General features: G+C 40.3%; 3 pseudogenes across 3 annotated transcripts; 1 reads left to right on the top strand and 2 right to left on the bottom strand.

The window, feature by feature from the left end:
* Window positions 1-32,819: 32,819 nt before the first annotated feature.
* LOC306655730 (olfactory receptor 3A10-like) lies at window positions 32,820-38,696 on the bottom strand (annotated as a pseudogene). The gene is made up of 2 exons: window positions 38,663-38,696; window positions 32,820-33,442 (listed from the first exon to the last, which is right to left on the bottom strand). The product of its transcript is annotated as an olfactory receptor 3A10-like (transcript).
* Window positions 38,697-38,782: 86 nt separating this feature from the next.
* LOC306655729 (putative olfactory receptor 3A4) lies at window positions 38,783-43,139 on the bottom strand (annotated as a pseudogene). Its single transcript has 2 exons — window positions 42,842-43,139; window positions 38,783-39,428 (listed from the first exon to the last, which is right to left on the bottom strand). The product of its transcript is annotated as a putative olfactory receptor 3A4 (transcript).
* Window positions 43,140-50,424: 7,285 nt separating this feature from the next.
* On the top strand, window positions 50,425-51,335 carry LOC306655728 (olfactory receptor 3A2-like; annotated as a pseudogene). The gene has a single exon. The product of its transcript is annotated as an olfactory receptor 3A2-like (transcript).
* Window positions 51,336-72,089: the final 20,754 nt, after the last annotated feature.

The following is a 72,089-nucleotide window of genomic DNA, read 5'->3' as shown; positions in this document are numbered from 1 at the left end:
TCTTCTACTACTTTTGGTGCTGTTCTGTTCTTCTTTTTCTAGGGCTTTGAGCTGTAGTGTTAGGTTGTTTATTTGTTGAATTTTACTTCTTTTATTAAATGCGCTCCATGAAATAAATTTCCCTCTAAGTACTGCTTTCATAGTGTCCCAGAGATTTTGATATGATGTTTCCTTGTTCTCATTTACCTCTAAGAATTTTTTAATTTCCTTCCTAATATCTTCTGTTATCCATTCATCATATAATAGCATATTGTTTAATCTCCAGATGTTGGAATAGTTTCTGTGTTTTACTCTTTCATTTATTTCTAACTTCAATCCATTATGATCTGATAGAATACATGCTAGTGTCTGTATCTTCTTGTATTTGCTAACATTAGCTTTGTGGCATAATATATGGTCTATTTTAGAGAAGGATCCATGTGCTGCTGAGAAGAAAGTGTATTCACTCTTGGTTGGATGGTATATTCTATAAATTTCCGTTAAGTCTAAATTATTGATTGTGTTGTTGAGATCTATGGTTTCTTTGTTCAATTTTTGTCTGGAAGATCTGTCCAGTGGTGAGAGAGGCGTGTTAAAATCACCTAGTATTATTGTGTTGTGGTCTATTTGGTTTCTGAAATTGAGAAGGATTTGTTTGACATACATAGATGAGCCACTGTTTGGGGCATAGATGTTTATGATTGTTATATCTTGCTGATTTATGCTTCCCTTAAGCAGTATAAAATGACCTTCTTTATCCCTTCTGACTAACTTTGGCTTGAAGTCCACATTATCGGAAATGAGGATGGATACTCCAGCTTTTTTGCTGAGTCCATGTGCATGGTATGTTTTTCCCCATCCTTTCACCTTTAATCTATGGGTATCTTTTTCTATGAGGTGAGTCTCTTGCAGGCAACATATTGTTGGATCTTTCTTTTTAATCCAGTCTGCCAGTCTATGTCTTTTGATTGATGAATTCAGGCCATTAACGTTCAGGGTTATTATAGAGAAATGATTTGGTTTCCCGGTCATTTGGTTCATTTTTAAAATTTTGTTTATTTATTTGTTTGACACAACTTGTTTCCTCCTTTATTTGACAATTCCTTTAGGATAATTCCTCCCTTTGCTGATTTGCTTCTTTGTTTTTCATCTCTTCCTCATGGAATATTTTGTTGAGAATGTTCTGTAATGCTGGCTTTCTTTTTGTAAATTCTTTTAGCTTTTGTTTATCATGGAAGGATTTTATTTCATCGTCAAATTTGAAGGTCAGTTTTGCTGGGTATAAGATTCTTGGTTGGCATCCATTTTCTTTCAGGGCTTGAAAAATGTTGTTCCAGGACCTTCTAGCTTTTAGGGTCTGGATTGAAAAATCTGCTGATATACGTATTGGTTTCCCCCTGAATGTAATTTGGTTCTTTTCTCTCACAGCCTTTAAAATTCTGTCTTTATTTTGTATGTTAGGTATTTTCATTATAATGTGCCTTGGTGTGGGTCTGTTGTAATTTTGTGTATTTGGAGTCCTGTAAGCCTCTTGAACTTGATTTTCCATTTCATTCTTCAGATTTGGGAAATTTTCTGATATTATTTCATTGAATAGGTTGTTCATTCCTTTGGTTTGTTTCTCTAGACCTTCCTCAATCCCAATAATTCTTAAATTTGGCCTTTTCATGATATCCCATAGTTCTTGTAGATTCTGTTCATGATTTCTTACCATCTTCTCTGTTTGTTCAACTTTGTTTTCAAGGGTAAATATTTTGTCTTCAATGTCTGAGGTTCTGTCTTCCAGGTGTTCTATCCTATTGGATTTGCTTTCTATGGAGTTCTTAATTTGGTTTATTGTTTCCTTCATGTCAAGGATTTCTGTTTGGTTTTTTTTCAATATCTCTAACTCTTTATTGAAATGATCTTTTGCTTCCTGTATTTGCTCTTTTAACTGTCGATTGGTGCGATCATTCAATGCTTGCATTTGCTCTTTCATCTCATCGTTTGCTTCTCTGATCATTTTAATTATGAACATTCTGAACTCCTTTTCTGTCATTTCTTCTGCCATGCTGTCATTGGGTTTTATTGATGTAACATCTAGATTTGTTTGCAGCATTTTCTTTCCTTGTTTTCTCATATTGTTCAGATATCAGTGGACCGCTGAGATATTGCAGATTTCCTCTGTTGATTTACAATGTCCCTGAAGATTTCTATATATATCCCCTCTTAGCCTTCAGTAGGCTGAAGTCTTGGAGGAAGTTGATAATGCGGTGCTGCACAAGGAAGCTGCCTCTCTAGGAGTGGTGGCCTTCAGGTGGGGTATATTCCCTGCTAGTGGGCAGAGGTGCCTCCACTTGTTGACCAATGGTCATCCAAAGGGGACCTAGGCTGTGGGCTGAGGCAAGGCCTGTTTGGGCCTGTGTCTCTGGTTTTAGCATCCTTGTGGGGAAACCTCACCAGGCAGGGAAGACTCACCCAGTGGGGAGGTCTCGCTGGTCAGTTTCCTCCTAGAGGTTCCCCTCAATTTACAGCTACCGCCTGGGCTGGGCTGCCTTCCTCTGCAAAGTTTCCAGGGGCCCGGCCCTACCTCCTGGGCCTGGGAGCCTCACCCTTCGCAGATGAATCTCCTTAGGCTGCCCCTCCTCAGAGAATTTGCCCACAGGCCTGGAACCTTCGCTCCGCCCTAAGCCTATCTCTGTGCGGCTCTTCCACCCAGAAGCCTCCTAGATCCTGGGACCCTGTTCTGCACCTAATCGCCTGGCTGCGTGGCCCCTCCTCTGAGCAGCCACCTGTGGCCCCGAACAATCGCTCTGAGTCCCAGAGACCCGCCACAGGCCTCTTCCTCCAGACAGCCGCCCAGTATGCCGGTGCGGTCACTAGGAGTCCAAGAAACTCACTTCGTGCCTCCTCCTCCCACCAACCACCCGTAGCCCGGGGCAATCAATCACTCCGAGTCGAAGTGACCCTGCCCGTTCCTCCTCCTTCTCCAGATCACCCCCCGGGTGTTCAGGAGCAGTCCCTCTGAGTGGCTCTGAATCCACGTGACCCGCTGCAGGGGTCCTCTGGGCACCGCCCGGAGCTCAGGTGTGGCCACTCAAGACCAAGCGTCCCACCACGCTTCTCCTCCAGGCAGCCCCCCTGTGTTCAGGAGCTGTCACTTTAAGACCAAACAACTCACCACTCGCCTTCTCCTCTGAGCAGCCGCCTGGAGCGCTAATGCAGTCACTGCGAGTCCAAAGGACCCGCTGCGCTCCTTCTCCTCCTTCTCCTACTCCTCCGGGCAGGCCCCAGGGTTCAGAAGTGGTCAGAGTCCAAACAGCTCGCCACACAGCCCCTTCTCTGGCAACCGCCTGTAGCTCTGGTGTAGTCACCCGAATCCAAGCGGCCGCTCCTCTTCCTCCTCGTCCTCAGGGCAGGCCCCGGGGTTCATAAGCGTCGTTCTGATTCCAAACAGCTCGCCACGCAGCCCCTTCTCTGGCAACCGCCTGTAGCTCTGGTGTAGTCACCCGAATCCAAGCGGCCGCTCCTCTTCCTCCTCGTCCTCAGGGCAGGCCCTGGGGTTCAGAAGCATCATTCTGATTCCAAACAGCTCGCCGCGCAGCTTCTCCTCTGGCAACCACCTGTAGCTCTGGTGCAGTCTCTCCGAATCCAAGTGGCCACGCTCCTCTCCTCCTCCTCAGGGCAGGCCCCGGTGTCCTGAGTCCACACAGTTCTCCTCGCCACTCTTCCCCTGGGCAGCCGCCGGAGCCCCAGTGGCTGCTCCGAGTCCCAGCGCTGTGCCGAGCGGCCTCCTTTACGGCGCTCCCAGCTGTCCGAGTTCACTGCTCCAGCGGGGGGAGGGGCGTCTCGCCGGCAGTTCTACTTCACAAAGTTTCCTGCGTTCCGGGACCCCCGTCCCATCCGGGATGCCCCCCCAGGGGGTGAGAGTCACCCGGCTGCTTTGAGTTGGTCCCAAGCGTCTCAATATCTCCTCTTTTGAATCCTGAGTCCTGGAGCAACATGAAATGCAGCCACCCTCTAGGCCGCCATCTTGAAAACCTCTCATTCATTTATTTCTAATTAAATTTCATTATGATCTGATAGGATACAAGGTAGTGCCTCTATCTTCTTGTATTTGCTTACATTACCTTTGTGGCAAAATATATGGTCTATTTTAGAGAAGGATCCATGTGCTGCTGAGAAGAAAGTGTATTCGCTCTTGGTTGGGTGGTATATTCTATAAATGTCCATTAAGTCTAAATTATTGATTGTGTTATTGAGGTCTATGATTTCTTCGTTCAATTTTTGTTTGGAAGATCTGTCCAGTGGTGAGAGAGGTGTGTTAATATCACCTAGTATTATTGTGTTATGATCTATTTGGTTTCTGAAATTGAGAAGGATTTGTTTGACATACATGGATGAGCCACTGTTTGGGGCATAGATGTTTATGATTGTTATATCTTGCTGATTTATGGTTCCCTTAAGCAATATGTAATGTCCTTCTTTGTCCCTTCTGACTAACGTTGACTTGAAGTTCACAGTATGTGAAATGAGGATGGATACCCCAGCTTTTTTGCTGAGTCCATGTGCATGGTATGTTTTTCCCCATCCTTTCACCTTTAGTCTATGGGTATCTTTTTCTATGAGGTGAGTCTCTTGCAGGCAACATATTGTTGGATCTTTCTTTTTAATCCAGTCTGCCTGTCTATGTCTTTTGATTGATGAGTGCAGGCCATTAATATTCAGGGTTATTATTGAGATATGATTTGTATTCCCGGTCATTTGGCTCATTTAATTTATTTATTTATTTATTTTGACACGACTTGGTTCTTCTTTATTTGACAATTCCTTTAGGATAGTTCCTCTCATTCCTGATTTGCTTCTTTGTTTTTCATCTCTTCCTCATGGAATATTTTGCTGACAATGTTCTGCAATGCTGTCTTTCTTTTTGTAAATTCTTTTAGCTTTTGTTTATCATGGAAGGATTTTATTTCATCGTCAAATTTGAAGGTAAGTTTTGCTGGGTATAAGATTCTTGGTTGGCATCCATTCTCTTTCAGGGCTTGAAAAATGTTGTTGCAGGCCCTTCTAGCTTTTAGGGTCTGGATTGAAAAATCTGCTGATATCCGTATTGGTTTCCCCGTGAATGTAATTTGATTCCTCTCTCTTGCAGACTTTAAAATTCTGTCTTTATTTTGTATGTTAGGTATTTTCATTATAATGTGCCTTGGTGTCTGTCTGTTGTAATTTTGTATATTTGGAGTCCTATAAGGCTCTTGTACTTGATCTTCCATTTCATTCTTCAGATTTGGGAAATTTTCTGATATTATTTCATTGAATAGATTGTTCATTCCTTTGGTCTGTTTCTCTAAGCTTTCCTCAATCCCAATAATTCTTAAATTTGGCCTTTTCATGATATCCCATAGTTCTTGTAGATTCTGTTCATGATTTCTTACCATCTTCTCTGTTTGGTCCACTTTGTTTTCAAGGTTTAATATTTTGTCTTCAATATCTGAGGTTCTGTCTTCCAGGTGTTCTATTCTATTGGTTATGCTTTCTAAGGAGTTCTTAATTTGGTTTATGTTTCCTTCATTTCAAGGATTTCTGTTTGTTTTTTTTTTTTCAGTATCTCTCTTTATTGAAATGATCTTTGCTTCCTGTATTTGCTCTTTTAGCTGTCGATTGGTGTGATCATTCAGTGCCTGCATTTGCTCTTGCATCTCATCATTTGCTTCCCTGATCATTTTAGTTATGTACATTCTGAACTCCCTTTCTGTAATTTCTTCTGCCATGCTGTCATTGGGTTTCATTGATGTAACATCTAGATTTGTTTGCAGCATTTTCTTTCCTTGTTTGTTCAGGTATCAGTGGACCGCTGAGATATTGCAGATTTCCTCTATTGACTTATAATGTCCCTGAAGATTTCTAGTATATCCCCTCTTAGCTTTCAGTAGCCTGAACTCTTGGAGGAAGTTGATAATGTGGTGCTCCACAAGGAATCTGACTCCCTAGGGGTGGTGGCCTTCCGGTGGGGTATATTCCCTGCTAGTGGGCAGAGGTACCTTCACTTGTTGACCATGGTCATCCAAAGGGGAAGTAGGATGTGGGCAGATGCAAGGCCTGTTTGGGCCTGTGTCTCTGGTTTTACAGTCCTTGTGGGAGAACCTCACTCGGTAGGGAGGACTCACCTGGTGGGGAGGTCTTTCTGGTCAGTTCCCCTCCTAGAGGTTCCGTTCAATTCACAACTACTGCCTGGGCTGGGCAGCCTTCTTCTGCAATGTTCCCAGGGACCCGGACCTGGGCCTGGAAGCCTCACCCTTCGCAGACGAAGCTCCTTAGGCTGCCTCTCCTCAGAGAAGCTGCCTGCAGTCCTGGAGCCTTCGCTCCGCTCCTCAGTTTGTCTGTGCGGCTCTTCCACCAAGAAGCTGCCTAAGCCCTGGGACCCTGCTCTGCACCTAATTGCCTGCCTATGCAGCCCCTCCTCTGAGCAGCCACCTGGAGCCCCTTACAGTCGCTCCGAGTCCCAGTGACCTGCCACACGCCTTTTCCTCCGGCTGCCGCCTGGTGTTCTGTGCGGTCGCTCTAAGTCCAAGTGACCCACTGCACACCTCCTTCTCCACCAGGCAGTCACCCAGAGATCTGGTGCATTCGTCACGAGTCCCAGGAACTCACTGTGCACCTCCTCATCCCAACTGCCACCAGCAGCCCTGGTGCAGTCACTTCGAGCCCAAGCACCCCGCCGTGCTCCTCCTCCTCCTCCAGACAACCCCCCTGTGTTTAGGAGCACTTGCTCTGAGTCCAAACCACTCACCACGCTGCTCCTCTGGATAGCCGCCTGGAGCCCTGGTGCAGCTGCTCCAAGTCCAAGCGACGTGCCGAGCCTGTGCTTCTCCTTCTCCTCTGGGCAGCCCCCTGTGTTCATGTCAAATACAATATACTTATTTTACTGTAAAAATCAAAATATCAGACAAGTGTATAGAACAGGATTTGTCTCTTTCCTGTTGAAGAAAAGTCCTAGAAACACTTAAGATTAGAAATTTTACAGACAGCAACATTTTATTAGTTTGACCATCTAGAGACTTTTGTGTTAAGTAATTTTAAAGATATTTTACTTTCATTTGTTCACCCAATTTAAACTGAACCTTTAAAATCACGTGAATTAAAGGTATTTGAATCCATTTTTAAATTTTAATTCCTGAGTGCTCATTATTTATATCATTTTGATATTATGTACATGATATTTAGTCACACATACATAAACAACATGATATACACATAACACAAATCAAAGGCCTTGTAGCTTTTCATAGGTGAATCTCCATTGCAATGTAACAGATGTTCAAAAATTTGAGTTGAATAAAAAACAGAACTGATCAAGAAAATCAGAGCTCAAAAAATATAGAACGTTAGGAAAAAAAGATGAGTCCTGGAAAAATGAATAAAAACATGACTAATCAAGAAAAATCAGAGGCAGTCGCAGAGTGAGCTGGCGGGTTAGTCAGGATGCTTGCATTGAGGAGGTAGCAGGTTGGCACCCAATCCACCTGCCTTGTGATGTGGGGCGGCAGGTAGCCAACCTGCCCAGCCATCAGGCCAAAGACAGACGCCATCACTGAACAACGCTGCCTGACAACCACTCCAAGGTTTGTCGCCATCATGGAGCTAGCCAGAAGCTTCTTTATAGGTTGGTGCAGGCATTTTGAATTACTCCTGAGGGCATGGCCATCATCATTGGAAGAGCAATTCCCTTCCTGAACACCTACAGGAGGCTAGAGGACCTTTGACAAGACCCAGAAGCCAAGAAGAGGAGATATTGAGAGACTCGAGACCAACTCAGAGCCACTGAGGAATATACCCCACGTGAAGGCCACCACCACTAGCAGTCCAGCTTCCTAGTGGAGCACTGCATTATCAAGTTCCTCCAAGACTTCAGATTACTGAAGGTTAAGAGGTGAGTTATTGGAAATCTACAGAGACAATATTAGTCAATAGAGGAAATCTGCAATATCCCAGATTTTACTACTACAGGGGTAGATACCTGAACAATATGAGAAAACAAGGGAAGAAAATGTCTCAAACAAACCTAGATGGCACAGCAATAAAATCCAATGACAGCACGTCAGAAGAAATGACAGAAAGGGAGTTCAGAACGTACATAATCAAAAGGATCAGGGAAGAAAATGATGAGATGAAAGAGCAAATGCAGGCATTGAAGGATGAGATGAAAGAGCAAATGCAGGCATTGAAAGATTACACCAATCAACAGTTAAAGAAGCAAATACGGGAAGCAAAAGATCATTTCAATAAAGAGTTAGAGATATTAAAAAAAAAACAAACAGAAATCCTTGAAATGAAGGAAACAATAAACCAAATTTAAAAATCCATAGAAAGTATAACCAATAGGATAGAACACCTGGAAGACAGAACCTCAGATATCGAAGACAAAATATTGAATCTTGAAAACAAAGTTGACCAAACAGAGAAGATGGTAAGAAATCATGAACAGAATCTACAAGAACTATGGGATATCATGAAAAGGCCAATTTTAAGAATTATTGGGATTGAGGAAGGCTTAGAGGAACAAACCAAAGGAATGAACAATCTATTCAATGAAATAATATCAGAAAATTTCCCAAATCTGAAGAATGAAATGGAAGATCAAGTTCAAGAGGCTTATAGGACTGAAAATACACAAAATTACAACAGACCCACACCAAAGCACACTATAATGAAAATGCCTAACATACAAAATAAAACCAGAATTTTAAAGCCTTCAAGGGGAAGAATCAAATTACATTCAGGGAGAAACCAATATGGATATCAGGAGATTTTTCAATCCAGAAACTAAGAGCTAGAAGGGCCTGGAACATTTTTCAAACTCTGAAAGATAAGGATGCCAACCAAGAATCCTATACCCAGCAAAACTTACCTTCAGATTTGATGATGAAAAAAAATCCTTCCATGATAAAAAAAAGTTAAAAGAATTTACAAAAAGAAAGCCAGCATTGCAGAACATTCTCAGCAAAATATTCCATGAGGAAGAGATGAAAAACAATGATGTAAATTATGAAAGAGAGGAACTACCCTAAAGGAACAACTTAATAAAGGAGAAATCAAGTCATGTCAAAAAAAAAAAATGAGACAAATGACCAGGAAGCCAATATTACCCTGGATGTGGGGGGAAAGGTACACTCATACATTGCTGGTGGGGCTGCAAATTAGTGCAGCCACTCTGGAAAGCAGTGTGGAGATTCCTTAGAAAACATGGAGTGGACCTACCATTTGACCCAGCTATCCCACTCCTTGGCCTATACCCAAATGACTTAAAATCAGCATACTACAGAGACACAGCCACAACATTGTTCATAGCTGCTCAATTCAAAATAGCCAAATGGTGGAACCAACCTAAATGCCCCTCAATTGATGAATGCCTAAAAAACATGTTTTATATGTATATATATATATATATATATATATATATATATATATATATATATACAATGGAATATTACTCAGCCATAAAAAATAATAAAATTATGGCATTTGCAGGCAAATGGATGCAGTTGGAGAATATCATGCTAAGAGAGATAAGCCAATCTCAAAAAACCAAAGGAGGAATGATCTCACAGATAATCAGATGATGACACATATACAGGGTGGGAAGGGGGCAAGAATGGAGGAAGGAGGGACTCTATAGAGGGATAAGAGGGGTGGGAGGGGTGTGGAGGAAGAAAATAAATAACAATGAATCAAAAACTATTACCTTAGGTAAATGTATGATTACACAAATGGTATGCCTCTACTTCTTGTACAAACAGAGAAACAAGATGTATCCCATTTGTTTACAATAAAAATGAACTAAAAAAAATAAGTAAAAAAGAAGAAAAATCAGAGCTTAAAAAATATAGAATGTAAGGAAAAAAGTCCTGTCCTGGAAAAATGACATAGCCGTTAATTATTTTAGTAAAGCACCATACAATTTATTTTTTAGTTTAGATTAGTTGGAGTTCAGGTAAGAGACATTCTTTTCTTTTTTTATTTTTTTCTTAGGTTTGAGACTGGCCTCCTACAAAGCCTGCAGGCTTCTCCATTTACATTTCAATGTAAGCCTTCACAGAGATCTGTAAGGAGCTAAGACAGAGAGATTAGTGGTTCCAGCAAAATCTTGATGCAAGGGCATTTTAACTATTTCTTATTTTCAGGACAGGTTTGGATGTCAAAGAAAATCATGAGAACCTATTTTCCATTACTTTTCAGAAGGAAGCTGCTATGCTAAGCTCCTTACTGAGATATGCCATTGGCTATTGACCTGGTTTGTCCATGGCTGCCTATCCAGCAGTTTTGGGTGAATATTTGTAGGATTATTTCCCTCTCAGTGACATACAGGTTAAATCTTGTTTCTTAGGTAAGCTGAGAACAGGGGCTTGAAGTAAGGCACCTTTTTGATATTTTAAAATACTTTAGTATGTTTTGGTTCCCACATCAGGGCAGTTGTTCCTTGGTGTAATTTTTTTTTTCACCAGTCTTACTTATTTATTTATTTTTTATTTATTTTTATTGTAAACAAATGGGATACATGTTGTTTCTCTGTTTGTACATGGCATAAAGGCATACCATTTGTGTAATCATAAATTTACATAGAACAATGTTGTTTGATTCATTCTGTTATTTTTTTCCTTCCCTCCACCCCTCCCACCCCTCTTTTCCCTCTATACAGTGCTTCCTTCCTCCATACTTGCCCCCCTCCCTAACCCTAACTCTAACCCTAACACTAACCCTTCCCTCCCCCCCATTATGTGTCATCCTCCACTTATTAGCGATATCATTCGTCCTTTGGCTTTTTGAGATTGGCTTATCTCACTTAGCATGATATTCTCCAATTTCATCCATTTGCCTGCAAATGCCATAATTTTATCATTCTTTATGGCTGAGTAATATTCCATTGTATATATATATACCACAGTTTCTTTATCCACTCATCAATTGAAGGGCATCTAGGTTGGTTCCACAGTCTGGCTATTGTGAATTGAGCAGCTATGAACATTGATGTGGCTGTATCTCTGTAGTATGCTGATTTGAAGTCCTTTGGGTATAGGCCAAGGAGTGGGATAGCTGGGTCAAATGGAGGGTCCATTCCAAGTTTTCTAAGGAATCTCCACACTGCTTTCCATCATGGCTGCACTAATTTGCAGCCCCACCAGCAATGTATGAGTGTACTTTTCTCCCCACATCCTCGCCAACACCTGTTGTTGCTCGTATTTTTGATAATCACCATTCTAATTTGGGTGAGATGGAATCTTAGGGTGGTTTTGATTTGCATTTCTCTTATTACTAGAGATGTTGAACATTTTTCCATATGTTTGTTGATTGCTTGTAGATCTTCTTCTGTGAAGTGTCTATTCATTTCCTTAGCCCATTTGTCGACTGGATTATTTGAATTCTTGGAGTAGAGTTTTTTGAGTTCTTTATAGATTCTGGAGATTAGTGCTCTATCTGAAGTATGATTGGTAAAGATATTCTCCCACTCTGTAGGCTCTTTCTTCACATTGCTGATAGTTTCCTTTGCTGGGAGAAAGCTTTTTAGTTTGAATCTATCCCAGTTATTGATTCTTGCTTTTATTTCTTGTGCTATGGGAGTCCTGTTAAGGAAGTCTGGTCTAAGCCGACATGTTGAAGATCTGGACCTACTTTTTCTTCTATAATCTGCAGGGTCTCTGGTCTGATTCCGAGGTCCTAAATCCATTTTGAGTTTAGTTTCGTGCATGGTGAGAGATATGGGTTTAGTTTCATTCTGTTGCATATGGATTTCCAATTCTCCCAGCACCATTTGTTGAAGAGGCTGTTTTCTCCATTGCCTATTTTTGGCCCCTTTGTCTAGTATTAGAAAATTGTATTTATTTGGGTTTCTGTCCGTGTCCTTTATTCTGTACCATTGATCTACCTTTCTATTTTGGTACCAATACCATGCCGTTTTTGTTACTATTGCTTTGTAGTAGAGTTGAAGATCTGGTATTGCAATACCCCCTGTTTCACTCTTCCTGCTAAGGATTGCTCTAGCTATTCTGGGTTTCTTATTCTTCCAGATGAATTTCATAATTGCTTGCTCTATTTCTGTAAGGTACATCATTGGGATTTTAACTGGAATTGCATTGAATTTGTATAGCACTTTAGGTAGTATGGCCATTTTGACAATATTAATTCTTCCTATCCAAGAACATGGAAGATCTTTCCATCTTCTAAGGTATTCTTTAATCTCTTTCTTTAGTGTTGTATAGTTCTCATTGTAGAGGTCTTTCACCTTTTTTGTGAGATTGATTCCCAAGTATTTTATTTTTTCGAGGCTATTGTGAATGGGGTAGTTTTCCTAATTTCTGTTTCTGAAGATTCATCATTTATGTATAAAAATGCATTGGATTTATGGGCATTGATCTTGTAACCTGCTACTTTACTGAATTCACTTATGAGTTCTAAGAGTTTTCTGGTGGAATTTCCTGGTTCCTCTAAATATATAATCATGTCATCAGCGAACAGGGATAGTTTGAGTTCTTCTTTTCCAATTCATATCCCTTTAATTTCTTTGGTTTGTCTAATTGCTCTGGCCAGAGTCTCAAGAACGATGTTGAATAGAAGTGGTGAAAGAGGGCATCACTGCCTTGTTCCAGTTTTTAGGGGGAATGCTTTCAGTTTTTCACCATTTAGAATGATATTAGCCATGCGCTTAGCATAAATGGCCTTTACAATGTTAAGGAATGTTCCCACTATCCCTATGTTTTCTAGTGTTTTGAGCATGAAGGGGTGCTGTATTTTATCAAATGCTTTTTCTGCATCTATTGAAATAATCATGTGATTCTTGACTTTAAGTCTATTAATATGGTGAATTACGTTTATTGATTTCCTGATGTTGAACCAACCTTGCATCCCTGGGATGAAACCCACTTGATCGTGGTGCATTATCTTTTTAATATGTTTTTGTATGCGATTTGCTAAAATTTTGTTGAGAATTTTTGGGTCAGTGTTCATTAATGATATTGGTCTGAAATTTTCTTTCCTTGATGAGTCTTTCTCTGGTTTAGGTATCAGTGTGATATTGGCTTCATAGAATGAGTTTTGGAGGGTTCCCTCCTCTTCTATTTTATGGAATACTTTGAGAAGTATTGGAATGAGCTCTTCTTTAAAGGTTTTGTAGAACTCGGCTGAGAACCCATCTGGTCCCGGACTTTTCTTTGTTGGTAGGCTTTTGATGACTTCTTCTATTTCAGTACTTGAAATTGGTCTATTTAAATTGTGTATGTCCTCCTTATTCAGTTGAGTCAATTCATATGTCTCTAGAAACCTGTTGATGTTTTCAAAATTTTCCATTTTGTTGGAGTATAGATTTTCAAAATAGCTTCTAATTATGTTTTGTATTTCAATCATGTCTGTTGTGATATTTCCTTGTTCATTCCGAATTTTAGTGATTTGGGTTTTCTCTCGTCTTCTCTTTGTTAGTGTGGCTAAAGGTTTATCAATTTTGTTTATTTTTTCGAAGAACCAACTATTTATTTTGTCAATTTTTTGTATTGTTTCTTTTGTTCCAATTTCATTGATTTCAGCTTTGAGTTTAACTATTTCCTGTCTTCTACTACTTTTGGTGATGGTCTGTTCTTTTTCTAGGGCTTTGAGCTGTAGTGTTAGGTCGTTTATTTGTTGAGTTTTACTTCTTTTATTAAATGCGCTCCATGAAATAAATTTCCCTCTAAGTACTGCTTTCATAGTGTCCCAGAGATTTTGATATGATGTTTCTTTGTTCTCATTTACCTCTAAGAATTTTTTAATTTCCTTCCTAATATCTCCTGTTATCCACTTATCATATAATAGCATATTGTTTAATCTCCAGATGTTGGGATAGTTTCTGTGTTTTACTCTTTCATTTATTTCTAACTTCAATCCATTATGATCTGATAGAATACATGGTATTGTCTCTGTCTTCTTGTATTTGCTAACATTAGCTTTGTGGCATAATATATGGTCTATTTTAGAGAAGGATCCATGTGTTGCTGAGAAGAAAGTGTATTCGCTCTTGGTTGGATGGTATATTCTATAAATGTCCCTTAAGTCTAAATTATTGATTGTGTTATTGAGATCTATGGTTTCTTTGTTCAATTTTTGTCTGGAAGATCTGTCCAGTGGTGAGAGAGGCGTGTTAATATCACCTAGTATTATTGTGTTATGGTCTATTTGGTTTCTGAAATTGAGAAGGATTTGTTTGACATCCATGGATGAGCCACTGTTTGTGGCATAGATGTTTATGATTGTTATATCTTGCTGATTTATGCTTCCCTTAAGCAGTATGAAATGACCTTCTTTATCCCTTGTGACTAACTTTGGTTTGAAGTCCACATTATCGGAAATGAGGATGGTTACTCCAGCTTTTTTCTGAGTCCATGTGCATGGTATGTTTTTCCCCATCCTTTCACCTTTAGTCTATGGGTATGTTTTTCTGTGAGGTGAGTCTCTTGTAGGCAACATACTGTTGGATCTTTCTTTTTAATCCAATCTGCCAGTCTATGTCTTTTGATTGATGAATTCAGGCCATTAACATTCAGGGTTATTATTGAGACATGATTTGGTTTCCCAGTCATATGGTTCATTTTTAAAATTTTATTTATTTATTTGTTTGACACAACTTGTTTCCTCCTTTATTTGACAATTCCTTTAGGATAATTCCTCCCTTTGCTGATTTGCTTCTTTGTTTTTCATCTCTTCCTCATGGAATATTTTGCTGACAATGTTCTGTAATGTTGGCTTTCTTTTTGTAAATTCTTTTAGCTTTTGTTTATCATGGAAGGATTTTATTTCATCGTCAAATTTGAAGGTCAGTTTTGCTGGGTATAAGATTCTTGGTTGGCATCCATTTTCTTTCAGGGCTTGAAAAATGTTGTTCCAGGACCTTCTAGCTTTTAGGGTCTGGATTGAAAAATCTGCTGATATCTGTATTGGTTTCCCCCTGAATGTAATTTGATTCTTTTCTCTCACAGCCTTTAAAATTCTGTCTTTATTTTGTATGTTAGGTATTTTCATTATAATGTGCCTTGGTGTCTGTCTGTTGTAATTTTTTGTATTTGGATTCCTATAAGCCTCTTGAACTTGATTTTCCATTTCATTCTTCAGATTTGGGAAATTTTCTGATATTATTTCATTGAATAAATTGTTCATTCCTTTGGTTTGTTCCTCTAAGCCTTCCTCAATCCCAATAATTCTTAAATTTGGCCTTTTCATGATATCCCATAGTTCTTGTAGATTCTGTTCATGATTTCTTACCATCTTCTCTGTTTGTTCAACTTTGTTTTCAAGGTTAAATATTTTGTCTTCAATGTCTGAGGTTCTGTCTTCCAGGTGTTCTATCCTATTGGATATGCTTTCTATGGAGTTCTTAATTTGGTTTATTGTTTCCTTCATGTCAAGGATTTCTGTTTGGTTTTTTTTCAATATCTCTAACTCTTTATTGAAATGATCTTTTGCTTCCTGTATTTGCTCTTTTAACTGTCGATTGGTGCGATCATTCAATGCTTGCATTTGCTCTTTCATCTCATCATTTGCTTCCCTCATCATTTTAATTATGTACATTCTGAACTCCTTTTCTGTCATTTCTTCTGCCATGCTGTCATTGGGTTTTATTGATGTAACATCTAGATTTGTTTGCAGCATTTTCTTTCCTTGTTTTCTCATATTGTTCAGGTATCAGTGGACCGCTGAGATAGTGCAGATTTCCTCTATTGACTTACAATGTCCCTGAGGATTTCTATATATATCCCCCCTTAGCCTTCAGTAGGCTGAAGTCTTGGAGGAAGTTGATAATGCGGTGCTCCACAAAGAAGCTGCCTCTCTAGGAGTGGTGGCCTTCAGGTGGGGTATAATCCCTGCTCGTGGGCAGTGGTGCCTCCACTTGTTGACCAATGGTCATCCAAAGGGGAACTAGGCTGCAGGCTGCGGCAAGGCCTGTTTGGGTCTGCGTCTCTGGTTTTACCGTCCTTGTGGGGAAACCCGGCAGGGAAGACTCAGCCGGTGGGGAGGTCTCGCTGGTCAGTTTCCTCCTAGAGGTTCCCCTCAATTTACAGCTACAGCCTGGGCTGGGCTGCCTTCCTCTGCAAAGTTCCCAGGGTCCCTGCCCTACCTCCTGAGCCTGGGAGCCTCACCCTTCACAGATGAATCTCCTTAGACTGCCCCTTCTCAGAGAATCTGCCCGCAGGCCTGGAACCTTCGCTCCGCCCTCGGCGTGTCTCCTTGCGGTTCTTCTACCAAGAAGCCTCCTAGATCCTGGGACCCTGCTCTGCACCTAAATACCTGGCTATGCGGCCCCCTCCTCTGAGCAGCCACCTGGGGCCCCATACAATCACTCTGAGTCCCAGAGACCCGCCATATGCCTCTTCCTCCAGACAGCCGCCCAGTATTCCGGTGCGGTCACTAGGAGTCCAAGAAACTCACTGCATGCCTCCTCCTCCCACCAACCACCCATAGCCCTGGGCAATCAATCACTCTGAGTCGAAGTGACCCTCCCCGTTCCTCCTCCACCTCCAAGTAACCCCCCGGGTGTTCAGGAGTGGTCGCTCTGAGTGGCTCTGAATCCACGTGACCCGCAGCACGCTTCCATTGGGCAACTGCCCGGAGCTCTGGTGTGGCCACTCGAGACCAAGTGACCCACCATGCTTCTCCTCCAGGCAGCCCCCCTGTGTTCAGGAGCTGTTGCTTTAAGTCCAAACAACTCACCAATCGCCTCCTCCTCTGAGCAGCCGCCTGGAGGTCTAATGCAGTCACTGCGGGTCCAAACGACCCACCACGCTCCTCCTCCTCCTCCTCCCCCTCGGGCAGGCCCCGGTGTTCAGAAGTGGTCTGAGTCCAAACAGCTCACCATGCAGCCCCTTCTCTGGCAACCGCCTGTAGCTCTGGTATAGCCACTCCGAATCCAAGCGGCCACACTCCTCTTCCTCCTCCTCATCCTCAGGGCAGGCCCCGGTGTTCAGAAGCGTCGCTTAGAGTCCAAACAGCTCGCCGCGCGGCTCCTCCTCTGGCAACCGCCTGTAGCTCTGGTGCAGTCACTCCGAATCCAAGCAGCCATGCTCCTTCTCCTCCTCCTCAGGGCAGGCCCCGGTGTTCTGAGTCCACACAGCTCACCTCGCCACTCCTCCCATGGGCAGCCACCAGAGCCCCAGTGGTTGCTCCGAGTCCCAGCGCTGTGCTGAGCGGCCTCCTCTCCGACGCTCCCAGTTGTCCGAGTTCACTGCTCCAGCGGGGGGAGGGGTGTCTCGTCGGCAGCTCTACTTCACAAAGTTCCCTGCATTCCGGGACTACTGTCCCATCCGGGACTCCTCCCCAATGGGAGAGAGTCACCCGGCTACTTTGAGTTGGTCCCAAGTGTCTCAATATCTCCTCTTTTGAATCCTGAGTCCTGGAGCAACATGAAATGCAGCCACCCTCTAGGCTGCCATCTTGAAACTCTTTGGTGTAATGTTTTTTAAGGAGGCTGTAAAGATGATTACCTAATTCCGTATACCCAGGAATCCAAGGCCTGCAGTATCCAGTTATCCCTAGGAGGCCTCTGTAATGGCCTTGATAGTTCTCCTATGTGGTAGCACATAAAGGTTGCCATCTACATAATGTTTTATCTCTAAAGTTTGTTAAGTCCTTAATTAGGGTTTGCCCAAACAGGTGAGGGCTATCTTCAAATCCTTGAGGCAACATGGTCCATATTACTTGAGATCCACTATCTGGTACCTCAAAGACAAACAGATATTGTGATTGAGAGTTTAGGCTACACAGAAAAAGGCATCTTTTAAATCTAACATAGTAAACCAAGCAGCAGCTGGAATTTCAGATAACAGAGTACATGGAGTAAGAACCACAGGGTGGAGGGAAATTGCTTTATTAATTATTATAAAGTTTTTGACTAAGGCAGTTGAATTTTTTAAAATTTATTTTTATTGTAAACAAATGGGATACATCTTGTTTCTCTGTACATGAAGTAAAGGCACACCATTTGTGTAATCATACATTTACCTAGGGTAATAGTTTTTGATTCATTCTGTTATTTTTTTTCCTTCTCACCCACTCCTCCCACCCCTCTTTTCCCTCCATACAGTCCTTCCTTCCTCCATTCTTGCCCCCTCCCACTCCTGATTATGTGTCATCATCCACTTATCAGCAAGATCATTTATCCTTGGTTTTTTGAGTTTTCAACTCCTAAAATGGGTAAATTGCATTGGCTGTTGCAAGTGTTGTGCCCAGTGGCTCGAGACCCCACAAGGACCACCAGAGACCACAATCAATGCAAGCAACAAAGAGTCATTTATTAGCAAGCTTGAGCCTGGTCCTCTGCGCACTCAGTAACTGGTGACGATAAGGGGCCCTGAGCCCTTGTGTAGCAGGGTTTTTATAATGAAAGGCAAGCAGTTTTACAGTGCTCTTTTTGATTGGCTAACATAAAAAATTGTATACAAAGCATGTTATTTTATGTTCTGGGTCACCCTGACCTCTGAGAGGAGGGTCGTCATTATCTTTAAGTTTGCTTTTGCGCCAGCAAAGTTTGCTCTTGGGTCAGCCACCTGGCCTTTACAGATAAGATAAGAGACGAAAATTCTTTGCAGCTTTTATGAGGGGTTGAGAGCCGTTTGGGAAGAGCCTCACATTTGTATTGACACAGGTGTGGGCTCTTTCTGTCTTTACACAAGGCATTAAGTTTCTGTTGTTTGCAAGCTTTATTAGCATTTAGAAAAGCCAGTACTCTAAAGTCTCAAAGGTACTTGAAAAATTTTCCTCTGGCCCCTGCCAAATTTGGTTGGGGTCTAGAACTTTCTCTCCCTGGGCAGGTGATTCTCTTCATGCTTGTTATGGGGTGCAACTTAAGAACAGACCAATCACCACTGAGAAGTCCAAATTTGAGAGTCTTTATTAAGCCGGCCAGCTGACTGTCTCACACAATGCCCCAATAAATGGCTATTGGGAGAAAAGCCCCGACCACAGGGTTGTAGGGGTTCTTATACCAAAAATTACATTAATCATAAGTGTCTGTTGCTATGATTCAAAATTACACATTACCATCCTGAGATCATTGACAGAGGGGGAAGTGGGTCAAAATGACCCTTACCTAGGTACAAACTAAAGAATGGTTACTAACATCCACACAATCACTGTTCAAATGGTACATTGTTTAGGAGCAATAGGAATCAAAAGAGAGCAATTTTTCTTTACATAGGAATTATCATTCTGTATTGTTAAACATGTCACACTAAGTAACTAATGATGGGTACAGAGGCAGGGTGTTCCCATGGGAGAAGCTTATTTCCTTCATAACATGGAGTCTCAGAGCAAAATGGACTCTGTTTAGTCATTTCCCTTATAGTCTGGCCTATAACATTCTCATGGAGCCAGATCTGTCAGCCCATCACAATGCTCTTTGTGCACATGCACTTCTTTGAGCATAAGTTTTCAAATCATAAGTCAATTTTTGTCCCAAATCAGCAAATTGTCCTGAGCTGGTAGGCATAGCCAATGTAATCTGAACTCCATTCAATTTATTAATTTCTGCCTCATATGAACAAGAACAATGCTTTATCCAATTGGATTTCCATGTTAAATTATCACCTTCAGAAAGGTAGGAGCTAGCTAGCAGGAGTCAATCATTTGGTGGTAGGACCTCATTTCATATCAATTGTAAGAGGCTTAGTATGAATGGCATGTTTGCTCCATACATAGAACATGCAGATTTTAACTCCCTTAATGTTGTAAAAGGAATAGACACATGAGTTCTTTTTGGTCCCTCAGAACTTTGAGAGTTATTTTGCTCAAAAATAGAGTATAACAAAATTTTGTTAATTCCTTCTCTGCCATATTAACAGCGGTAGAAATTCTTGGCCTTGTGACTTTAAATTCTTTCCTAGGAGCAAGATGAGGCACTGGAGCAAGACCTTTCAAATGTAAATAACAGAGATCCCATGCTAGCTCATCCTCCTCTACATCTGAATGCCTTCCAGTCTTCTGAATAGAAACTTGCACCCAGCTTTCAGTATCTCTTTGTCCATAGGAAACTGCTCAAGGCCAATTACTAAAATCTTTTTAAATATGTTCCTAGAAGGCAAAGAGGCTTGGAGTATGAATATTTCTGAGTCTTAGATTTAAGGTTCTTAATAGCATATCTGCTGACTAAATCTCCCAAAGTCCATAAGTCAACATCTTGGTCCAAATAAAAGCAAGTTTCTATTATAGTCCAAACTAAATTCCCATAGCCTGCCATTGTGCTTCCAGTCCCATGTAATTTCTTCTCTCATATAGAGGCTTGACCCTTAGGGGTGTGCCTGAGCAGGGAGCAGCCATGTCTGGGCAGAGAGCAACAATGTTTTTAGTAGGCCATGTTTTTAGTTTTCCAGTCTGCTCTTTCCCATCCTCCCCACCCAGTTGCAGAAACCATGCTGTTTCTGAAGTGCTGGAAACCATGACAGGAACACACATATTTAAACTAGGAAACTCAGAGTAATTTTCCCCTCTTAAGTTAGAGATTTCCCCTGAATTCCTGATTAGAATCTCTTTTTTCTCAGTATCCTAAACTTTTGCACCTATCTAAGCCAAGTTAGATCTCAGTCTTATACAGGTCACACAGAGGCAGGCAGACCTTCCTGATGAAGTCTGCAGTATTAATAGCAATCAGATCTCCATTTGCATTTCAAGAACTGTAGGAGTTGTGTTCTCTTCACTGAATTTTCACTCTGGCTAAGTATTGAATATAGCAGAATAAATTTTATTTCTCTCTCTGTAGAGAGCAAATTCCCCAGTTTTAACATCACACAATTAAATTCCCTTTCCTTTCTTTTCAACTTGGCAAGTGCATTTATTCACAAATGACCTGTGCAATCCCAGTGATAAATCCTTGATTGTGGTTAGATGCAGTCCTCACAACATAGCTACCCTGACACACAGGGTTGAGAATCAGACTCAAAGAACAGAAAATAAGGATCAAGATAAGATTAAGGAATGAAGGAAGGAGGAAGGCAAGGACATGGAGGGACAAAGAATGTGATGAGGGAGGAGGACTGGAGCTCCCCAGCAGAGCACCTGTGAGGACTGATGGGACAGCAGGCAAAGCCATGCTGGGAGCACTCCTCCTTCTGCTGCTCTGCCTCAGGCAGATATTCTTCATGTAAGAAATCCCACAAAACCCACGCCAGACACAGGAAATCACATAAGGGAGTTTATTAAGCAAACAGAATGTCTCCCTGCAGGGTAAGAGAGAAAATAAGAGGAAAAGAAAGGAAAAGAGAAAGGGCATGTGCAAGAAAGAGTGTGAAAGCAAGGAGGAGAAAGTGAGTCAGGGTGTAAGGCCCCCAAAAAGGAAACCCCAACTCTGTCCCATGGATCGACGGCAACCCCAATCAACCGCAGGAGATGTCACTTGATGCAAACCACAAGAGGTGTTTATTCCAGCACGCTGGGACCCGACTCCTGACTCATGCAGGAGTCAAGGAGTCAAGTCCCTAGCAGAAAATCTTGTAGGTTTATAAAGGCAGAGACCACACATCGGGAGGGGTCGCACATGAAAGGGAAAAGGGGAAAAAAAGGAAAAAAGGGGAACAAAGCTGCCGGGAAATTTCAAAGGGGGTCTGGGTTTGCTGATGACATACAACATGTTTCACAATGTTTTACAACAGGGTGTAGATTCTGGTCAATAGTTTCTGGTAATCCTACTGTTTGAGCACTAAATGAATGTAAGAGGACAAAATGGGATATTATGTCAGTGTCAATTGACAATAGTAAATTGGCTATCTGGCTCAATTTACTCTTTTACTCTCTGTTTGGGGCTGATTCCTGGAACAGCTTTAAGGGCTTTGTTCCCGTCACTGGGAGGGAGACCTTAGGGAGTTGAGATAAAACAGACAGCTTAAAAAATGTCCATTCTTTCATTTCCCCATTTTCTTTTCTGGTAAGTTCTAATCACGGAACTTCTGTCTCTATATACTCTTCTCCAAAGCTATTTCCTTGGTGGAGGGACTGGTATTATTGCCTGAGCATTTGTACCTGTAAAGCACTTACTCTCTCCCTGATGAAGGTGACTCCATGAAGGAGATGTTCAGAGGGTTACACCACCCTTGGTTGTTACATTTGGCTGCCGTAAAATTTTGCTGTACAGTTATTAAATCCCAGGAGGAGGTGGGGGCGCCAATAAGTGTTGCCAGTAGTTTCATACCCCCATGTGGAGCAATAATAATGGTCTATACCTCCGCATGTCCTTGCCATATTCCGTGACCTCCCATCCCGGGGGCAGACATAGAAAGGGGTCTGTTTTAGATTGTCACAGGGGCGTGTGTAGTTACATCCTGGGTTGTACCCTTCAACTAGGAGGTGTTCTGTTCCCCCAAAAGGCCTGGGTGATGTTGGCCAACATCTATGGGCCTCCTCAGAAGTCAGGGTAGGGATATCCCAATTATCTAACCCAGCTACTAAGGCGCAGATGGCTGGGATTAGGGACGGCCACAAAGCCCAAAGGGGTTTCTCCCTGGTGGTACTCCATATTATATCTCCAGTCTGGGAGAGGACCTGCCATGTTAGTCATTGGGGGGCATGAGGGTTGGGACTACTTATCGGCGGGAGGTGCGTCAACAGGAGCAGGAACACGGTGGATGTGGAGCTTAAGGGGGTTGTCCAATTTTTCCACTTTCCATGTTGGGTCTGGTGGTGGTGCAGGCTTGACATGCAAAGCATGAATTCAGGCAGCGATGCCATCGACTTTTCAGGCAGGCAAGGGCCCAGAGGGCACCAATTAGCAGCCCCTTGTTTGCAGTCCTTGATAAACAGTCCTTGATAAAGGCAGGTAAATTTGGTAATCAATGGCCTCCAGAGATTCTTGACATTCCATTCTTCCAGGGGCAGTCTCCAACTTGCAGAGGCAGATGACTTTATGGCTTCATTTCCTCGATTTGACCTGATCCCCTATTTCTACACTAACTACCTACACTAATTGTTCCCAATCCTGGCTTCATTCCCCCTTTAGCTTTAGGAACCCCTAACTGCTTGTTAAGGAAAGGGGCGTCGGTCATTCTGGCTGCTTCGAAGCTGAATGGGGGCAGCGAGGGTCAAGCAGTTTGGAGTTCCTTTTTTTAAAAAATCGGGTCAATTGAGGGGTCCCAGGAAGAAGCCTGGTTGGGGAAGAGCAGGTTGTAAAGTCATCTGGGGGTGGGTGCTTCTATGATAGAAGAACAAAAATACATGAGTACTGAAATGAGATTAGTACAAAGTAAATGTTGCAGCATCTGAAACATGCCACTGAGTATCATGAAAATGACAGAAGTTAATCTCTCACCAGAAGGTGGAAGAACTTAGAAATTGTTCCCATAACTAGGCCTAGCAAAGGCTGGAGAGGACAAGGCCTTTATTTGGGGACTTTAACATTGTCTAGGTTATCAGGAATGTAAACACAACATTTAACTCTTAATGTCATAGATGTCCCCAGAAAATATAGTTAAGCTACTTAATGTCATCTGATTTTGTAAAATATCCCTTTATTGATATAACCTGTGTTTAGTAGAGATCTGTATACTTCTGTTACTTAGGAATAGATTATCATACTGGCAAACATAGATTAAGTCTACCTGTGTAGCTTAGGAAGGTCTGCAGGCCTTAAACTGACTAAAAACTTCTGACTCTGGCAGTTTCTCTTGATAGTTATCAGGCTACATCTTAAGTTACATTTAACTATTATTTCCTTTAAATGCCCAAGAATGGCTATATTTTGGTTTTAACTGTTTTGCTGGGTATCTAAGATCAAGCTGGTCAAACTGACCTGGTTCCTGTCTTGTTAAGGAGTCAGCTGAGTTCCCACAGGGGTCACTCATACAGAACTTAAGAGCGGCTTCCTTAGCTCCACCAGTGACTTTGATTAGGAAGGGTCTCCTGATGAGGTGGCTTCCTTTGGAAGCATCAAGGGATGTCCCCCTTTTTCCATGACCCTCCTCTGCAGCAGATGCACTGAGTGATTTTTCATCCTCTAGTCTCAACAATCTCCTTGATCAGGAGGTTGTGTGACCCAGAGTTGCAATGCTCCTTAGAGAAGTCCTCTTATTCCCTGGGTTCAGGCTGACTTTGAGGGCAAGACCCAAATATGGACTTTTCTTGACCTCTGTATTTAACTCCAATCTCTAAGTTTGATCTTAATCATCCAGCAAGCCAGTCTCACCAGTCATAAAGTAAGAGTACTGGGCTTTAACTTTAATGTCCATAACTTTACAGTTATTTACCCTTTTATCTAACTGGAGTCTGCATTAGTACTGGAAGTTACCACTATCTATTCTATAGGTGATGGCTTATTATCACAAGTTACCTAGGTTGTGTGTTCTTGAAGCAGCTACTTCTGCAAAACATTAACAGGTAACAGTTTTACAAAATGAAATTAGCAAGAGTAAAAGTATATTCAGCTTGTATAATAGCTATCTTGAATTTTGATTGAGAACTACATTCTATTCCCTATTTGAGATCACAGTACTTTTACAACAAGAACCAATTTTTTTGACTATAACTTTAAATAAGCTAAGTCTGACTTATTTTGGAGTCATTCTAACATGCAGTAAGGTGGGAGGCAGAGCCTTATCTCAGGTAAGGCAGGGCTCTTTACAGATCTTAAGTGTCCTAATTCTGATGTTGATCTTTGCTTCTTCCTTAAATATCATTAAGTAGTTTACATATACTGTTTCCTGAGTCTATATAAACTTTATAATTAACACAATTTAACATAGTATCTAAAACATGAATCAAAGAAAGGCTGAGAGAGCTTTTAACTTTCCTTTTGTGTGATTAAGTGGCAAAATGTTTTCATGTTTCTTTTATGTTTCACAATATTAACCTTTAAACAAATCAGACTCTAATGTTTAGAAATACAATTACATTTGAAATTCTTTATCTCAGTGTAAAAAGTAACAAATTTTACACATACCCTATTGATAGCAGGTCCTATAATAGAACATTAAATGATAGAAATAAATCCCCAATTAAAATTTACTCTTTATAAGTTTAAGATTACCATTACAGACAAGTTTAATCTGCAGAATAGCAGAGCTTAATAAATTCCTTGATTTGAAAACTTGTGCTCCTGAAAAATATGAACACATTTAATATACAACTAGTGACCATTTAACAATTACCTTGACACTTTTATCTTACCAAATTTAGTTCTTAAAGAAAAATGTAGACTCTGTAACATAGTACAATACTGTATAACAGTTGTTTAACCATAATTGTATACACCCCAATTTTTAAGACTAATTGTTCTAAAGAATAAAACTTAATAGACACAAAGTTAAGAGTAAATTAGTGTTTCAAATCCTTGTCATTTTACCATATAGATTAAACTTTGTTTTATATCAGAACATTAGTATTTCACCTTAGGAAAAACCTTAAATACTTTTAGCTGTCTCACATACATATAACCAACTTAGTTACACACAAACTTGTTGAAACTTGCCCTTTACTTACACTGAATTTCTTAGCACTTACTTAGACCCTCATGTATTTCATCACACAAGCACTTTCTTACCCAGAAATATTTCCTTTTTCCTTTTACTAAATATATTTCCATACCCAGAACCTTTTATTTTCTCTTTCCTAGTTGTTGACCCCTTTTTGTTCACATTCTGAAACAACTCTTATGAAATTTCTGAATTTAGATAAATTACTCTATTTTAATAAGATTAAATATTTTGTTGTTTATAGTACTCTAATTGAAACACAGTTGAAACTTTTGGGGCCCTTTGTATATGGAATTGCACTTGTTAGGACATAACTCTTAGTAATCTTGTTTTTAGTTTAGTGATGACACAAAGCAAGTTTAAACCCTTTTATTTACCAACCTATGAAAACACCAATAATGTTTAAGTATGATACCACATGGAATTTAAGGAGTTGAAAGTACTCGATGTTATTTAACAATTAGCATTTTAACTTTGTAAATTAATCAGATGTCTCTACAAACACATTTGAGTAATCCCATACATGTTAACTCTAATTCACTTATTCTGTAAAAACCAAGATATCAGACAAGTGTCCTCTACAGTATTTGCTGTCTCTTTCCTGTTGAAGAAAAGTCCTAGAAACAATTGATATTAGACACTTTATTAACATCAATATTTTATTAGCTTGACCACCTAGAGACTTGTGAGTTATTTTCAAAGACATTTTGCTTTTATTAGTTTACCCAATTTGAACCTTTTTAAATCACGAGAATTAAAAGTATCTGGATCCATTTTTAAATTTTAATTTTAGGAGCACTCAGTTTTGATACAGACAAAACATGACATTAGACAGCATGACCTACAAATAACACAAAATCAAGGTGTTGTAACTTCATAGGTGAATCTCATTGCAATGTAACAGATGTTCAAAAACTCCAGTTGAATAAAAATGGAACTGATCAAAAACTCATGAGATCAAAAAAAAAACATAATTTAAAAAACAAGAGTCCTGGAAAAATGACATGGCTATTAATTACTTTAGTAAAGTACCATAGCATTTACATTGCTGGAGTATTTTTTTTTTTTTTTGTAAACAAATGGGATACATGTTGTTTCTCTGTTTGTACATGGCGTAAAGGCATACCATTTTTGTAATCATAAATTTATATAGAGTAATGTTGTTTGATTCATTCTGTTATTTTGTCCCTTCCCCCCACCCGTCCCACCCCTCTTTTCCCTCTATACAGTGCTTCCTTCCTCCATACTTGACCCCCTCCCTAACCCTAACACTAACCCTTCCCTCCCCCCATTATGTGTCATCATCCACTTATTAGCGATATCATTCGTCCTTTGGCTTTTTGAGATTGGCTTATCTCACGTAGCATGATATTCTCCAATTTCATCCATTTGCCTGCAAATGCCATAATTTTATCATTCTTTATGGCTGAGTAATATTCCATTGTATATATATATACCACAGTTTCTTTATCCACTCATCAATTGAAGGGCATCTAGGTTGGTTCCACAGTCTGGCTATTGTGAATTGAGCAGCTATGAACATTGATGTGGCTGTATCTCTGTAGTATGCTGATTTTAAGTCCTTTGGGTATAGGCCAAGGAGTGGGATAGCTGGGTCAAATGGAGGGTCCATTCCAAGTTTTCTAAGGAATCTCCACACTGCTTTCCATCGTGGCTGCACTAATTTGCAGCCCCACCAGCAATGTATGAGTGTACTTTTCTCCCCACATCCTTGCCAACACCTGTTGTTGCTCATATTCTTGATAATTGCCATTCTAATAGGGGTGAGATGGAATCTTAGGGTGGTTTTGATTTGCATTTCTCTTATTACTAGAGATGTTGAACATTTTTCCATATGTTTGTTGATTGCTTGTAGATCTTCTTCTGTGAAGTGTCTATTCATTTCCTTAGCCCATTTGTCGACTGGATTATTTGAATTCTTGGAGTAGAGTTTTTTGAGTTCTTTATAGATTCTGGAGATTAGAGCTCTATCTGAAGTATGATTGGCAAAGATATTCTCCCACTCTGTAGGCTCTTTCTTCGCATTGCTGATAGTTTCCTTTGCTGAGAGAAAGCTTTTTAGTTTGAATCTATCCCAGTTATTGATTCTTGCTTTTATTTCTTGTGCTATGGGAGTCCTGTTGAGGAAGTCTGGTCCTAGGCCGACATGTTGAAGATCTGGACCTACTTTTTCTTCTATAATCTGCAGAGTCTCTGGTCTGATTCCAAGGCCCTTAATCCATTTTGAGTTGAGTTTTGTGCAGGGTGAGAGATATGTGTTTAGTTTCATTCTGCTGCATATGGATTTCCAATTCTCCCAGCACCATTTGTTGAAGAGGCTATCTTTTCTCCATTGCCTATTTTGGGCCCCTTTGTCTAGTATGAGAAAATTGTATTTATTTGGGTTTGTGTCCGTGTCCTCTATTCTGTACCATTGATCTACCTTTCTATTTTGATACCAATACCATGCCGTTTTTGTTACTATTGCTTTGTAGTAGAGTTGAAGATCTGGTATTGCAATACCCCCTGTTTCACTCTTCCTGCTAAGGATTGCTTTAGCTATTCTGGGTTTCTTATTCTTCCAGATGAATTTCAAAATTGCTTGCTCTATTTATGTAAGGTATGTCATTGGGATTTTAATTGGAATTGCATTGAATTTGTACAGCACTATAGGCAGTATGGCCATTTTGACAATATTAATTCTTCCTATCCAAGAACATGGGAGATCTTTCCATCTTCTAAGGTGTTCTTTAATTTCTTTCTTTAGTGTTCTATAGTTCTCATTGTAGACGTCTTTCACCTCCTTTGTGAGATTGATTCCCAAGTATTTTATTTTTTTCAAGGCTATTGTGAATGGGGTAGTTTTCCTAATTTCTTTTTCTGAGGATTCCTCACTTATGTATAAAAATGCATTGGATTAATGGGCATTGATCTTGTAACCTGCTACTTTACTGAATTCACTTATGAGTTCTAAGAGTTTTCTGGTGGAATTTCCTGGTTCCTCTAAATATATAATCATGTCATCAGCGAACAGGGATAGTTTGAGTTCTTCTTTTCCAATTCGTATCCCTTTAATTTCTTTGGTTTGTCTAATTGCTCTGGCCAGAGTCTCAAGAACGATGTTGAATAGAAGTGGTGAAAGAGGGCATCCCTGCCTTGTTCCAGTTTTTAGGGGGAATGCTTTCAGTTTTTCACCATTCAGAACAATATTAGACATGGGCTTAGCATAAATGGCCTTTACAATGTTAAGGAATGTTCCCACTATCCCTATTTTTTCTAGTGTTTTGAGCATGAAGGGGTGCTGTATTTTATCAAATGCCTTTTCTGCATCTATTGAAATAATCATGTGATTCTTGACTTTAAGTCTATTGATATGGTGAATGACATTTATTGATTTCTGGATGTTGAACCAACCTTGCATCCCTGGGATGAAACCCACTTGATCATGGTGCACTATATTTTCAATATGTTTTTGTATGCGATTTGCTAAAATTTTGTTGAGAATATTTGTGTCGATGTTCATTAAGGACAATGGTCTGAAATTTTCTTTCCTTGATGAGTCTCTGTCTGGTTTAGGTATCAGTGTGATATTGGTTTCATAGAATGAGTTTGGGAGGGTTCCCTCCTCTTCTATTTTATGGAATACTTTGACAAGTATTGGAATGAGCTCTTCTTTAAAGGTTTTGCAGAACTTGGCTGAAAACCCATCTGGTCCCGGACTTTTCTTTGTTGGTAGGCTTTTGATGACTTCTTCTATTTCAGTACTTGAAATTGGTCTATTTAAATTGTGTATGTCCTCCTCGTTCAGTTTAGGCAATTCATATGTCTCTAGAAACCTGTTGATGTTTTCGAAATTTTCCATTTTGTTGGAGTATAGATTTTCAAAATAGCTTCTAATTATGTTTTGTATTTCACTCATGTCTGTTGCGATATTTCCTTGTTCATTCCAAATTTCAGTGATTTGTGTTTTCTCTCGTCTTCTGTTAGTGTGGCTAAAGGTTTATCAATTTTGTTTATTTTTTTGAAGAACCAACTATTTATTTAGTCAATTTTTTGTATTGTTTCTTTTGTTCCAATTTCATTGATTTCAGCTTTGAGTTTAACTATTTCCTGTTTTCTACTACTTTTGGTGCTGGTCTGTTCTTCTTTTTCTAGCGCTTTGAACTGTAGTGTTAGGTCATTTATTTGTTGAATTTTACTTCTTTTATTAAATGCGCTCCATGAAATAAATTTCCCTCTAAGTACTGCTTTCATAGTGTCCCAGAGATTTGGATATGTTTCCTTGTTCTCATTTACCTCTAAGAATTTTTTAATTTCCTTCCTAATATCTTCTGTTATCCATTCATCATATAATAGCATATTGTTTAATCTCCAGATGTTGGAATAGTTTCTGTGTTTTACTCTTTCATTTATTTCTAACTTCAATCCATTATGATCTGATAGAATACAAGGTAGTATCTCTATCTTCTTGTATTGGTAACATTAGCTTTGTGGCATAATATATGGTCTATTTTAGAGAAGGATCCATGTGCTGCTGAGAAGAAAGTGTATTCGCTCTTGGTTGGATTGTATATTCTATAAATGTCCGTTAAGTCTAAATTATTGATTGTGTTATTGAGGTCTATGGTTTCTTTGTTCAATTTTTGTCTGGAAGGTCTGTCCAGTGGTGAGAGAGGCGTGTTAAAATCACCTAGTATTATTGTGTTATGGTCTATTTGGTTTCTGAAATTGAGAAGGATTTGTTTGACATCCATGGATGAGCCACTGTTTGTGGCATAGATGTTTATGATTGTTATATCTTGCTGATTTATGCTTCCCTTAAGCAGTATGAAATGACCTTCTTTATCCCTTCTGACTAACTTTGGCTTGAAGTCCACATTATCTGAAATGAGGATGGATACTCCAGCTTTTTTGCTGAGTCCATGTGCATGGTATGTTTTTCCCCATCCTTTCACCTTTAGTCTATGGGTATGTTTTTCTATGAGGTGAGTCTCTTGTAGGCAACAGATTGTTGGATCCTTCTTTTTAATCCAATCTGCCAGTCTATGTCTTTTGGTTGATGAATTCAGGCCATTAACATTCAGGGTTATTATTGAGATATGATTTGGTTTCCCGCTCATATGGTTCATTTTTAAAATTTTATTTATTTATTTGTTTGACACAATTTGTTTCCTCCTTTATTTGACAATTCCTTTAGGATAATTCCTCCCTTTGCTGATTTGCTTCTTTGTTTTTCATCTCTTCCTCATGGAATATTTTGCTGACAATGTTCTGTAATGCTCGTTTTCTTTTTGTAAATTCTTTTAGCTTTTGTTTTTCATGGAAGAATTTTATTTCATCATCAAATTTGAAGGTAAGTTTTGCTGGGTATACTATAAATAATACTATACATTCCTATCAGGAAAGATTCAATATTGTGAGGCTATCAGTTCTCCCCATTATTCTCCCCAGTCCTCTCTTATCAATTTATAAGTTTAACATAGAACTGAGTAATATCTCCATGGGAGAAAATCCCATTTGGCAAAATGCTGCTATCTTTAGTTAAACTGAAAGAGAAAACATGTGAGATGAATCAAGAAGGTTTGAGAGGAGAATCAGAGCTCCTTCCCAGAAAAGCAAGCAAACCCAACTTTATGAAGCTGAGGCTGCAGTGCTGGCAACACTGTAGCACCAACACAGAATGGTGGAACAGAATATGAGGCTCAGTCACCAACTAATGTATGTGTTATGGTTTGGATCTGGAATGTCTCCAAAGGCTCTTGTGTTGAAGGCTTGGTTCCCCCATGAAACAGTGTTCAGAGGTGAGGCTTTGGGGAAGTGATTGAATCATGAGGGTTCTGACCCTATTAGTGGATTATTCCACTGATAGCTGAATGGACTACTGTAAGGAGGGTCCTAGCTGGAGGTCACTCTAGTGACCCTAGTAGGTCAGTGGGTCATGCCCTTGGGGACTATCTTATCTCTGTCCCCCCTTCCTGGATGCCATGAAATGAGGAGTTTTCCTCTGTCACACCCTTCTACCATCATGTTCTGCCTCACATAAGGCTCAAAACAATGGCAGTTTTTCTTAATTTTAAGAACGGAAAATGAAGTTTATGCAGTCAGCAAAACTTCTCCCTATTATGTCAAATAAAATGATTGTTTTGCTGCATCACAGAAAATCTTTTTTTTTAAATTTCCCTTTATATCTTTATATTATCTTGGTATTGGATCTTTTAAGGTGTTTTGAAAACCTCTAGCAGTTTCACTGACCTCTGACAGAAGATAAGTTTCTTCTCACAGTTCATGCTTCCTAGTATCAGTTAATCCACAAGACTGCTAGAACATGGACTATCTATCTACTCGACTCTCTGCTGGGTGTTTGAAGGACACGGTACAACAAGACATGGAATCTGCCCTGAAGGAGCTTGTGACCCAGATGAAGAGAACAAAAGAAGCTGCAAGAAATACAGAAATAATTTTGACATTGTCATGCTGTGTGAGCCACAGAGAAGATTAAGAGCAGTGACCCCAATCAAAGGGCCACATGAGTCACCTGAAAGAGGCTGTGATTGGGAGATAAAAATTCAGTTGGAGGGTCCAAGAAGGAAAGATGGAGGGCCTTACATACCTGACATAAAGAAACGTTCTCTTGCTTTTGGAGGAGGGTCTTGAGAATCAGTTCATACACTGGCATGTAAGTGTGTTCTGCCTACTCATGAGTTAGTCAGGAAGGGAAAACTGGTTTTGAGAATAGGTGTCTGATGATCCTGTCCTGAAGAAGGTGTTGGCAGAATGCTTGGACAGGTACCAACACTCTGGTCCTAGAGTATATGTCAAACCCTAATTTAACATCACAATCCTAGAGTTATTTCTTAAAGATGGATCTTTTGAAAAGACCAAATAATATTTGTCTAAAAAGGGGAACAAGCATTTTTCTTTTTATTAACATTTTAATATGTCAGTTGAGCAGTCATTAAACTTTTTAAAAAACACATACAAATATGTCATCTTCCATTTTCTAACCCACATTATAATTTTCTCCCTTTAGTCCATTTTCCATCAGAAACTTAGATTTTTTTTTAACCTAAGCTCTTCAGCCTTTATTCTCAATCCAAATCTACCCTGACCCATTAGACCCAACCCTGAAGATTTCCCCTGCCCACACCCAGGCCTTCAGCATAAGCAAATTAGGTGGGTGTTCAAGGAGGAAGTGATATTTTGATACCCTTTTCCTGCTCATGCCTGGGGCCTGTTCCCCATCAGCACACTCTTCAGGGTACCCTGCATGTCAGGGTTCTGGAGACTATAGATGACAGGGCTCAGCATGGGATTGAGGATAGTACTGAGAGTGCCAATCCCCTTGTCCTTATCTGAGGCTGAGATGGAACCCAGGTGTGTGTAACTGAAGAAACCAGTTCAGTAAGTGATACAGACCACAGTGAGGTGGGAGCCACATGTGAAGAAGGCCTTCCTTCTCCCCTCAGCTGAGCAGATCCATAGTGCTGCAGCAGCAATGTGGGCATAGGATACTGAGATAAGGATCATGGGTATCACCCCCATAAAGGTGGCTCCCACAAACAGTAGCTACCCATTGAGGTAGATGCTGAATCAGGTGAACTGGAAAGGGGAGGGAGGTGACAGTAGAAGTGGTTGACCACATAGGACCACAAAAGTCAAGCACAGACAGCCAATGTGTGACTCAGAGCATCAATGAAGGAGACTGTGCAGCAAATGCCCACTAAGGCACCCTGGACTTCACAGCTCATGCAGGTGCTGTAGGTGAGTGGCCAGCAGATGGCCAGGTAGTGGTCACAGACCATGGCTATCAAAAAGTGAGAGTCCACACCAGCTGGAAGGTGGAAAAAGAAGAGTTGTGAAATGCAGGCACTAGGGAGCCAGGAGACACACCAGGAACAGTGACAGTGATGCACCCAATGTCCAGCAGAGACAGATTCCCCAGGAATGGGGAATGTACATGGGGGTGTGCAGTTTGGGCTCCACAAATGTAGTCAGGATGCTAAAGTTGCCCCCAACTGTGACTACGTGGGCAAAGAAAAAAATGACAAAAAGAATGGGTTGCAGTCTTCTATGTCTCAGTCCAAGAAGGATGAACTCAGTGACAGCTGTCCTGTTCCCCAGGCACCAGGCTCCCTAGGCCTCTGCTGAGAGCTGTACTAAGAGGGGGAGACTCAGACCTGCCAAGGGTGGAGAATGACACACAGTAGGCACATAATCTCTGTCTAGTAGATGGTGGAGGGCTGTGGCCAGAATGTCTACTATCAGAATGGTTACCAGCCTAGACTGTGGCCAGGTTCCCAAAAGCCCCACTCTGCCAGACATTAGTCCTTTAGTTGCCAGTTTAGGGAGAGATCCAGGGAATCCCAGGGAAGGACCAGGGGTAAAGGGAACCATCCCAGGGAGCCAAGACTGTGGCCATTTACCAACACAGTATAGAAAACCTTCAGTATTTTAACAGCTCTTGAGACCACATCACTGTCTGGTGATGAATGGCACCTATGACTAGATCAACAAATTAATAAATAAATGAGGTTCTAGAAAGCACATACCTTAGGGAGAATAGCAATATAAAGTAGAAGAGAAGGAGGATAGGCCCCCTTGAAATCAAGAGACATGAAAAAGATTAAGGAAAAAGAGGAGCAGGAAACAGGGGGATTTAGGAAAATATGAATATTTTAAGGTGTAGACTCTGAGTGTAAACACTTCATTTTATTAAATTCTTATAAAACTTTATAGATTAACTACTAGGAATTCCATGTAACCAGGACGCTGAGATCTAGAGAGGTTTAATAAGGATGCTAAGGTCATCAAACTCTAGACAGAACTGTGTCTCAAACCTGGCACTATCTGACTCCTAGCCTATACTTCAATGCTATATTACTCAGACAATCTTGTTATTAAGGGTTTGTTAATGACATTGTGTATAACAAAAAAATGGAACTTCTGAAGTTTTAGGTATTAGGATGTCTAAAAATATTCACAGAAGTCAAGACCCTATTCTTTCATCCTTTCATTTGATACTTATTTGTTCAATATCATAGTATTCTGGATATATTTTGATGATAAAACTAACAACTGGGCATGAGGTGTGAAAGGAAGAGAAGGTACAATGATTATTTCAGAGTTCTTGGACTGAGAAACTGGAAGAATGTGTTCCTAAAAAATGTCACCAGGAAAAAATTATGATTTTGTGCATGCATGTTAAGGAGGAGGAATCAGGAACTCTTCCAAGGGAAAAGAGAAGAACTGAAGTCCCAGAGAGTATTGAGGTGGTTTCCACTCCATCACATGTGTCTGGGTACCTGAACGATTGAGGAGTGATCCCAGGTATGACTGGGGAAGGGTCTTCGAGGCCTCCTTCTTCTGGATTCTTTCATATGCTGGGCCACCCTTGCTCCATTGCTAGCTTTTTTTTTTTTTTTTTCAAGAACACTGTCCCCCGATCAAATCAAAATTCCAACTCTCAATTCTCAACCCATCTCATCATGCCAACTTCTCAAAGTGGTTTTTCTTATGCAGTCCAATCTTTACTGGAGCTTGCCCTCCTGTTACATCATGGACAACAGTAGTAACCTGAATCATATATGGAAAGGGACAAGAAGCATTAAGAGAAGTAGTTTGTCCTGAATCATGAGAGAGTCATTCAGAATCAGTGGCACAAAACACAAAGCATAGATTATGCTAATAGGTTACCAGAGGAGAGTCTCTGCACTCCCAACAACTCCATCCTCTCCTTTTCTACAAAAACTATTGCCTATCTATTGCCAGATGGATGAGAAAAGTCAAGATCCAAAAATTAACTTGACTAAGGTCACATATGTCAAAGCTTGTTCTGAAAAAAGGGCTTATTCATTTTCAGCCAATTCCTGCTGTGTGCCAGGACCCTTGCCATGTTATGAATATGTAGTTTAGGTATATATGTTCATTTTTCTCTTCCCTTTCAGTGACTCAGAGTGAGAACCTTATCATTATAATTCAATACCAACTCTGGAATTCGATATCACTCAGTCCTTTATTCTCCTATAGGCCGGGAAGAGGTCACATGAAGTCATGGATGATAGCAAGGCTGGAGCACTCAGCAGGCCTGTGGGTCCCTCACCTTCCTGTGAGTGAGCTGGGCACCTGGGGGCTGGTTCTCAGGGGCAGTGAGTGCCAAGCCCACCCAAGGTGGCCTGTCTCCAAAAGGCTTATGAAGGAAATGAGGCAGAGACCCAGAGAATCTGTCCCCATGTTCTCTCTACTCCAGAGCTAATTAGCTTTGAGAGGCCCTACACCAAACTTCCCCAGAGACTGCACAAGAAGCCAAAGACAGACAACCTCAGTCCTTGAGGATTTCTCTTATCTGCCTAGTATTTTGGAATTCTTAAGAAGCATTACTCCAGCCTCCTAATATTTCCAAAAAGGAGGAAAGCTATAGTCACCAGATTGCAGATCTGAAAAAGTACAATCCAAAGAGCTCTGATGACTTGCCAAGTCCAGAGAGAGGGTTCATGTTTGGAGTTCATGATGAGCCCCAGATAATAACGGATTCGAGTACATTTTTTTCTCATTTATTTTGCACATTTTTAAAGATGTAATTTTTTAAAGTTGGTTTAATTAAGGTATAAATGTAATTATAAAGTTTTATGGGTTTGAGAAAATATTCAGTTGTGGATATAGTATCTCTATCAATACGGAGAATATTTCAGGGATTCCCTTCAGGCCCCTGGCGGCCCTTTGCCATCAGTCTCCTCTTCACACCTTAGTCTGTGGCAACCTCTTATCTCACTTCTGTCCCTATGGATTTGCCTTTTTGGGAGTGTCTCTGTTATAATTTGGATCTGGATTGTCCCCCAGAGGCTCATGCTTGAAGACTTGGTTCCCAGTGCAGTGATGTTCAGAGGTGGGGCTTTGTGGGGTGACTGGATCATGGGGGCTCCGACCTCATCAGTGGATTAATCTTTTGATGACACTAGTGGGAGGTGGTGGAAACATTAGTTGGTGGGGCCCAGTTGGAGGAAGTAGGACACCAGGGGTGTGACTTTCATTTCTTCAAATCCCTTTGTATCTCACTTTGTCAAGGATCTCCTAGTTCTTGAGTGTCTCCACCATCTTCCCTTTAGTTGATGTTTGCCTACCAGCACGTAAACACACAGTTCTCTCATCTTCAAACAAAACTTAAAAAAAACAATTCAAGTCTCCCTTAATATTTGTTTCTCCATTGGCTACCTTGGTACATCCTTTCTTCCAATCACAGCTGAACTTCTCCAAAGAGTTGTTTTATCTGCAATCTTTATTTCCTGACTTCCCATTTACTGGATCCTCCAACTGCACCCACTTCTTCTCCCACCACCTCTCTCCAAGTGCCCTTGGAGAGGCCACATGCTGCTGGAATGGCCTCCCTATCAACTTGGCAAATACCCAATGCCGGGGTCCAGCCCTAGCAGGAGTCCATGGGTTTCACTCAGGTAAATGGGGCACGGGGAGACAGCATCGGCGATGGATGGAGAATGAAAGACACAGACTTTAGTTCTGGTGCAATCAATCCCACTTTATTATGGGGAAGGCTGGGTTTATATACATTTTTCTTCAGGCTTTGATGACAGGCTTGTGATTAATAAAATCAAAGAAGTTTCCAAAGCATAGGCAGAAATTGTTTTTACCGAAAGATTATGAGAAAACAGTAACCTTACAGATTATCCTTACCTAATCACAATTATTTTAAGAATATTTAACTAAGCTAATACAATGTTTGTTTCCTTAATATCTAAACTCTACATGACCTAAGACTATTCTCATTACTTTTGCGGTAAAGCAATAGACAAATAATGTCATGTGACCATCTGTACTAGGTCCATCTGGTTAATATCTAAATTGCTGAGTTAAGGGCTATAGGAGGGCAGTGGTCGCAGTGGTTCTCGTGGCCAAGTTTTTTTAATGAATGGATTACATTGTCTTATGTAGCTCTTTTACCCAGAACAGGGCATTGTGTACCAATGTTTATTATAGGGGTGACCTATTCTTTGTAGGAAGGAAGGAATGTTGTAAAACCTTATTTTTTTACCTTACCACCACACATAAACAAAACCATCATCTGGATTAAACCACCCTGTAGGAGACAGGGAGAGATCTATATCTACCTTCTCTAAGGGCTTGCCTTTAGGGGGGTACCAGGGCTGCCATTGATAAAATAAGCTGGTCCATATCTAGTAGCTACTGTGGGAGGTGCTTTGTGCTTAGAACTTGGGGAAACACATTGTTATCTATAAGTTTCTGTGCTCCAACAGGTTCTGGCTGTGCCAGTAAAAGCAGTGTTTGATTTTTAACATAATAAAAACATTCTTCTGTAGTGAGGTTAACATCACAGGGTTTCAACATGTGTTTTGTCCCCATGATGTTTTTCTGGAAATTTGTAGAATTATTCCCATCACCTCTAGCAAGATCCCCAGACTGAAGTGAGTAATATATTATTAGGAAAACTCCACAGAATAACATCCAAGCTAGGGAGTCAAACATCTGGCATGCAATCCTTTTAGGATGAGTCTCTGCAATCATCCTTCAGTGGAACTCTGTCAAGCACTGCAAGGAGAGCCAGGCGCCCCCGCAACCTAACACATGGCTTCATCTTCATCTCCTAATTCATTAGTTAAGAGCACTTGCCACTTTATAAAAAATATTAGAAATATGGACATATAACATCTTGATATGATTTTTTCCCTAAAACTTCACTATATAAACACACACATTTAACTGCGCACTGAGTTATAACATTTGCCATATCATATTGACAAGGACAGAAGTAATCAGTCATTGGAAGTGTCGATTGTTCAAACTCTTCTGAGTGCCAATCTGGCCAAATATTGTCAAGTGCCTTGAAGAATTTTATATCCTTTGAACTGGAAACTCCACTCAAAGTTTTTGTCTTTAGCCATTAGAAGAGTTTACCCAGGTAAATGTACAGGAACACTTGTTTCAGCATTACAGATTATTTGAACCAAAACAGGTTCACTAATACAAGGTGATTAAATCCATTTTACTCCATTCATTCAAAGGAATACTAAGCTGTGACATTCATTAACCTTGTGACTTTTAGCAAATTATTAAACCTTCTGAGGTTCAGTTTTATAATATTTTATTTGTTAAACTGTATCTACTTCAAAAGGTTATGGGAACTGAATGAGCTAACAGGCCACTCCCTTAGAACAGTGGCAGGCACGAGGTAGTTGAGGTGTAAGTGATGACTCTCATCATTTTTACTGCACCTTCCTCCTGAGCTGGTCTCTGACCCCATTCCATCATACCCACACTCTACTTCCAGTAATCACAAGGCTTCTCAGAAGCTTAAGTAGAGCCATGACATTTAAGACCAGAGGCAGGGGGTGTCACTTGGGGAGCAACTTCCCTGTGAGCACCCTCCACAGGGCACCCTTCACATCAGGGTTCCTGAGGCTGTAGATGAGTCAGTTGAGTCTGGGACTGACAACAGTGTTGAGGATGCCAATGCCCTTGTCTTTGTCTGAAGCCTCCAAAGAACCAAGTCTCATGTAGCTGAAGACACCTGTTCCATAGAAGATGCCCACCACAGTGAGGTGGGAGCCACATGTAGAGGAGGCCTTCTTCCTGCCCTCAGCAAAGCAGATTCATAGCACAGCAGCCACCTTGTGGGCATAGGACACCATGATGAGGACCAAGGGGGCCACACCCATGAAGGCTGCTACTGTAAAGGGCAACTGCTCATTGTTGGGTGCTGGAGCAGTAGAGTTGGAAGACCTGGGGGAGGTCACAGTAGAAGTAATTGATCACTTTGGGGCCACAGAATTTAAGAGTAGACAATGCAACAGTTTGCATCAGCGCATTGGTGATGGAAAAGACACATAATGTGCCTGCCACCTTTCTACATTCCCAACCCATATGGGTGCTGCAGGTGAGAGGCTGGCAAATGGCCAGATAGTGGTCATGGGCTGTGACAGTCAGCAGAAGCAGTCCATCCCATCCAGGGGATGGAAGAAGAGTTGTGAGAGGCATGCTCTACAATGAATGGTCTTTTTTTTTTTTTTTCACATAATGTGAATTTTATTTCAATTTAAAACTATATCCATATGCTCAAATAAACAAATACTTAAAAACAAAATACAAAAAACAATCACCAATAAATCCCCAACTATGAATGAAAAACATTACAAGTAAAGTTGAATGTCCACACATCATCCCTCAGCCTTCCCATTATATTAACAGTTCCCCTTCCACAGCCCACTCTACACACAAGCAGATCCAACAATCCTTGCCTAGGAAAACTAGTTCTTCTACCTCTGCAGGTCTAGTCACCAAAGTTCACATGCCTGAATATCTCACAATCACCTTCCAGTGAGTTCCAATTTCACCTTGACCTTCCCTACTTATCAAAATGCTCTTCATCCTTCAAGAATGAAATTAAATTCCAACTTATCTATAAAGTAAACTCTAGCCTTTCAACCTTTTTTTTTTAATGGTACTAGGGATTGAACCCAGGGAATTTACCAATAAATTACATTCACAATCCTTTTAGATTTTTATTTTGAGACAGGATTGTTTGAGATAAGTTGTTGAGGGTCTAAGTTGCTGAGTCTGGTCTCCAACTTGTGAGCCTACTGTCTCAGGCTTCCAAGTCACTGGGATTACAGGAGTGTGCCGCCACTTCCAACCAGCTTTCAAAAACTTTTTCTTACTCCCACGTAAAGATGACCTGGGAATGATCTGGTGCATAAATGTTCTCTATGAGGTAAAAGTGCACCAGCCCTTCCCTCCAAAGGGCAGCAGTGTTGAAACAGATTGAAAGAGGACAGGAATAAATGCAGGGAGACAGAGGCCAATTTAAATAAGTGGTAATGAAAATTCAAACACACATCTGTGGTTGAATAAGAAGAGAGGGAGGCAGAGTATTTCTGAATATCTACCCTAAGGAAACACTCTCAGGATAGAGTGATGTACATCAATTGTGGGCTGTACTCACAGATTTACAATTTAAATGTTAGTTCTCCTGTTTCCATATTGTCCATAATTTTAGTAAGTCCAAACTATAATGTATTCATTGAATAAATATGAAGGAATTTAAAACTATGAAAAATATATGAGGGAAGTTCTGCATACTTTATGTCATGGTACATATTTTTAACAAAGAACTTCTGAAAATCAGAAAAAGATGGACAGAGAACAGGAACAGAAATTTATAAACGGTCAATAAATAGTTCAAACACACTAGTAATCAAGGATTGAAATAAACAGACCATTTTTCATTTATCACATTTGGTTTTGAAACAGATGAAAAGATGGTATTGTGAAGAAGGGCTTTTTTCCCCCTATTTTACACTCATTGTCTTTTTTGGGGGGGGCGCTGAACCCCAAGGCACTTAACCACTGAGCCACATACCTTTATTATTTTGAGACAGGATCTTGCTAAACTGTGTAGGGCCTCACTAAATTGCTGAAGCTTGCTATGAACTTGTGATTCTCCTGTCTCAGCTTCCCAAGCCTCTGGGATTACAAGGGTGTGCCAATAACTTCCTTACATCCATCCATTTATTCTGTTCTCCCCCTCCCACTTCCCAAACTGTGGATAAACAAAAACCTCATGTTGTCAAATCCAACTGACAATCTTACTAAATATTTCAGAAGCACTGAAAATAGGACAAATTCTATCTTCCAGAAACTCACTTCTTTTGGATTCCAAAGAGGAGATACCAGTTTCTCCATCCTTTGCACAATATTTTTCCTCTGGAAGTATTTGAGTGTCAAAGTTCTATTTGCTTCTCTCTCTCTACACTCTTTCCCTAAGTGACCTCACATAGTTCCATATCTTTGAATATCATCTGATCATTCCCAAATGTTCATCTCTAGTTCTAGTAGTTCCCATAGTTCCAAACCTGTGCATCCAACTACTTTCTCAACATACCAATTGTATAACTAATATGCATCTCAAATTTAACACATCCAAAATGGAACTCAGGTTTTTTCCCACCTCAAATTCCTCTCTTCCAGCTAGGCCAACTGGGCACAATGGTGCACATCAAAATGCACTCAGAAGGCTGACACAGAAGGATCACAAGTTTGAGGTCTCACTAAGTTGCCCAACAATAAGTTGTCACTAAGTTGTCTCAAAAATAATAAAGAGCTAAGATGTAGATCAGTGGTAGAGTATATTAGGGTTCAATCACCAGCAATGCAAAAACATTTTTTTAAAAACCTAAAAAAAAATTTTCCATCCTTCATCTTAGTAAATGACACCACTATGTACTCAGTTGCTCAAAACAAAACAAAAAAGCAGAGATTCCTTTCTTTCCTCACCAATTCACTTTCAAGTCTTGTTAATTCTACCTCTAAATTATTTTCTGATCTTTTTACTCTTTAGCATCTCCATTGCCATGGGCCTGGAAGAAGCTACTGTACAAACCATTGTAACTGATCTCCTAGCTCTGTTTCTCGACTTCTTCCTCCAAATAGCAGGCAGATTATGCTACTTCCCGTTTCAAAACCTTCTTTAAAAAACAAAACAAAACAAAACAAAAAACTAATCAGGGCACTGTCTGTTCCTATCTTTGAAAGTATACACAATAAAAATATACACCCTATGGTAATTATCTCTAGACAGTAAAAACTACTTTTCCTAGTTTTGCATGTATTTTTAAATTCTTCTGCAATGAACACTTTAAGAGAATGATACTGCTGAATACATGTAATATTACATGGCATTTTTTACACGTTAATGAGAAAAAAACAATGGAAAATATGGGTCAACTGTAACTCTCAAGAAACATGCTTAGAGGAAAATACCAAGAAAGCATATATGTAAGAATGAAGTGTCAGGGCTGCAGGATTACTGTGATATTTTCCCTCCTCTACTTTCTATTTTTTTTAACCTAACTACACACATAATGGTGGGCAGGTTATGTTAAAAGCCTCATTGTCTTCTGCAATGTGGCCACAACCCATCGAGCCAGTCTTTCTTGGCAAGTCCCCTCTTTCCGAGGCTCCACTCCAACTCTGCACTGTCTCACACCTCCGGTGCTTCGACTCCGGCACCACGCCTGGAGTAATCCTCCACCTTCCTCAACCCTGCCCACCCTCCGGAGGCGAGGGGGCCAGCTGGGATGGCGACAGGTTGGAGGGACATTCCAGAGTTCTTTTGGTAAATCCACAACTTGCTGGTGCCGAGGCCAAATCTTGTCTCCAATATCATCGGCGGGCCACCACGCTGTCCACACCGAAAGCTCGGCCACTGTGGCTCCAGAAAGCCATCAACCCCTAGGAGCCCGGCGCCCCTTTGAAAAGGACCCCTGCACACGCATGTCGGAATTCTAGATTCCCGCGCCGGCGGCTGGCCACCCCGCTCCCCAAGCCTCCCCAGTCCCCTCACCTCCGCGGCCTCGGGCTCCCCCAGCCCTGCCTCGGCCCGGCCTCCACGCGGCCGGCCATGAATGGTCTTTTTATTGGACACGAAATGCCTCAATGTGGCAGGGACAGTGACATTGAGTGACATTGATGCTCCCGATATCTAGGAAAGACGAGTTTCCCAAGAAGAAGTACATGGGCATTTGAAGTTTGGGTTCCATAAAGATGATGGCAAGGACATAAAATTACCATGAATAGTAGCTACATAAGGAAGAAGGAAGATGCAAAGAGGAGCTGTGGAGCTGGAGTCTCTGTTAAGTCCAGGAGGACAAACTTGGTCACAAGTGAATCATTTCCTGAGGCTCCCAGATCCATGACTCTTCCACCTGCAGCAGTAGGAGCAAAGTTGGAGGGTGCCAATGGTGGTAAAAGGAGAATGAGATCTTTATCACCAAGTGCAATGTCCAGGAGAGTAAGGACACACAGTTTAAGGAGGAGAAAGTTAAAGACTGAGATGTAATAAGAAAAGTCTTCATAAATCTGACTCTCAATGGGCAAGAACAGAGGCATTGGAACTACACAAACAGAGACAGATGAACTGATCAAAAGAGGAACAAAGGTTTGACATTTGAAAGTGAGAGAAAGAGATAATTTTCCTGAGACCAAAGTTCCAGGAAAGAAACCACGAGTCTATAGATGGTGGCATGATATTAGTTGGGGGTGTACAAGGACCCAGAGGATGAAAGGGAAGCTTTGGGATAAGGGGTAGAGATGGTCCCCATAACCTGCATCTCCACAAACTCCACATATGCATGTCATCATATAGTCATCCCATGGTAACCTCAGGAGTTGGTTCTAGGACTCTGAAACTGGCAGATGAAGCTCAAGACCCATAGGTAAAGCAGGATAGTTTGTGCACATTCTCCCACATACTTAAATCATCTCTAGATTATATATATGTATATATATATACTAACTAATACAATGTAAAATTTATGTAGTTATAATACTGTATCATTTAGATAATAACAAGGAAAAAATTCAGTATATGTTCAGCCCAGATGCAATAATTTTCCAAATATATTTTTGGAGGCAGAGGGAAGTGGATGAAGTTCTTGAGGAAGAAAAGAATAACCTTGTGAGAGATCTTGTCCATAGAAGACATTTACCTGGTGTTCAGACAAAAAGAACTTGCTCTCCTCTAGCAAAGGGGAGGGTGTCTGACTTCAGGAAGTGGGTTTAGGGGAGTCTGAGGATGCTAAATTCTCATGCTTATTCACTCAGACATGCCTATCCCAGGACCCAGAGTCTCACTTCTTCCCTACCAGGGCATAGGAGATCAGCCTAAGCTATACACTCAGCCTCCCATTTAGCACTGTTGTCTTATAACTGAATCATAGGCCTGATTTTCAGCATCATGTGCATGTGGCTGCAGAACAGTCATATCTCACCAAATGTTACACTGGAAGGCTTCTGGATTTTATTACATACCCTGAGTTGATGTTGGCTAACCTGGCCCAATTATTTCTTTTCTTCCCATCTTCCATCCCTATTCTTAAAATTTCACAGTTTTGATTTTTGCTGTGGTTAATACACTAGAGTTTATATATCAGCATTTCGCCTTCCACCTGTACCTCATCTCTACCTGCCACCGTGAGTCTTAGTGATTACGATGTTACTGTCACATGCTGAGGATTGTCACCAACTCCACCTACTCCAAGTCATGGTGAATATGTTCTGGAATTCCATCTCAAGGATATGCTTTCTAGGGTTACTCCCAGTACTCCCTTAGTTGGCTTCCAGCCAAAACAGAACATATGATAAGATTGTCAAGGGTGGGTGTGTGTGTGTGTGTGTGTGTGTGTGTTAGGAAGTCATCTCAGGGAGCAAGGCTGGGGTTATTTATTTGAAAGATGGTTCCAGGGTATAAGACTGAATTATGAAGACATAAAGACAGAGAAAGAAGAACAGTGCTTTACTGAGGGACACATTTCCAAAATCCCTGCTACATACAGCAGAGACTTAATTGTGCAAGAACATACAGAGTGTCTCCTGGAATTGTGTGAAGAAGTAGGCAGAATTTGTCATTCTCTCCTTTGTCCCACTGTCATGTTGACTCTGCATTTCTGAGCCCCACATGTGCTCAGGTGGAATAAACTCCTCCATTGTTCATGGTATCAGAGGATCCCAGGGAAGAGGCTACACTGTGGGCTTGCAATGAGAAGCTTACAGGGAAGTGTCCACCCATCATAGATGAAATAAGAAGACGGGCTAAAAATATATCAGTTAGGACCTCCAATGTGTCTGCTATAACCTACTTCATAGAATTGTGAGGATTGAAAGAGCTGTCAGAACTGCAAAGTTCTTAGTTATGTAACTATGTACATAACAGGTTCTCTTTCATATTATCAATTCATTGTTGATGCATTGTCAAATGTCTACTAGCAGCTTAATAATAAATCTTAATTTATTTAGTGCTCACAGCAATGCTCCATGGGCAGAGGATATGCACATGTCATAGATAAGAAACTGAGGCCCAAAAGGGTTCAGCAGCTTACCCCAAATCAAACTACTAATTACCAGAAGAGCCTGTCTGTCTATAATATTGTCCGTGCTACACCACACTTCCCTGGTAGATAGAATACTCTCCCAGAGAATGGGGGACGGGTAAGTAATTATGGCAATAGGAGCTGCAGGAACACCCTTCAACCTTCCCACATCTTCAGTTCATTGTGACCTTCACCGGGGCTCTCAATTTCTAAGGAACTGGCTTAGAGAATTATATTGGTAGAGAGCATCCCAGGAGTCCTAACTTGAGATAGTGCCTAAGCTATCTCTTCCAGAGTCATTATAGTATCCTCAAGTCATAGTCCCAGGGGTCCCTGCTAACAAGGCCCTGAGAGAAAGAGATTAAGTACCACATTCCCAAGGGCTCCTTAGGAAACTGGCTTTGAAGAAGTTTCTCCTCCTTCCTACCTGTTCTCTGGGGCCTCCTCCTCCTCCCCAAGTTCAAGGAAGGTCTGGAAATTGGCTTGTCTCTCTTCAAAGACCCTGGTCTGACACCTGGGGAAGAAAACTCTCCTTTAGGAAGCCCATGTCTAGTCTCAGCCACACCTCTCACTTCCTGGGGGGCTGTGAGGATGTGGACAAGGCCTTCAGGCCTTAGTGACTGCACCATTACACAGAGCTGCATCATCTGCCCTCACTCCCTGCCCACAAAGCCAGAGCTAGAGGAAACCTAAATTCTAGAAAATGTGAAATGTTTCCATGTATATGAGGGGCTTGAAATAATCCCTTTGTTGTCTCTCACTCCCCATCCTTGTCCTCTTTCCTGGGAGGGCTACTGACTGAATCCTGTGGTAAAGAGAGTCCTGCAACAGAGGTGACATCTGCTTGCTCTTCCCTCAGCTGCACTCCTGACATGGAGCCCCTCGCTTGCTTCTGGGTGGGTAACTGGGTCTGCAGTTCTTTTCTGGAAGAAACCTTGCTGGCTTCTATTCCTGTTCCAAGTGAGTATTCACACAAGTCCTTCCTCTGCTCTTACAAAACAGAGAAGGGGCTTCTGCTGCCATCAACTCAAACCTGATATTATCCAAGGTGCAATGATGCCCCAGAAATGGAAAAAAAGAAGTAGGGGAAGAGTGAGGACAATGGTCCAGAGATCCAGGTTCCTTTTCTGTTCACCTTTGCCCAGAACCCCCTCTCTTGAATGAAGTGTGCTCTCTGTTACTTTTAGGAGTGAGTATGAGGGAATGTGCTGAGTCCAGTTCAGTGTCCAGGGTATTCAGCATCATGAAGCCTAGACCCTTCCCTCCATTGAAGGCCTGGTTGAGCTTTTCACCACTGGGAGCATGTAGGGAAGACTGGAGTTCCAGAGCAGGGACTGTTGCTGCTCAGTGAGGGAAGCTGCCAGTGTAGTCATGCAGGAGAGCTTCTCAGTGGGCCACATGTGAGCCTCTCAGACTCTCAGTATAACCTGGGGCATCAGAACCCCATGGGTATTAAGCAAGTTCATGTCAGGCCACCTGAGGGTTGGCAGCAGCTGTCTCATGGCTCTTCTCTCAGGTTCTGATTCATCTCTCTGTAAGGTGAACCCCTCCAAATAATAAGGGCCTTATTTAGGGTAAGATCATGTAATGAGGAATGTGTCAGCAGGTGAAATGCTGCAGGACCAGTTTATCTCATCAACACAAAGTCAACCCTGCAACCACCTTGCACCCTGCCCTCACCCTTCACCTCCATTAAGTCATACTAATCCATGAAATCTAACCTAATTCCAGTGTGTCCAGACAGTCCTCCATGACAACTCCAGCTCATACTAATACTCTCTTTTGCTGGAATCATATGGACACTTGAATCATCCACTTGTTTATTTAAGACATATTGGATACCCACTATGATAAAATATTGTGATGAGTCTTTCTATTGAAAGAGTGAATTAGACATTTGTTCTCTCTTCTAGTCACAGAGGAGGACAGATGTGCACTCTTGAGAAATGATTCTGTCAAAAGGTAAACAGAAATAAGTTCTAAGACATTGTGTGTATTGAGAGTTTAGAAGGCAGGCAGGAGGAGATACACTTCCCAGGTGGGGAAGTTCCAAGGAAAGATGAATTCAGCAGCCAGCATTTGAATCTAGTTCTTGAAATACTTGGACTTGTGCAGCTGAGAGAAAGTTATTGCAGGCAGGAAAAACAACATGAGCAAGGAGGTAAAGATCACAGAGGCATAATCAGCTGCTTAAAATGAATCCAAGAGAGAAAAGGGGGAGCAGTTAACTATTCTTTAGTATATATAAAAAAACTGTTATCATCCATTGATTTGTCCATTTGTAAAGTTTTATCCGTTACCAATGTCATCAATGATAATCAGGCCTGAGAATGATTTCCACCTTCCCAAAATTATGTGATCTTAGAATTTTAAGGACCTCTTGGAGATGCCACATCACATTCTCATCCATGTGGTATCCCTACCACATGTCCTGAACACACAGGATGGAGATTTCACTGGGAAGACTGGTCACTAAAATACCCTCACACTGGAGTTGATCTGTTCCTATAATAAAGTGTCAAATGAGATGGAATTGAAATATATATCAACCTCTAGTTCACTGCAAGGCTAGGCGCAGTGTTCTTTGCAGAAGGTCTATATAACCTAGAAGGGCTAGTGGCCTTCCATACCCTATAAAGAGAGAAGCAAGGAAGGTGGGAGCAAGAAGCCACAGTCACACTCCCCATGTTGCAAATATATCAGAGGTTCTCTATCCTGGCGGGGCACTTGAACCACCTGAGACACACGTACCCATACTACATGCTATGGCTCTAATACAGTGACACACAAATCCTCAAGCCACCAAATGGCATGATGTTGGTGCCTTCCTCATGGACAAGTGGAGGGTTCTTTGCAGAAGAAGGTCTATATAGCCTGGAAGGGCTGGTGGTCCCAGCCATTTGCTGATCCCTCACCATCAAACCCTGTGAGAGCCAGAATGTCCACAGGATATTGGTGGCTGCATCCTGGGCTTGTACCTTCACCAATGCATTGCCACCAATTAAACTTATTAGATTGGAATTCCTGGTGAATGGCCTGGGCATCAGTAGTTTCTTCTTAAAACATTCCAAATAATTCCAATAATCATGGGGACTGGGAATCACATCTAATGAGATTTAAGAATTCTAGCTGGAAATATTAATCACCAAAACTTTGTAAGATATCTCAAATTTCTGTAACTTTTCTGTGTGTAAGGTTTTTAAATATTGTTTCTTACTTTAGGACTATCAAAGTAAAATAAGACAGGACTATGTCTTAAACTTAAGTAAATGTCAAGAAAGAGCTGCTGATTGGAAATACTCATTGAGTGGAATTCCAAGACAGCTGTGATCAGGAGGGAGCTTTGAGATATACTAATGCCCATGTCTCACCTTCAGAGATTCTGATTTAAGCACCCTGGAGTTGGAGCCTTTTTATTAAGGTTTTTTAAAGTTCCCACATAATTCTAATGCACAACCAAGCTAGCAACTCCTACAAATGCTTCATTCATGATTGCTTATGTGTATGTCTTATCTTTACTTCTCTATGGTCAATGCTGATAGGCAGCCATGCAACTGCTGACCAGGCAGTCTTTTTGTATTTCCAGTCTCCCCTGAAGACTGTACAGTCAGTCTCCCAGGAGGGCTTTTCATTCATTCCTGCCTCCTATGCATCTCAGATCTAAACCAAGACCAGTGAAGTACATGTCATCAACCTGTGCGTTCATTTGTCATTTTTATGAACAAGAGTGTTTAAGAACCTTCTTGGTGACCATGTCTCCAGACAGTCATATCTGTCATCAATTATAGCATCTCTGATTTCTGAGATCTCCTTAACCACTCCTGCCCTGAATTTCACTGCCTCCCTGATCACCCATTCTCTTCTCTTAGTTACCAGACTTTGGCTGCTTCCCAGCCTCCGATTTTGCTCTATTCTGTGCAAGGGAATGACAATACATTTTTTCCTCCTTCTTTATTGGTGCATGAGAGTTGTACATATTGATAGGATTCATTTTCACTAATACATGAACACAATATAGCAATATAATTTGGCCAATATCACTCCCTAGCACTTTCCCCCTAACTGCCTTCTACCTATTCCCTTTCCTCTCTTGATCTCCCTTTGATTTTTAGGAGATTCACCCCCACCTTTGTTTCCCTTTTCCTCTCTGTATAATAACATTACTTTTCATGAAGCTCTAGTTTTGCCTATTCCATGGACAATAAAGTCAATTGTATTTTTGATTCAGAGTTTGATGTATGTAAAAGAAAATTCAATATGAATTTCTGTGTACTTGCCTGTTTCACTGAAGGATATCCCCTTATACTGATATCTCATTGGTCAATCTACCATGCCTGACTAAGTTCATAACAAGTGGAAAACAAGTCACTATGCAACACAAAATCCTAACTGTACCTAGAAGCAATCAACATTTGGGGCCTACTTACAGCTTTGATTTTGGAGGGGAGTAGTTGGCTATATTAATGGAATAAATAAACTTAAATTAAGCTGCTCTCCAAAGCCAACATAAAGGCTTAAGTAACAACAAGAACACTAGTAATTCATTGAACTAGAGATTTTGAATGTACACTTCAGAGTATAGCCCCTGACTTTGGGGAAATGTACTCGAAGGGCCTGACATTCACAATCACAGGTATCTTCTGATTTCTGCTATATTTTCACTTGATCTTTATCCTTTAGAGAAGCCTTTAAACCTAAGTTGTATTTTAAAATGTTTTCTAGTTTCTCTGAAAATATGAATTTTTTCTATTTCAAACTCTGCTTATTAGTTGATCTGATCCCTCAGAGGAAAGAAATAGCAAAATTCCACTTAATCTTTCTATGTTTACAGTGGAAGTATGCTTTGTATTTTGACAAGTACTCTGATCTTTTAAACTAGGAGACAATGGGAGGGAGGAGGTGGTGGCAGCACTGGGCATCTTCATCAAGAGCAAAGTGACAGTATTGAGGTGATGGAGGAGCAAGGTGTGGTTGGTGGGGGAAATATTCACCTAGGCAGGTAGAAACATTCCTATGGGGCTTTGCAAATAAGTGATTTAAAACATTTATGTTGCATAAGTGAATGAGTGAGCTGACATACCCCCTCCTAGGACATTTTCTTACAGCAACCCATGGATCCAGAAGCTGGAACCAACAAGACAGTAGTCACTGAGTTCATTCTACTGGGCCTAGTGGAAACAGAAAAGCTGGTACATGCTGTTTTTGCTCTTATTCTTTGCCTACCTGGTCATAATTGGGGGCAATCTCAGTATCCTGATAGCCATTTTGGTGGAACCCAAACTCCACACCCCATGTATTTCTTCCTGGGGAACCTATAAGTGCTGGATATTGGGTGCATCATTGTCACTGTTCCCACAATGTTGGTTTGTTTTGTGTCCCACAAGCATACAGTTCTGTATGGAGCCTACCTCATACAGCTCTGCTTCTCTAATTGCTGGTTGGGGTGGACTGCTTCCTCTTGACAGCCCTGGCCTATCACTGATTTCTGGCCATTGGCCAGCCTCTCACCTACAGCACCCAAATGAGCCAGGCAGTCCAGAGGACACTGATGGCTGCATCCTGCATTTGTGCATTCACCAATGCACCGACCCATACTGTGTCCTTAACTACCCTCAACTTTTGTGGACCCAAGTGAATCACTTCTACTGTGACCTCCCCCAGCTCTCTAGCTCTCCTGCTCCAGCACTCAACTCAATGATCTGCTGATCTGTGGTTTCATAATTGTAGCTACCCCTGTAGTTCTCATTGTCACCCCTACATCCATGTGGTGGCTGCAGTTCTGCAAATCCACTCTGCTGATGGCAGGAAGAAGGCCTTCTCCATGTGCATCTTCCACCTCATGGTTTTTGCTATATTCTGTGGTTCTGGTGTATTTAACTATGTGTGACTAGGTTCATCCAAACTTTCAGATAAGGATAAAGCTGCTGGAGTTTTTAATATTGTCATCAATCCCATGCTGAACCCAATAATCTACTGCCTCAGGAACCCTGATGTGCAGTATTTGTGGAAAGGCAGTCACTGATCTGAGAAGTGACAGGATTCCTCATTTCCTTCCTTTACTGGACAGGGAAATTTCCCTTGAAAGCAGCAGTCAGTAAAAGTGTTTTCCTATCTCCCAATGCCTGAAGGTTAGTGATATGTGTTTTCCCTACAAGGAGACCATACATAATTCATTCATTTATCCATTCAATAAGTATTTGTTGAATTACTTCTGTCATTCAGTCTGATAAAAATTGGTGGATAGGATGATGAAGAAAAGAGTAAGAAGGAGGGATGTAGGCAAGGGAAAAGACTTGATGAGAGAACAGAAGATGAGAAGGGATAAGGGGATTTGAAGTATTAGATAAGATACCTCAGGAATGTCCATGAGGTAACAAATGGCTGCAGAATAAATGAAGAATGGGCAGGGAAAGGGGAGGAGGATGAAAGTCATTGTGCGGAATCCCTTCCATCAGAGTGTGGCCACCTAATAATCCACTTCAGCAGCTTTGAGGTTATTGTTGGGCCTCACTCATCCTACCAAGGAAAACAAAAAGAGGTGTAGTGATGCCATTACCAGGGTACTCCTCTTTGGCTTCCTCTAGATAGGGGGTGATTATAAAAGGACAGAGCATGAGCATGACAGGAGGGAGAGAGTGGGGCAGGATGTGTGTGCCAAGAGATCACCTTCCATGACCATCAGCCACCAAAGTCCTCAGCCTCTCTGCCTTTGGGCCCACACCTGCCAATTCTGTGTGAAACATAAGATAAAGCGTGTCTCTTTACTGACTTTCTTGGGTCTCCAGATACTTTGCGGTAGAAGACAGTATACTTCCCTCAAAGGGAAAAATCTTGGGGCTGCAGTTGTAACTCAGTGGTAGAGTGCTTGCCTAGCTCATGGGAGGCACTGGGTTTGATCCTCAGAACCACATAAAAATAAATAAAATACAGGTAGTATGTCTTTAAAAAACAAGATTTTTTTTTTTAAAAAAAGGGAAAAATCCTTGTGAACAAAATCTGGGGCTGTGAGTTGTACTCACAGCATCCCCACTCACCCTCTGCTCTGTGGTCCTGGCAAGTTCCTGACCATGCTGGCCTCATTCTGTCCTGTACAAGAGAGTGGGACAAGATTGTCTCTTCAGTCTACACATATAGTGACAACTGATTATAATCATCTGACTGGACACATCAAAAAACATTTCAAGAGCATTACCTAGCACCCTATACATCACTCTTTGTACTAAGGTAGCCTTTAACACTGCCCCAACTAATCTTATTTATGATCCCAAAAGATCCCCAGGTCTCAACAGTGGCTACTTCTGAACGGTCACCCCTTGCCCATCTCCTGCCCATCCTCCAAGACCAAAGGGCTTCCTGAAAAGTACTGGAGTTCTATTTCCTTTGGGATTTCTCTCTTTATACCCCCAAATGTAAATATACTTATTTTAAAATTATTCAGAAATGTTATATCTGGTTGTGGAAACATTCACTTGATAGCATTTGTCAATTAGAAAATAAAAATCAGTAGAATAGAAGAAAGGACCCAGGTGTTGGAGGAGGGGAGAGATGAGGAAGAGCCTGGGAGTGATATTGGTCAAATTATATTGTTATATTGTATACATGTACAAATATGTAATAATAAATTCCATTACTATGTACAACTCTAATGGACAAATAAAAAAAGTGTGTGGGAGGAATCACACAAAAAAGAAAGCACCAATCAAAAATAAATAAAGCATGAATGGAGCCAGGTGCAGTGGTACACACCTGTAATCCCAGTGGCTTGGGAGGCTGAGACAGGAGGATCATGAGTTTAAAGCCAGATTCAGCAAAATCGAGGTGCTAAGCAACTCAGTGAGATCCTGTCTCTAAATAAATTATAAGATAGGGTTAGATATGTAACTCAGTGGTTTAGTGCTCCTGAGTTTCATCCCTGGTACCCCACCCCCCAAAAAAAAGATCAGTAGAGTAAAGGAAGAAGAATAGGGGGAGAGTAGGGGGGATGGATAGAAGCAGAAACTAGGGCTAAAATGCAATAAATCAAATTCCATGCATATATGATTTTGTCAAAATAAACCCAACTACTATGCATAATTAAGTAAAATAAGTTTTAAAATCATAGCAGGAAATTTCATCTTAAGTTACTAGTAAAACTAGTCAAAGTCAAAGCTGGTTGTTTCTTGGGAATGGCCTTGTGGAGTAGTTCTTAGAATTGGTGCTGGCAACCTGAATGTTTTCCCCAATGGTCTCTTATCTCTGTTGTTGGGTATGACTAATAACTGTATTTGCATAATCAATTTTTACATTTTCTTCTTTTAATTAATTCCTTTCTTCTCTGAAAGCATCACTGACCAACCATCCTATAGATTTTGATTATCCCTCGGTGCTGGGGATGGACCTATTCTGGTTATTGATCTGTTCCTATGTGGGGTTAGAGGGGTCAATGTCAGGGATCCAGGCTACATGCAAGGAACAAAGTGGCCAGAAGAAAATTTTCTCAGGGCAAGTCTATCTGGAGTTCAGTGCTGAGTTCCACTTTATTGGTCCTCTAGTACCAATCATCTCAAAGACTTAGGCTAACATTATCCTGTGAGAAGAGCTAAATTTACTAAGATTTTACAGAACACAAAAACAGAGCTTAAATATCATAATGCAAAGTAAAATCAGCAACAATAGAGCAAACCCAGTTTGAACACTAGTTCTGAACCTAGTCTTTCAGGCATACATGCTACTAGAAATTGAATATATAGAGTTAACAAAACATGCAAATAATAATTAAGAAAAAATTTCAAATAACTGATACTAGAAAAAATTTAACATTACTACATCAGAGCAATTCTAATGAGAATAATAATAGAATAGAATTTGTACCCATAGGATAAATAAAACTGTTAAAATGACAACATATAGTGTTACTTAGGGTGTGGGGAAGTGGTTACTACTCCAGACGTGAAAAACCCAGCAGACTTTCTTTGTCTCTACTGGCCTTCCCCATGTCAGCTTCAGACAGAGATCCTCTTCTATATACTACTAGTGCATGCTGGGGAGGGAGGTGTGATGACAGGAGGCACACTGGTCACTTGCTTTCAACTGACCTGCAGTCAATTGTGGGCTTTTATTCTCTAGGAACAAAATTGAGCCCTCAGAAATTTTAACTAGCTTATGGAGGAAATGTCTAAATGCACTGTAGCCACAAGAGATTATCACAATCTGCCACAGCTGAAAAGGTCAGACGTAGCACTATTAACACTAAGAATTTTAAAGAAAACATGTATTTATTGGAGTGCAAAAGACAAAGAAGAACTCACGAGCATCAGCTGCCACGCAACCTGGTTCCTGTGGGACCCCACATTCCACCAGGAAGTGAGCAGCATTCCTTCAGCAGCCCCCTAGCCTCAGCCAAGCCCCACCCACCACAGGCAATATCTTCCTCCTTCCCCTGATGTGATGATTGACAGGGAACTGTTTCTCACCTGCACAGCTAGCCCCAGGTTATTGATTAGAAGCTGAACTGTTGTTTTCATTTGTTGTCTGCTTAATAATTTAGAAATAACAGAAACTGATAACAGAAAGCCCCACCCACTTTTTAGCTTAATGTTAACCAGCACAGTGTGGCCAGCGAAACACAACAAGATTACTTCAGCTTTTGCTTGTAGTGCATAGAAGTTCCTAAATCTTCCTCTACTTCCCATGTATCACAAGGCAAGGAAATGCAAAACAAAACTAACGTACCTGCTCACACTTGGAGAAAGTGTAAACTGGTACAAAATTTGTGGAGGCCAATTGGGGAACTGTATAAAAGGCCCAGAAAATTAACAAAAGGAAAAAAAAAGAAAAGTAAGGAAACTTTTCACCCAAATACCCCACTTCACCAATTTCTCCTAAGGAAATCAGAGATAAGTGAATGCAGATGGACCACAGAACCATTTATTGTTATGTTGCAAACAACAGGAAAAACAGAGTTACTACATACTGAATAATAGGAAGAATGTTTAATGAATGACATATTCATTAAGTCGAACATTGAAATACTGTGCAGGTATTAAGTAATAATATAGCTGAATATTTACTATCATAGGAAGTTTCAAAATAATTTGAATTCATTCTGGAGAAAAAGTGTACTTAGCAAAGGCCAAAGTTAAGAATTTATACCAAAGGCAAGCAAGAGTTATATTTGGATAGAAAAAATACAAATTATTTTTGACTCATTTTTATTTCTAATATTTCTAGAGTCAATTTTTTATTAAGAAAACCAATTAAAAGTTTTCTGCTTGCTGCTTTTGCCCAGCTGCCCCTGCTTAATAGCAACAGAGATTGTTAAGGGCCAGGCACCCTGCTAGGCACTTATGCACATCATCTTATTTATTGATTTCAGCTCTGATTTTAATTATTTCCTGTCTTCTACTACTTTTGCTGTTATTCTGTTCTTCTTTTTCTAGGGCTTTGAGCTGTAATGTTAGCTCATTTAATTGTTGACTTTTCATTCTTTTCTGGAATGCGCTCCATGCAATGAATTTTCCTCTTAGTACCGCTTTCATAGTGTCCCAGAGATTTTGAAATGTTGTATCATCATTCTCATTGACCTCTAAGAATTTTTTAATCTCCTCCCTGATGTTTTCTGTTATCCATGTTTCATTCAATAGCATATTATTTAGTCTCCAAGTGTTGGAGTAATTTCCTTTTTTTACTTTGTCATTGATTTCTACTCTCAGTCCATTATGATCTGATAGACCACAAGGCAGTATCTCTATTTTTTTGCATTTCCTAAGGGCTGCTTTGTGGCATAACATATGGTCTATTTTCGAGAAGGTTCCATGTGCTGCTGAGAAGAAAGTGTATCCGCTCGTTGATGGATGGAATATTCTATATATGTCTATTAAGTCTAGGTTATTGATTGTGTTGTTGAGTTCTATGGTTTCTTTGGTTAGATTTTGCTTGGAAGATCTATCTAGTGGTGACAGCGGTGCGTTGAAGTCACCCAGAATTATTGTGTTGTGGTCTATGTGATTCTTGAAATTGAGAAGGATTTGTTTGATGTACAGGGATGCACCATTCTTTGGGGCATAAATATTTACTGTTGTTATGTCTTCCTGATTTATGGTTCCCTTAAGCAGTATGAAATGTCCTTCTTTATCCCTTCTGACTAATTTTAGCTTTAAGTCCACTTTATCTGATATAAATATGGAAACCCCCGCTTACTGAGTCCATGTGCGTGATAGGTTTTTTCCCATCCTTTCACCTTTAGTCTGTGGATGTGTTTTTCTATGAGATGAGTCTCTTGCAGACAGCATATTGTTGGGTCTTTCTTTTTAAACCATTCTGCCAGTCTATGTCTTTTGATTGATGAGTTTAGGCCATTAACATTCAGGGTTATTATTGAGATATGATTTGTATTCCCAGTCATTTGGCTTATTTTTGGTTTTTAAGTTGGCTTGGTTTCTCCTTTGAGTGGTTTTTCTGTAAGGTAGTTTCTCCCTTTGCTGACCTACATTGTTGTTTTTCATTTCCTCCTCATGGAATATTTTGTTGAGAACATTCTGTAGTGCAGGCTTTGTATTTGTAAATTCTTTTAACTTTTGTTTATCATGGAAGGATTTTATTTCATCTTCAAATCTGAAGGTTAGTTTTGCTGGGTATAGGATTCTTGGTTGGCAACCATATTCTTTCAGAGCTTGAAACATGTTGTTCCAGGCCCTTCTAGCTTTTAGAGTCTGGGTTGAGAAGTCGGCAGCTATCCGTATTGGTTTCCCCCTATATGTAATCTGATGCTTTTCTCTTGTGGCCTTCAAAATCCTATCTTTATTTTGAATGTTAGGCATTTTCATTATAATGTGCCTTGGTGTGGATCTGTTGTGATTCTGTGCATTTGGTGTTCTGTAAGCCTCTTGTATTTGATTTTCTATTTCATTCTTCAGGTTTGGGAAATTTTCTGATATTATTTCATTGAATAGGTTGTTCATTTCTTTGGTTTGTATCTCTGTGCCTTCCTCAATCCCAATAATTCTTAAATTTGGTCTTTTCATGATGTCCAATGGTTCTTGGAGATTCTGTTCATGATTTCTCAGCATCTTCTCTGTTTGGGCAACTTTATTTTCAAGATTAAATATTTTGTCTTCATTGTCTGAGGTTCTGTCTTCCAAGTGGTCTAGTCTTTGGTGATGCTTTCCATTGAGTTTTTTATTGGTTTATTGTCTCCTTCATTTCAAGGATTCTCATTTGGTTTTTTTTTTTTTGAGAATCTCTATCTCTTTTTTGAAATGATCTTTTGCTTCCTGCAGGTGCTCTTTCAGCTTATTGGTATTATCATTCATTGCCTGCATTTGCTCTCTTATCTCATCCTTTGCTTCACAAATCATCTTAATCATGTATAATCTGAAGTCCTTTTCTGACATTTCTTCTAACATACTGTCATTGGATTCTATTACTATAGAATCTAGATTTGTTACAGAATAACAGCAAAAGTAGTAGAAGACAGGAAATAATTAAAATCAGAGCTGAAATCAATGAAATTGAAACAAAAGAAGCAATTCAAAAAATTGACAAAACAAAAAGTTGGCTCTTTGAGAAAGTAAACAAAATAGACAAACCCTTAGCCACACTAACAAAGAGAAGGAGAGAGAAAACTCAAATTACTAAAATACATGATGCAAAAGGAAATATCATGACAGACTCCACTGAGTTACAGAACATAATGAGAAGCTACTTTGAAAATCTGTATTCCAACAAAATAGAAACTACCGAAGACATTGACAAATTTCTAGAGACATACGCTCCTCCCAAACTGAACCAGGAGGATATACACGATTTAAACAGATCAATATCAAGCAATGAAACAGAAGAAGCCATTAAAAATCTACCATCCAAGAAAAGCCGAGGACCAGACGGATTCTCAGCTGAGTTCTACAAGACCTTCAAAGAAGAACTCATTCCAATACTCTCAAAGTATTCCAGGAAATAGAAAAGGAGGGTACCCTACTGAACTCATTCTATGAAGCTAATATCACCCTCATACCCAAACCAGGAAAAGACACATCAAGGAAAGAAAATTTTAGACCAATATCCTTGATGAATATAGATGCAAAGATTCTTAATAAAATATTGGCAAACCGTATCCAAAAACATATTAAGAAAATTGTGCACCACAATCAAGTGGGGTTCATCCCCACTGTAATGCAAGGATGGTTCAACATTCGTAAATCAATAAATGTAATCCATCATGTCAATAGACTTAAGGATAAGAATCATATGGTTATTTCAATTGATGCAGAAAAAGCGTTCAACAAAATACAACACCCCTTCATGCTCAAAACACTAGAAAAAATAGGGGTAGTAGGAACATACGTGAACATTGTAAAGGCTATTTATGCTAAGCCCATGGCCAACATCATTCTTAATGGAGAAAAACTGAAACCATTCCCTTTAAAAACAGGAACAAGACAGGGATGTCCTCTTTCACCACTTCTATTCAACATTGTCCTCGAAACTCTAGCCAGAGCAATTAGGCAGACCAAAGAAATTAAAGGGATACGAATAGGAAAAGAGGAACTTAAGCTGTCACTATTTTTGGGTGACATGATTCTATATTTAGAGGATCCAAAAACCTCCTCCAGAAAACTTCTAGACCTCATCAATGAATTCAGCAAAATAACAGGCTATAAAATCAACACGCATAAATCTAAAACATTTTTATACGCAAGCAATGAAACAACTGAAAGGGAAATGAGGAAAACAACCTGATTTGCAATAGCCTCAAAAAAAAAAATACTTGGGAATCAATCTAACTAAAGAGGTAAAAGATCTTTAAATGAAAACTACCAAATATTGAAGAAATAAATTAAGGAAGACCTTAGAAGATGGAAAGATCTCCCATGTTCTTGGATAAGCAGAATTAATATTGTCAAAATGGCCATACTACCAAAAGTACTATACATATTCAATGCAATTCCAATTAAAATCCCAATGACGTATTTACAGAAATAGAGCAAGCAATCATGAAATTCATCTGGAATAATAAGAAACCCAGAATATAAAGCAATCCTTAGCAGGAAGAATGAAACAGGGGGTATCACAATGCCAGAACTTCAACTATACTACAAAGCAATAGTAACAAAAACAGTATGGTATTGGCACCAAAATAGACAGATAGATCAATGGTACAGAATAGAGGACATGGACACAAACCCAAATAAATACAATTTTCTCATACTAGACAAAGGTGCCAAAAATATGCAATGGAGAAAAGATAGCCTCTTCAACAAATGGTGCTGGGAAAACTGGAAATCCATATGCAACAGAATGAAACTAAACCCATATCTCTCACCCTGCACAAAAATCAACTCACAATGGATCAAGGTCCTTGAAATGAGACCAGAGACCCTGCATCTTATAGAAGAAAAAGTAGGTCCAAATCTTCACCTTGTTGGCTTAGGATCAGACTTCCTTAACAGGACTCCCATAGCACAAGAAATAAAAGCAAGAATCAATAACTGGGATAGTTTCAAACTAAATTGCTTTCTCTCAGCAAAGGAAACTATCAGTAATGTGAAGAGAGAGCCTACAGAGTGGGAGAAAATCTTTGCCACTCATACTTCAGATAGAGCACTAATTTCCAGAATATATAAAGAACTCAAAAAACTACATGAAGAATACTAATAACCCAATCAACAAATGGGCTAAGGATATGAACAGACACTTCACAGAAGAAGATCTACAAGCAATCAACAAACATATGAAAAAATGTTCAACATCTGTAGTAATAAGAGAAATGCAAATCAAAACTACCCTAAGATTCCATCTCACCCCAATTAGAATGGCGATTATCAAGAACACAAGCAACAATAGGTGTTGGCGAGGATGTGGGGAAAAAGGTACACTCATACATTGCTGGTGGGACTGCAAATTAGTGCAGCCACTCTGGAAAGCAGTGTGGAGATTCCTTAGAAAGCTTGGAATGGACCTACCATTTGACCCAGCTATCCCACTCCTTGGCCTATACCCAAAGGACTTAAAATCAGCATACTACAGAGATACAGCTGCATCAATGTTCATAGCTGATCAATTCACAATAGCCAGATTGTGGAACCAACCTAGATGCCCTTCAGTTGATGAATGGATAAAGAAACTGTGGTATATATATATATATATATATATACGATGGAATATTACTCAGCTATAAAGAATAATAAAATTATAGCATTTGCAGGCAAATGGATGAAATTGGAGAATATCATGTTAAGTGAGATAAGCCAATCTCAAAAATCCAAAAGACAAATGATCTCACTGAGAAGCAGATGATGACACATAATGGGGGGAGGCAAGAATGGAGAAAGGAGGGACTATATAGAGGGAAAAGAGAGGTGGGCGGGGTGGGGGGAAGGAAAAATAATGGAATGAATCAAACATCATTACTCTATGTAAATGTATGAATATGCAAATGGTATGCTGTTATTCCATGTACAAACAGAAACAACATGTATCCCATTTGTTTACAATAAAAATAACTTAAAAAAAAGAAAAAAAATAAAGTAACAGAATAAGCAAATGTAGATGTTTGAACTGCAAGCTACTTTGTTCCTGAAGTGGATTGGAACTTCAGGTTGGGAGATAGGATGGGGAGAGGTCCAATATTAGACAAATGAATGGATTTATTACTTCATTTACTGACTTGAATTCCTAGATACAAGTGTCAGTGGAAGGAGATTCTGAGTCAGAACATTGTATCCCAACTCTAGCTTAATATATGTAACTATTTTTAGAGCAAACCACTATCCTTTACTGAACATATCACTGCACAATGTGTTAAAAACTTTACACGTATTAAGATCTTACATTGATAGAAACACTGTCTGGTTCTGTTGTCCTATTTTATAGATGACGGACTGAGACTTAGAAGGCTCATGAGTTTCCTAAAGTCATTAAACTAGTAAGTGATAGAACCAAAAACTGTTCCCCATTATTTTGCTGCCAAATCCACTCCCCAACTAGTATAGTGCCTGGAATTCAGGGCCCTCCAGAACCACTACCTGAAATGAGGAGGTCAGGATGTGGGAGGATGAGGAAAAGTCAGGGAATTCCCAAAGAAATCCTGCTTCCTGGATTACAAAGCAAGGCAAGCACCACCCCCCACACTTTAATGTGCATCAGAATCATCAGTAGGTTCCCTTCCTTGAGACATGGTCAGTACATCTCTTCTCAAAACCAAGTCCTTGTTACCAAGTATCTGGTGCTTCTGATCTTACACTTTGGGAAATGTGCTCTGAGTTCTTAAGAGTCGGTTGACCTAAACACTGGGGAGATCATATGGCCTGGGATACACAAACCCCTCTTCTATGGATGAGGGGAAAAGGGAGGGGAGACAATGTGGGAGTGATACAAAAAAGGGCTCCAAGCTTGATGTCAGAAAGCTGGACTTTGTTCCTTCTCTGTTGCTCCCTAGCTGTGTGACCTTGAAGGAGTATACAACCTCTCTGAGCTGCCTCCTTGCACCCATCATGCTTTATGGGTGGGTTTGAGAACCACAAGCAACAGGGTACATGACTGCACTATGGAAACCATAGAATGTTAAAATGATCAGAGATCAATATATGACCTCTGAACACCAACATATCAGATTATAAGTAGATGTTTTAAAGTATGTGAATAGTTTGTGGAAGACTGGAGACAAGAGAAGATAAAAAGGGGAAGAGAGAGAGGACACCTTGTTGGGACTAATGACACGTTTACTAACTCAGGCTGACTCTTTACTCTCTGGCGAGTGAGCAAGATCAAGGCTCAAAGGCGGTTTCAAAGGTTCATGACAATAAATTGGATCACCATCAGGGATTGGTTAACAACAGTTCTGTGAACGTGATCAGCTCGTGCTTGCCATATAGTCCTATGGGACTCTCACCTGCGTGAACCCCCGTGCCTTGCTGGCCTTTAAGCTGATTGGTTCCCGCCTAGCCCCCACCCTACATAAAAGCTGTGTGACTTCCTCAATAAATGAGTTCCTGCTGTGACGGGTCTCCCTGACACGTCTGATTGTCCTCTGCCCGGAGGGCTGGGAGCGGGTGGTCAGTCAGCCCTACCTATCCTGGTCTGACCTTGTTGGGGAGTGGCCCCTTCCCTTGTTGCTGGTTGAGAAGAGCAAGGGGGCTTAAGACCCCAACAACACCTGAGACCTCCAGGCCTTACCTGTGGCACTGCGCTGCCCTCAGATCCCCCTGGCTCTACTGCCTCCAACTTCCTCCTCCATTGAGTGAAGGTCACAGTCAGCACATAGGAAACCTGAAGCAGTTCTGGGGGACTCAGGGCTTCCTAGGGTGAAGGTGAAAAGAAGGGACACTGGCACCTGGACCTTTGGTCCCCATATAGGAGGAGACAGATGGCAGACTGTGGGTGTCCCTGCAGGGCCAGGGACCTGAGTGCTGAGGCTTGAGCTCTGGTTCAGAATGGAAGGTGCTGAGTCAGGGCTGTGCCAGGCCTATTTATCACTTTTGAAGGGGCCTCAGGGAAGCAAGCAATCCCAAGACTTCTTCAAATGAATGTAATTTCCTCAGTGTTAATTTCTTGGAGCAAGGGCCTTGGGAAATGAACCTTGTTTACAAGGAGTTCATTGTATTCTCTCTCCTCCTCACTCTTTGTAACCTTCCCTTCCCTTTTTCTGGTGGAAAGTTTGGGCTTAAATCTCCCAAACCATAGAGCCCTCAGTCCGCCCTCTCTCTGCCCTAACCACTGCCTCAGAGTTGAAAGGATTCTAGATTCAAACCATGCACCCCAAACCCTCTCCATAGAGGAACTGACCTTAGCATTGCTTTCCAAAAAATGCCTGTCATCTCTTCTTTCTAGCTCCTCGTTGATGGGAATCACTACCTTCAAGCAGATCTCAAGCAAAGAGCCTCTAGTCTCATATATAGTAGCTGTCAAGCAACATCTCAGTTGTTTCATGCTGCAGGGGAGGATGAATGGTCTCAGGTTGGTCCTAGGAACACTAGTAGATGGGCCATGATTATTGCTAAAGATCTGGGTTTCTCCCACTTTTCAGTGCTAGCAATAACAAACCTTCTGCTGGCCAAATTAGAGATGGGCAGAGTTGTCATTGGTGCCACCACCCAGACATCCTACAGAGTTGTTTGCATACAGTAGTCACCCCTCACCCACAGGGGATAGGTTGCAAGACCTCCAGCGAGTGCCTGAAACTGCAGGAGTTCCAACCTATGCATGCTGTGCTTTTTCCTATACATGCATGCTTATGATAAAAATTAAAAATGTAAGTCATTTAAAACTTAAGAATTGTTTATTTCTGGAATTTTCCATTTAATATTTTTGGACCCTAGTTGACAATGGCCTACAAACATAGAAGGCAAGGCTGTGGCCAAGTGGGTGTCACAGCACTTGGCCTCCCTCTTGCTCCTGAGGTTCTTGGATTTGGTCTTCACAACAAGCACCCCCCTTTCTGGAGAGATATCCAAACACATCTCACCAAAATGGTCTCAGTTCTACTCTTGCCTGAGAGTCTCCTCCCTCCTGATTTATTTGTGTATTGTTTGTTGATGACAGATGTGGGACTAAGCACTGGAGATACCACCATGAAGAAGATGGATATGGTGCCTCCCCTCATGGAGCTTGCAGACCAGTATGAGAGAGGCCTTCTGAAAGCAAACAGATGAGGAACTAAAATACTTACAAATTGATGAGGGCCCCAAGGAAAAAGTAACCTGGGATACAGAGCAATGGGGGACAGGAGCAGGCAAGTCCTTGGGTTGATACATCAGAAAGGCTCTCTGAGAGGGGCTGGGGGTGGCTCAATGGTGGCTTAGCATGCCAGAGCCCTGGGTTCATTCCCAGCACCAAACAAACAAATACAGAGATCTCTGAGAAAGAGACATTTAATCTGGGAGATGATCCATCTAGGGAGGGGAAATAACATTTGTAAAGTCACTAAAGTGGGAAATGAACTTAGTGTGTGGAGGGCTGGTGGGAAGGCAGCCTGGTTTTTGTAGGCAAAGCTGTGAGTGATGCAAAGTAGGGACAGATGAAGCCAGGGGAGTGGCTCTGTTTTTATTCAATTACAATGTGAAGTCACTGAAGTACTTTAAGTTTGGAAGTGGACTATGTATTCAGAGATCAGGCAAAGTCTAAAAATTTTGGCAGGAAACTCCATCAGGAGCAGTGGATGTGGATTTTCATCTGCTCTGTAGTGAAGCTTTTCTGGTGGGATTCAATAATTCTTTGCATTTTGTGTTCTTTGCCTTCTTTTACCTTTTGTTACTAATCATCATTTTTATTATTATTTTTCCTTCAATAAGAGAAATGAATGATAGAATATCACCATTAGGCTATCTCCAGTGAATGAATGAACCCAGACAGTGGGCAACAGTACTGCAAACATCACAAAAGGAGAGCTGATCAGATATCATTTTCCTCATGATAGAAGAAAACACACCCTCCCACAGTCTCGCAGATGGGTTGGAACTGGAGGTTGAGCAAGCCTCTGGCCAGGAGGTCTGCAGCAGCCACCATCTGGGAACCCTTAACTCTAGCCATTGTCTTCCTCAGGACAAATCACCCCCACAGTGAAGAGGTGTTACTGAAAATAGACCCTGAATAGAGTAAACAGGAGTAAAAAGACAAGCAAAGACACTATCCAGGTGAAACTGTGAAAGAGAAAACACCAGGAGAGATCAGAAAATGTGTCCGCATATTTGAACACTCCATTAAACTAACAGGCAAAGTTAGGGGAACTATCACTGATATCTTTCTTCTGAGAAGTCAGGAAAAATAGCTGCTCTTGAAGCTGAATTTTAGAAGAGATTGAGTTCTAGAAAGAAGGTAAAAAAATGGGCACTCATCAATTTTAGAGAAAATTATTATTGGTATAAAGTTATTAGCAATTTAACACATCTATAAAAATTAAAAGTTTCATTCTGTTAAGGAGAAATACACTTACCAGACATACTCTATCACAAGTGTAAAGAGTAAAAATATGTATTAATAAATGTATGACAACATTGTTTATAACTATAAAAACTTGCAGTTAATCAAATATTCAACAGATGATGGAATAAAATAAATTATTGTACATACATACAATGAATTTTCAGTTAACTTCTACTAACTTAGAGTGACTTTATGTTATTGTAAAAAAATGGAATGAGGTATATCTTAAGACAGTGATGTAAAAATTTTTTCCATGATGAAGTTCCAAATAAAAAGAAACAAATTTGTGTGAACTTATTTGTATAATTAATATATGTGCATTTGTATATTATTAGAAAAACCTGCAATTGTATCCATCAAACCACTAAGATTTTATACTAATTTTATTATTTAAAACCTAAGATATTAAAAATCATACTATGTTTATAATTTGACTCTCATTTATAATTATAGGGGTAGATAATGTAATAAATAATCCAAAATTGAATTAGGTTTATAACTGAAGGTGTCCATCACAGAATTATTTGCAATTATTTTTCTTAATGAAGTGTCCAAATGCACACCAATGGGGAAATGCTTGAGCCTCCAGATGGTACCTACAACAGGTGAGATGCATGTTTGGGCATAGGAAATTTCTTATGAGATGTTGACAAGAAGCAAAACTTTCTTCAGGGATAGGAAAATATTGAAAAGTAAATATACCAATATATTGCATGCAATGATCTCTGTTGTTGGGATTAGACATTATTTTTATTTATGTCTGTTTTCCACTGAACCAAGATCTAGAATTTCTCTTGGGAAAGACCCTTTCATTTCTTCCAATGTCCCCAGGGCTCAGCCCAGGACTTGGGACCCTGCAGACATTAGTCTATGTATTGAGAGATACATTGGTTAAGATTCCAGCAAGGGTTTCCTCCTCTATGCTGCTCAGCTCCAAAGCTAATCACAAAGAAACTACAGGCAGTCCAAGGAATTTTGCTCAATAAGAATATTTGGGTTCTGGGGATTCTTGAAGAGTGTCTGAGAAGAGACCCTAAAGGCCCTCAGAGCTGCATGTTGTTGATTAAAGCTGACACGCTCTCCCCGCCAAATGTGCATTTCAGTCGCCAGGACTCTAAAGGCTAGACAGAGAAACAAAAGAACCAACATAAATTACAAAATAACAAATACATTTGACAAATACACTTGAGGACTATGTCATATGCTTCTGTGGACACTTAAAAGAGAAAGGGAAATCTCACAGTCCTTGTCCTCAACAAGCATTGAAGCAATTGCTTTTACTCCACAGACTTTTACTGACACCTCACAGAGGTTTATCCTTGCCTTGTGGGTTGGAAGCACAGAGCTTTAATCAGACATAGTAGAAACTATTTTCCAGGTCTGATGGGACTGGGACATAAACTTGAGCAAAGGGGACATAAGATGTCTCATTTCTTTCCATGGAATCAACCAGGGAAAGAAAAAATTGGGCTGAGATGTTGCATTGGGAATATCCACCACCACCAGTCATCAGCCTGCCTCGGTGCTCCTGTCTGTTTCTTCCATAATGAGGCTCCAGGGAGGTTCTGCTTCCTTCAGGTTCCTTGAATCAGATGCTGAATTATTCCCTAGGGAAAGTCTCTCCAATCCTGTAAATCTCACTTAGTGAGTAAAAGTTTGGATGATTTTAAATGTCTCTTGGAGAACCTGGTCCTGGAGTCCCTCAACAGCAAGGTGCTATTACTCTCTGCTCTTCCTCCATGACAGACATGGGCCTCCATGAGGAAAGTGAATATATGGGAACAGAGATGGATGGTTGCTGCTGTTTTGCTTTTTGCTTTCTTAGGTGCAGAGTAGAATAAATCCTATATCTCCATGACACATCACCCATTCTTACAAGACACCACTGGTTTTATTGCTTCAATTTGCTCAAATCTCCATCCCCTTCCTCTCCCTCCACATATAGTGGCCACTTCAATTTATGCATGGATCCTTGAAGAAAACGTATCATTGTGCATTTTTTGTGTTTTATGTACATAAATAGTATCATGCTATAGATCTAATTAAGTTTCTTTCTCTTTGCAGGAATGCTCATTTTTATTATCCATTTTCCTTGCTGTGTGATCCTTCTCCTTGGTTCTCTTATCTCTTTCCAATCCACTCTTAAACAGAGAGTAACTCTCTTAAAATTTAAATTGAACTTATCCCTTCACTGCTTAAACCATGAAATCACAATTAACATCACACTTAGGCAAAAACTGAATCAGGCTACAAATCTTTACCTGGTCTTGCTCCTATGCATATTTACAACCTCAACCAACATCATTCTCTTTTCTTTGTTCCCAATACTTATGTCATATTGGCTTTATTTCAGTCATCTGGGTTCACAAAGTTCTTTATCTTCTTGGAGCTTTTGCTTTTGCTTATTCCCATGCCCAGAAGCTCCTCCCTCAAACTTAAACGTCTGTTTCTCAGAATTAGAACTTCAGCTCAAATATATATATTGGTACAACTATTTTGGAACAACTTCAGCAATACTAGTCATCTTGGGTCAGGTTCCCTAGAAGCAGAGTAAGTCATGGGAATGGAGAGAGTGGGCATTTAAGAGGACTTTCAGAAGAAGATGGAGATAAGCAGGATGATGGTTCAGTACATCAACTTCACCCTGGTCTTGAGTGGGCCTCTGGAACATGAATTGCTCCTAGAGAGTTAGTCCCACCCACAGTCAAGAAGATAGCCTTGACACTGTGTCAGTACTTGGTCACTGGGTGCCTGCCTCCTACTTCCCAGAGTAGTGAGACCCTAGAAGTCTGTATAACCTCTCTCATCAAAAATGGAAATTATGAGCTGTTAGCAGTCAACAATCACAGCAACTTGGGGGGTGGGCCATGGGATGAGTGAACTAGCCAGTGAAAGACACCAACAGCATCCTCTAGTAAGAGCTGAGGTGCCTATGGTCTTCCTCCCAACAATCCGTTCTTAGTTATGCACCCTGGAAAACCTTTATTCAAGTGCCTGAGGAAAAGCATATAAAGAAGTTTTTTTCAGCTTTGTTGAAACTGGTAGAAAACTAGAAATTACTGATTAAGACTTTCTTCTTCTCTAAGGCATTTATTTTTTGCCATGAAATTCCCTCTCATCACCATTTTGGTTATGTCTTACAAATTTTGGTGTTTTGTATTTTCCTTTTAATTCAGTTCAATACTGTTTTACTACACTTGTTACTTCTTTGTGGGTTATTTAGAAGTATGATATTTGGTTCTCAAGTGTCTGGAAATTTTTCTCTTATCTTTGTGTCATTGGTTTCTAGTTGGATTTCATTGTGTTAAGAGAACAACTTGTGTATGATTTCAATTATGTCAAATTTGTTGAGGCCTGTTTTATACCCGGGACATACTCTATCTTGTATGTTCTATAAGCACATGAAAGTAATGCTTGTTTGCTATTATCAAAGGGAGTGGGCTATAAATGTCAAATAGATCCTGTTCCTCACTACTGTTGTAGAGTTCTTCTACATTCTTACCGATTTACTGTCCAGTTGTTTAAAAAACTGTTGAAAGAGGGATCTTGAATTCTCAAACTATAACTGTGGATTTGTCTATGTATCCCTTCAATTCTCTCAGTTCTTGTTCTCATATATTTTGCTTCTCAACTGAATGAGAACACATTTCAAATTGCTATGTCTTTGTAATAGATGAACCTTTTATTATTATGAAATATCCCACTGTCTCTGGTAATTTCCTTTGCTCTAAAAATCTACCTTATATGAAGTTGATATATCCACTTCACTTTTTTCATTAATATTTGCATCTCTTTTTCAATCCTATTCCTTTACACCTAAGATATTACATTTTAATATTTGGAGAGAGATTCTTGTGGACTGTATACAGTTAGATAATGCTCATTTCAAACCCACTCCATCAATCTTTGTCTTTTAATTTGTGTATTTAGAACATTTACATTTAATATAGTTGTTGGAATGCTCAAACTTAACATTTGCCCATTTATTTTTTATTTATATTTGGCTTCTCTATTTTTCTTATTTCTTCTTCCTGTCTTCTTGTAAGTTACTCAAATGCTTAATTTATCTATAGTGTTTTTGAGCGTACCCTTTTGTATACCTTGCTTAGTGGTGACTCTGGGAATTTACATTATAGAAAAACATATACAATCTAGTGTTTTATCATTTTAGCAGTTCAAACAAAATATACAAATATTATTTCCCATTAAGGAATCCATTAAAATAGAAACTGTGATTACTCTCTGACCATTTTGTCCTCCTCATAAAGTAGACCTAGAGGAAAAGATAGGTGGTACTTTTCTAACCAGAATAATTGATAATAATTTTCATGAGGATTTGTAGTTGCCTCTACACAATTAGGACAGGAAGTGGTATGTCTTAAACTTAAGACATTCACTTGAATATTTCTTAGTATTTCCATGAAGGGTAATAAATATTAAAGGAAAGCTTAGTCATTATAACACAAAAAGATCAGTATAACTAACAACTCAGACCTATATGAATGAAGACCAAAGACATTATACCAGATGTGCCAAACTGGCAGCCTAGGTAAGGGAAATTTAGAATGGGCAGTGGAGAGTGAAGATGACCTTCAATTATATCCTTGGGACATCCTACAGTATTTGGGGCTGTATCTTGTTTCACTAAAAACCTACCATCCAAGAAAAGCCCAGGACCAGACGATTCTCAGCCGAGTTCTACAAGACCTTCAAAGAAGATCTCATTCCAATATTTTTCAAAGTATTACAGGAAATAGAAAAAGAGGGTACCATACCAAACTCATTCTATGAAGCTAATATCACCCTCATACCCAAACCAGGAAAAGACACATCAAGGAAAGAAAATTTTAGACCAATATCCTTGATGAATATAGATGCAAAGATCCTTAACAAAATATTGGCAAATCGTATCCAAAAACATATTAAGAAAATTGTGCACCACAATCAAGTGGGGTTCATCCCTGGAATGCAAGGATGGTTCAACATTCATAAATCAATAAATGTAATCCATCATGTCAATAGACTTAAGGATAAGAATCATATGGTTATTTCAATTGATGCAGAAAAAGCGTTCGACAAAATACAACACCCCTTCATGCTCAAAACTCTAGAAAAAATAGGGATAGTAGGAACATACCTGAACATTGTAAAGGCTATTTATGCTAAGCCCATGGCCAACAACATTCTTTTTTTAAATATTAAACAGAAATTTATTATAAAGAAGTAAAAACATCTTGAACTTCTTTTAATTTTTTTTATTTATTTTTTTAAATTGATGATGAAATGTGTTTTACTTGGGCAAGAGGCTTTTATAATGTAGGTTTTTATATTATTTAAACAAATGGGATACATGTTGTTTCTCTATTTGTACACGGAGTCAAGGCATACCATTTGTGTAATCAAAAATTTACATAGGGCAATGTTGTTTGATTCATTCTATTATTATTTTTTTCCCTCCCTCCAACCCCTCCCACTCCTCTTTTCCCTCTATACAGTCCTTCCTTCCTCCATTCTTACCACCCTGCTTATCCCTAACCCTAACGCTAACACATCCCACCCCCCATTATATGTCCTCATGTGCTTATCAGTGAGATCATTCATCCTTTAGTTTTTTGAGATTGGCTTATCTCACTTAGCATGACATTCTCCAATTTCATCCATTTGCCTGCAAATGCCATAATTTTATCATTCTTCAATGGCGGAGTAATATTCCATTGTATATATATGCCACAGTTTCTTTATCCATTCATCAACTGAAGGGCATCTAGGTTGGTTCCACAATCTGGCTGTGGTGAATTGAGCAGCTATGAACATTGATGTGGCTGTATCTCTGTAGTATGCTGATTTTAAGTCCATTGGGTATAGGCCAAGGAGTGGGATAGCTGAGTCAAATGGTGGTTCCATTCCAAGCTTTCTGAGGAATCTCCATACTGCTTTCCAGAGTGGCTGCACTAATTTGCAGTCCCACCAGCAATGTATGAGTGTACCTTTTTCCCCACATCCTTGCCAACACCTATTGTTGCTTGTGTTCTTGATAATTGCCATTCTAATTGGGGTGAGATGAAATCTTAGGGTAGTTTTGATTTGATTTGCATTTCTCTTATTACTAGAGATGTTGAACATTTTTTCATATATCTGTTGATTGCTTGTACATCTTCTTCTGTGAAGTGTCTGTTCATTTCCTTAGCCCATTGGTTGATTGGATTATTTGTATTCTTGGTGTAGAGCTTTTTGAGTTCTTTATATATTCTGGAAATTAGTGCTCTATCTGAAGTATGATTGGCAAAGATATTCTTCCATTCTGTAGGCTCTCTCTTCCCATTACTGATAGTTTCCTTTGCTGAGAGAAAGCTTTTTAGTTTGAATCTATCCCAGTTGTTGATTCTTGCTTTTATTTCTTGTGCTATGGGAGTCCTGTTAAGGAAGTCTGATCCTAAGCCAACAAGTTGAAGGTTTGGACCTACTTTTTGTTGTATAAGATGCAGGGTCTCTGGTCTGATTTCAAGGTCCTTGATCCATTTTGAGTTGAGTTTTGTGCAGGGTGAGAGATAGGGGTTTAATTTCATTCTGTTGCATATGGATTTCCAGTTTTCCCAGCACCATTTGTTGAAGAGGCTATCTTTTCTCCATTACATATTTTTGGCACCTTTGTCTAGCATGAAAAAATTGTATTTATTTGGGTTTGTGTCCGTGTCCTCTATTCTGTACCATTGATCTACCTGTCTATTTTGGTACCAATAACATGCCGTTTTTGTTACTATTGCTATGTAATAGAGTTGAAGATCTGGTATTGCGATACCCCCTGCTTCGCTCTTTCTACTGAGGATTGCTTTAGCTATTCTGGGTTTTTTATTCTTGCAGATGAATTTCATAATTGCTT

Source organism: Sciurus vulgaris (genome assembly GCF_902686455.1).
Source record: "Sciurus vulgaris genome assembly, chromosome: 3".
In the NCBI taxonomy this organism is placed as follows: Eukaryota; Metazoa; Chordata; class Mammalia; order Rodentia; family Sciuridae; genus Sciurus; species Sciurus vulgaris.
This window is presented reverse-complemented; position numbering and strand designations above follow the sequence as displayed.